The sequence below is a fragment of the Struthio camelus genome, chromosome W (genome assembly GCF_040807025.1).
Source record: "Struthio camelus isolate bStrCam1 chromosome W, bStrCam1.hap1, whole genome shotgun sequence".
NCBI classification, from domain to species: domain Eukaryota; kingdom Metazoa; phylum Chordata; class Aves; order Struthioniformes; family Struthionidae; genus Struthio; species Struthio camelus.
In genome coordinates this window covers 37,089,697-37,150,644 of record NC_090981.1, presented here as the reverse complement: position 1 = coordinate 37,150,644, position 60,948 = coordinate 37,089,697, and the positions used below count along the sequence as shown (strand labels likewise).

The following is a 60,948-nucleotide window of genomic DNA, read 5'->3' as shown; positions in this document are numbered from 1 at the left end:
CGCTAACACTTACTAAGCAGGACAAAAACAGCTTCTTAAGTGCTCTACAGTAAAACAATAAGCAACAATTTCTTACATATAGTGCAAAGAAATGTTCAGTAAGTTTAATAGAGCAAGTTTTCCCAGTGTACAATATACAGTATAAATTGCTAAACCCACTTTTTAGAGCTTAAAGCCCAACATGTTTTTATAAGTCTTCCTTTAAGAAGGTTTCCTTTGGTAGATTTAAATTAATAACTCAATTTACAAGCACTTCACATTTAGAATGCATAATTAATTCAAGAGTAGGCACCTACTGTTTCATCACTTTTTTCCTGCTGAATCAGACCAGCTGGGTTTCATCTTCTGCTCATACCATTCTCCAGAAAAAAAAAAAAAGTAGTTGAAAAGTAAGAAAAGTTTTGCTATTTCATACCCCAAAAGCATTCTAAAAATTTGGTAAAGTGTATAATTTATGCTTTCTGTTTTGGATCCCTTTTGTTCAGTCCTGGACAAATTACCAAAAAGGTAGCGGGCAGAGCTGTTAGAATATCATTCAAGTAATATGAATGAAATTAAACATGTCTACAGAAGCTAACTTGCCACCAATGCATAATAACCCATAGCACATATGGGCAGACTATATATATAAAACTAAGAAAATAGTTTCATAGCAAGCCCCATTTTTAGGCCTAGCAGTTACTTGCATTTTATTTCCCAAAGACAACCTTCTGTTATTTAGCAAGGTAACTACAAAGGTAGAAGCACAAATTTAAAATGTCTTCTAGAGACCACCCATGCTTTGGCACTTTAGTCTACAACACGCACAAAAACTGTAACATTTCTGTAGGTTGTTTATTATTGGTAGTAATTGTACCTAAGTATTGTCCACCCTGGCTTAAAAAAAAAAAAAAAAAAAAAAACAAAAACACAAAACTCCAACTCCAAATCTAACAACTCCCCAGCTTTTCCAGTATAGGTTGCTCTTTCCTGTTCATAACTTCCAATGAACCTTTAAAGCATGGAGCAAACAAGATTTGTTTTAAAACAGTGGGTGATGCAATCCTAGTCAAAACAAGTGTATATAATGCAATATCCATCTGATACCATCTTCACTGTAAAGCGTGACGGTCTTAATACTCGTAAAACTGGAACTATTAAAAAAATCACATTTTTACAGTAATTTAGCAGGAAACAGAAAATTATAATTTACATAAATAAAATCAGTCCTTCCCATTTGAAATGAAGGGAGGGGAGCCCTTTGTTTCTAGGTTCGATCTCAAACAGCAAGTGTTATGTGCTCTTCGCTTAAAAAGACAAAAAAAAGACCATTAACAATAGACCACCACCACTGAATTTATGTGTGTTCCCAGGAACAGAGAGACATATTTAAAGTAAAATATTTACAGTCTGGAGCACGTACCCTGTGCAATTTATAACAAGTCTACCTTAAGAGAAATTTTAGGCTTAAATTATTTAATAGCGTGTTTACATTAATATTTGCTCATACTGATGGAAAAACTGAAACATTAAATAAAGTTTCCTATGATTGCTATTACAGACTGCTTCCCCACATATATTCTTCCTAGAAAACCTTACATACTGAAAACATACAAGATCATTAACAATAGGACAAAGGTGTGATTGAAGTCAGGAAAACAAACTTGGTTGGCACATCATGACATGGGCATGAACTGTATTTACAAAATAGAATTTTTGGTGCATTTTTTCTTCATTCTAGCTTTTTATCAAAAATACTGTAAATAAGCATTCTTGCAATTTAGAACATATGAGAGAAGCAAAGCTACAAAGAACAGAAGAAAAGAGAAAAAAGGTTGATTTTAAGCACAAGATATTTTAAGTCGGGTTTAAAAAAAGACTTAGCAGCATCATAAAATAAATAGAAATGGCCAACTACTAAGAAGCTTGAAAAAAGCTACTCTTTAAAACATTATAGAGGTTTCTAAATAGCAGAGTCATAAGGATAGCATGCTGTTGAGAGAAATACTGAAAGTCTGAATTTCCTCCTTTACTCTTGACTGATGTGTGATCTGAAAAAAGCCTGCTATTTACAGGTTGATACCACACTTGATAACACTTCAGTCTGGATAGCAAGTTTTAAAAAAATCTGAAAGTAGAAATATTTGAGTTCTAGTTGCAGGCACTGATATTAATCTAAAAAAAGGAAAAGGTGATCCATGATATCAGAATTAAAAATAATTTCCAGTAAAAATGCAATTGAAAACAAAGGTATAAAAATATATATACACTGGCATGCAAGACAGTGTCCAGTGCAGCAGTACTCTCCTGGCAGGCAACATGGGAGACTTCAAAAAGTTAAGTGCAGCATATACAGACTCCAGTAAAAGCAGCCTTGGAGTAGCATCTTGGCCTCACCATCTCTCCCATACAGGAGGAAGACCTTTCAGTCTAATATCAGGAACGAAGATTAGATATGCCATTGATTTCAGTACATGCACTGCCAAAGCCACAAAACATGGCAGACCTTTTTCAAGTAAGAGTTGCACATATGTAATTCTGAAGTATAGACTGACTACCCTACATCAGCTTGCTTAAATAGATCCAGCATTTGGCTGCAATACTTGCTGCCTGTGTCTTCTCTAGAGTAAATATCAGGATGGTCAAAGCATTACTCTTACTTTATCGTTTGGAATTTAAGACTTAGGCTGCAGACACTGAAAATAACAGTCTTACTCACTATGGTAAACATTCACCTTTCATATTCGATTTAGGATGCAAGTGACCTGCTGTTGCTTTTCTCTGTTAAAACTTTACTTAGACATAAAGATTTCTCCAACAGAACACACTATTATCTTTGGCCTCATTTTTATTCAAGATTTTCCATTTTCACTGTGCACTTAATTCTTCCAAATTAAGTAAAATACTTTATAACTTTGTAGGGACAAAATTAAATATGGAGGTTGAATTTAGTTTTTCCAGCTAACAAATAAATGCACAGACTGTGTCGTATTTCAAAATATGAGGTATAGCATTCTGAATCTGGTCAAGATCTTCTCAGGAAGAACAAGTTAACGTTCAAAAGTAAAACAGAGGCCTTTGAGAATAAAGAGGTATAAGGCCTTCTGCTTTCTAGAGCTTTCCAATATTTGTATGAGACTTAAATAACAGGTTTCAGGATCATATGCTTTCACTATTTTCCATGCATTAAATCCAAGACCTCTATTACCAGTTAGCTGTAGTTACTGTGGCAAAGTGCAAAACTTTTCGTTACCCTTGTCAGGCTAGTTGGGATTTCTGTACTCATTAACTACATTACACTCTGAAGTTACGTTAGCTAATTGCAACATTGATCTATCTCAATGGCATTTCTGTTCACAGGTGAATCTGACTTTATAATCCAGGGAAACAGGCAACTGACCTCATGTCTTCCAGTATTTTTGACTAAAAGAAACTGAAGAACAACTGCCACAGAATTGAATTTTTAAAGCATGTCCTTTTGTACAGGAATGTTCCCATGCACTGAGATACTACCTGCTTCTTCAGTTGTTACTTTATCTGTTGATTCTTATGAAAGAGAGGTCAGAAAGGGGGGGGGGGGGGGAAGTGCAGCTGAAGTTACCACAGTCCCTTCAACAACTAGGAAATCCTAAAGCTTGGTAAGGTATCAAAAGAGGACATGTGCTACCTGAGAACGTTGAAAAGTGCCTGCAAAGTGAAAGAACAGACTTTTTACAGTCCCTTCTCTTCCTAATCACTCTCTCTATGCTCAGAAATAGCCAGGGTTACGTTTGGCCTTCCCTGAATCTTGCTGGAAGACTTGGATTTACCACTATCCTAATACTTTGTCTAAAGGGACTTCCACTATAAATCAAAGTGCAGCGTTTAACCAACGAATAACAAGCTTGTGTTTAGCTATTCATATTTCAGCTAGAAATCAAAGTTATTTAAACTATTTGAAGGAATTAATCCTTCAACAATAGGTGAATTTAAATCAAAACCAAAAACTATTACAAACAAAATAGAATTTAATTTAGCCAGGTCAGTTCTAAATTGCATGAGTTCTTAACTTAGAGAAAGCTGTGGAAAGGAAAGAGTCAGGCTAACAAACACATGACTGCAGTGAAAAAGGGAGAGTGAGACGGAGGAAGGAAGAAATGTCGATTCTTTGACAAAGGCATCTCTCAAAAATTCTTAAATATTAAGTAGTGGGGGAAAAGCAAAACACACTGCTTACGAATCCTGAATAAAAACTACCACCTTCTGAATCAGATTTTACTTCTTTTTTCATTTCTGTAAGCTACTTCCCTCTCCCTACCTCGTGCTGATAAAGTTCTGCAAGAAAAATGCATTTGCTGGCTGCTGTTTTAAAGTGACTTACTAAAGAAATGAGCAGATACTTCTTTGAAGCTTACGTAATGTGTATGAAAGTCAGGACCATCAAGCCTGCTATTTTCCTTTGCAAGACGCTTCCGAGCATATCAGATAGTTGTACAAAGTACTACTCACCCTCAGAGCAGCATTCTCCCTCTAATTCCTGTGTCACCTCACATTTCAAAGAGATTTGTTTATTGCTACATTTTAGGTTTTAATAAGCCTCCTGGACTCATGCAAGGATTAAATGAATCCAAAGACAGACCATCTCCCACTCAGATCCAACTGCTGACCAGAAGGTCAACGACTCAGTTCCGTGGAGCAGCAATGGCCAGAAGCGATTATCTTAATGTCAGCCACATCCAGGTGCTTATTTTCAGTTTGATCAGTGTGACTTCTGAAGAATAAGACAGCGTATATACTTATCAAAAGTTCAGTGAGGCTCAACTACAACACAATCAACTACCTTTGCTGAACTGCTGAAAAGTTGCTGATTTTATGCAACTACAGCTTGTTTTCAGTTATGAGCTTTCAAAATAAAAAAGTCTACGGCAACAGAAACTGTACCTCTTCGCAAAAAAGACATTATTTTGAAATTTTCCTAACGTTATTTTGAAATTTTCTCTAGCATCTACACTTCATGTCTATCCCTCAGATTGCAATGACAGGTAACGTCTAAGCTAATGAGCTGCCTGGGCCGAGTTCACAATCAGAAGGAAACTGCGCTATATTGTGAGGTTTTTTGCTGAATGAAACTTTAACCACTTAAAAACGTGGCCTTATTAATTCCATTACTAATCCTATATGTCAAACTAAGAGAAAGCGAGTCTAATATTGCTGGACCTGTCATATTTTAACATTCTATTAATCTGAATTGACATTACCTAGGAATGTTTCAAGATTTGAACCTATGAAGTGAAATATTATTTAGTGAAATAATATTCATACAGTCGAGCCTTTGTCACCATTAGTTATGAAAAGTTGGTGTAAAATACAAAGCTTGCAGGACCAGTAGCCCTGAATTATACTGCAATGAAACTGGTAGAATCATGCAAGGTGTTCTCAGATATCCCAAATGCATGCAGTAGGTACTAGCTGGTGTATATAAGCCTTAAACCTTTACCTTAAATCAGTAAATGCAATTTAATAAACTAATAAATAACTTCAAAGGCTTTCAAAGTAGCAGGACAATTATCACCAGCTTAAATCCTTAACTTTCCGCATCCTTTGACACTTTGTTTTACCATACGGTAGGTTTTGCAACAGATTAAATATTTGTTAAGCTTTTCCATGTATAAATGCTTATTATATGCCAAAGCTTTACACAGTTTAAAGAGAAAAAGAATAGTAACATTAAAAAATAGCTAATATTAGTTAAAAACACTGAGAACTCCCATCAGTGTAATATTAACTTATTAAAAAAACTACTCCATTTAAGTTTCCATTCCTGTTTTCTGATTACACAGAACATCTGAAAAACGTCATTCTAGTTTGATTCCCAGTACTTCTATACTTGGTATCTATCCTACCAATTAAACAAAACTTGTAATGTCAACGCTTTGCTCCTCCTAACTATATCTGCTTTATTACACGGAAAATCTATTTCTGAAACCAAAAGACATCAGTTGTGGCCAAGCTGACAAACATTAAACTGGCAAAAGATGATGAATGGACAGAACAGAAATTTCAAGACTGAACACTTTAAATAGAACTTTTCTTCCAAAATAGCAAAGGTTATTTAGTATAGTTAAGTACCTTTGTAGAGGCACCAAAAACAAGTAGCCCTTTCAAACTGAACTTCCAAAAAAAATTTAATTTTCATTTCAAAAGGGATCTGGAAATTACTAGATACACATATATCCCTGTCCCACTGCCTTGTAACATACATTCAGTAATTTAAAATAAAGATTCAATATTTTATAGATTTTGTATATATATTATATATTTAATATATAATATATATTTATATGTACATTACACAGATACATACACTCTCAGTCAGCAGGATTAACCGGTTTTAAACGTTTGATTGGTACCACTAATCTACCTCAGTTACTTTGTGAATTCAATGGAATTTATCTATTATCTGAAAAGAAGAAATTTAAAAGACCCAAATGGAATCCACGGATCAATATTAGCACCAACACACATGGCCAGTACGTCAAAATGACTGCAGAGACTGCAATAATATATATTTTTATAACATCTCTCCCACTGCACAAACGTTCCTGCATATATGTAGGCAGCAATACCTGCCAGGTCTACACATCTATTCCTATGCTAAATTTAAATGTTATATAAACTTTCTTTACTGTAATATACAGTATCTCTCCTGTCCTGTTGGATTATTTCATTTTCCATGGCGAAAAGTGATCAATAGCTATCCAACAGAAGTTTTTCTTTTAACCCCTCTCCCCTTCCCCCTTTACTGCATGGCTCAGTTTCAAGATTTTACTTAGTAGGCAGCCACCCTAGGCATAACCAGTACCCTAGTAACATCATTCAGTCACGGGCTCTGATTCTTCAGCTACAAAGTTCTGTGGGTGGCTCACTGCTTATGGAAACCAAGATACTCAAAGGTGTTATCTTTTCAACATGCCCACCAATACCTGCCACACGATAGTGTTAGTCAGTCCCAAAACCATAATTCAACGTTACCTACCATTTGGGTAACAAAAGTAACAAACCCAGTTCTGATTTTAAACGTCATAAGAATATTCACCCTGAGAACGCAGAGGAAGTGTTTAAGAATAAATTCTGATATGTCTTCTCTTCACACACAGTTTTCTTTTTTCTTCATCTCCTCTTGGGTATCTGGGTTTGTATCCAGAATTTGACCTCATACTTGCTTTGCTAGCTGCTCAGCTCATGCCACAGTCAGGTACTGATGATAGAAAAGCCCAAAAAGGCTCGTGGAAAAGAGGCAAGCAGCAATCCACCAGGTGAGGAAAGACAGGAGTCCCCGGAACAGGAGAGGAGTGAAAATATTCTTTAGGCTTCCCAAAGCCATTGTTATTTGTACTACAGTTACTTTCATCTTTCCATCAGCAGATGGAGACTCAGAATAAACTGAACTGGGAAGTGGACTGTTTTCTACTGGAGTGTCAGAATTAGCTTCTGAATGGATGCCCCAAGAATAATTACCTGTTAAAAAACAGAGTAACAGATAGAAGAGTTGTAGAATTAAGTTCTGCCATTTCTGTCAACTCCATAGATCATCTTATATATATTATTTCCATATATAAAAATTGGAAAATTTTACTTATAACTTAGTACATACTAACTGTATCCATCCACATGGCTTCCTGCTAATACTAGTAAGCCATTAGGGTAGGATTCACCTTACTTTTTGACATCCTGACATTTCCATGTGAGCCAGCTGCCTTGGGACCCCTGTCAGTGCTGGGTGTGATTCATCTTACCAGATGTATAAGTCTACTTGAGGATGGAATGAATCACAGTCTAATATTGCCTATTTCTTTCTGTTGACATTTGGCAAAATGAATGCCACCACTGCATGGTAGACTGTGAGAGACATCCCTCACAAGAAACAGGAGAAAAAACCCAGAGTGACAGCAGGTCTCCCAATAATGAAATAAATTCCACATCTTATAGCTTGTGTTCAAAAAGTTCAAGGAAGACTGAAAATTGAAAAAAGAATTAACAGATATTCATAAGGTTAAAACAACAACGCTTTATACAGCTCATTTTTAAAGTAGATTCATTCAAGCAGATGAATATTTCAATGAAGGTAAACAGCTTAATTTGTATTAAAAAAACTTATCAGAAATATATCAAATTAGCATATCGTTGAAAGATGTTAAAAACAGCAATAGCAATAGATAACCACAGCTTAAAAGCTGTTTATCAGTTAGCTTTAAATGGCAGGAAACAAAAGTATTTCTCTGTTACGAGTACCCATACCTTCTAATTCTCTTTAGTAGAGTGAAGATATGAAAGCCCAAAACACATTTTTGTTCATCAAATTTTGCCTACCTAGTGTTTTCAATAGTAGAGTTGTGTGAAGGAGCATTACCAATGGTGCAACATATTGCAGTGCAATAACACAAAGATAATAGAAAACTCGAGCCACCTGGAAAAACAGAAAAGAGTAACTCATCGGGTCTGGGCAATCAAAGCAAACCTTTATGCATGTGTTTAGGAAAAAACAAGTAATTATTAAAAAAATATTCCTATGCAAAAAATTTTATACATATATACACACACACATATATATATATATTCAAAAGGCCTAATAAAGAAATTATCCCTAAAATGAATTCTAGTTGCAGGACACAAAATCCTAAGAGGAAATACTGAAAGAAAATAATTGCAAATATCAGTTCTGCTAAACAAGATTAATTTTTCTTATGCTAATTGAAAATTATCATGCAAAGCTTCATATTTCAATACACTAGAATTTTGCTAAGCCACCTCAAAGCCAAATATATGGTTAATTTTTAGAGTCCCAAATGAGCCACAAACTAAATCCCATTTCAAAAATGAAGTCGTAGTCGCAGTCCAAAGCCTCATCAGAAGTAAATCAAATTTTGGTTAATATTCCAATCCCTTTTCAAAGTGAGGTTTTTCGCAAGATTTCCAAACGTGAAATACTTTAAAAATAAAGACAAAAGGACTTTTCATTAGTAGTTGATCAATAACAAAGCATTTAAATGGTCTTTATTTCAGATATACATTATGGTTCATTGAAATTCACTCAGATTTATCCCTCCTCCTGTTCCCAATCTGTTCCATCTTTCTCAAGACTGCTACATTACATATATTATATAAGCTGTTGACCTAAAAGACTAGATCAAATAAAGAAGGAAAAAAGTCATAAAATCAATAGCAAGCAAGCAATGAAATAAAGTTAACTGGATTTTGGAAAAGAACAGAATACAGGGTGGCAAAAAAGATGAAGGCAGACATGACATTTTTGGAAATAGCTTTAAAACCTCAAAGGGCTTTGAGACGAGCAAGCATCAAAAACTAACATGAGAAAAAAAAAGCAGTAAAACATTGACAGAAGAAAAAGCATGAAACAAAAATATTTTTATCATATGCCATAAATTATTTTACAAGAGCAAATAGGAAAGTAACGACCAGCAGAGTAAGACAGATGGGAAGGACTTCACTGGCAAAAGCGCCAGAAGAAAAGAAAGGGGACACGGGCCAGTAGAACAAGATAGGGCTTTATTTTGTGGCATTGGGCTTCTTACCGATTAAACAGATTTAGGAAGCTCCACATAGAGAAGACATTCCTGTTTTATAGATAACATGAAATCTCCCCAAACTAAACTATGCATTCACAACAATTACAACACTTCTGTCATAGGCAGTTGTTGCTAGCTGTATTTCCTAACCTTTTTTTTTTTTTTTTTTTTTTTTGAAGCCCAGCGCTAGTCACCTTGTTTGTAACTAAATTTTTGCAATAACTACTGCACAGTTCATTTATAACCTTAAGATATTTGCGGAGACAAAGACAAGATTACAAAGAGTAGGGACAACCTAAAAACAGAGAAGCAGCTTTGTCCTATGACATACTTCAATATTTCTTCAGGAACATACCCTGACTCAGCCAGATTAAAGATTATCAGATACCATTATCATGAGAGACTAGAAATGTAAGTTTATTCTGCAGGCAACACACAAACAGCACTTTATTATTATTTTATGGCAAGCTTAAAAAATTCTACCTACTCAGTTTGTTGATTAAAAAAAAAAAAAAAGAAAGCAACAAAAAACACAACTCCAAGAAATCTTTACTTTTTACTACTTGCCTCAGTAACAAGATGGGCAGACAGTTTTGTATCTAGTCTAGTGCATTTGAGAGCAGTCTTACAGAACTAGATATGCCGCATTTTATCCCAAAATGCAACCATCCTATCTTAAACTTTGTCCCAATTTAAAAAATCACAGCTAGGATTAGGTAAACAGTATTTTGTCATTCCATCGAAACCTGACTTTTTCCATGCTATAACTACAAATCACCACTAAACCCCTACACACTCACCAGGTTCTATTTATGCTTAACAGAAACAATCATCAAGATAAGCACAAGGCCAAAATATTTGTAAAGAATATTTCATGAAGGGATCTCTTAGAACAGCAAGGAATGAACAACTTAAGACAAAGCATCTGTATAATACAAATGATACATCTCTGCATATTTTGGTTTCCGGAATTTCTCAGTAACAGTGCCATTTTTATAAGGAATATCGTTTAGGAAGCTTCACTCAGATTTCAGTTCTGCTGCCACAAAGACACAACAAACCAGCTGTTTTATGTTTTCCTATTTTAAAAAATTGCACAGACTGAGCACTGCAAATGCATATAACCTTAATGCCATTATACTTACCATTTTCTGTAAATCAACTGTACTTATTCTGCCAGCTTCCTTTTTCATCTGATCCACACATTTCTGTGCTAAATTCAGGTAGGCCTGGAGATGACTGCGCATCATAGCCAACCGTAAAGCACACAACAGGATTATAATCCACAATCGCATGGTGTCAAATGTATCTTCTGACATTCTGTGGATAAAAGAAAGGTAATGCTGTTTTCCAAAGGTCACCTACCACTAGAGAGTTATTTGTTTCTATTATCTGTAAAGAAATCTTACAGCATAATGTCAAAAATACTTAACATACAATTCACAGTTATGAGTTCATGTGCAAGTAATATTCACTTTTCCTCCTCTCTCTCTTTATTGGTACCTCTTGGTAGCCTTGTTTTAGCATTAGATCCAAATTAGTATCTATTTGTATGCAAACAAGAATACTCCCAAACATTTGAATTCGGAGTAATGAAGACAGAACACTAAAAAACAAGCTCTTTCAAGTAATTCAAGTTTTGAGATACACTTGTAGATACTCAACATATACTTCAGCTACCTTACATACATTGCTATAGCACAACTCTCATTTCAAGAAAAGCTGAAGAATAAAATGGAAACACAAAAATTGTATGTTTTCAACGTTTTACATAATAGCTCAGTGGTCAGAGAGTTATCTTAGAATCATCTTTTAAACCCCGAAAGCAATAAAAGGGACAACCAATCACATTAGTTTCAAGGCAGTAGTCTTACTATTTTGAATTGAATTATCTATATTAATAAAGTGACAGTGACAACCACCTATGCTACTTATACAATATTCATTTCAGTTACCATTCTTCCTGAAAATTCTTTCCCTTTCATGCTTTTAAATATTTTAGCTATCAAATTTCATATGCATTTCATCTACACATAGATCTTAAGACAAATCTCATGGTACTAAGACCCTTAGGTCAGTTCTCATACCAATGTATCTCAATTGTCTTCAGTGAAATGACTTTTCCCTTACACCTCTAAGAAAGATGTAAGGTATTATATGCTGGCAGTAAAGCAGCATTCTGCCCCTAGCAAGAACTGCATAGAACTCCACCAAGGAGTTCACCAGAAGATAGCAGCTCTTCAGGAACCACTGCTTTACCTTTCTTAATCAGGTTGAATACTCTGTCACTAATTCTTATTCTTCCTTAATTACAGAGGCCCTTTACAGGTCAGCTGGAACATCTTTACAGTACCTTTCGAGATGGATACTAGTCACACCAACAATTTTAAGTCTTTCGCGTTGTCATAACTTTTGCAGAATACTACTTACACTCATGGTTTTATCCTAAATACCCTAGAAAGAATTTTTAAAGGGAACCTTACAAAGGAACGCTCTCTTTGCCCAAAGGTGGGTTCATAATGTAGTCCTTAGTGATTGGTTTTACCCACAGCAGAACCATAAGTAAAGGTGCCAAGAAGTTTATATGTAGCAACGTTCTGAAAGAAGAGGAAAAAAAAAAAAGGGTAGGGAACGAGGTGTTATTAAACACAGAAAATTACCATTCTGTTGAAACTGGTAGTACAGATTCAAAAGGAGTCATCCAATTTTAAAATACTAGGGAAAAGTAAATAAGAAAATTACTCTCCTATTTCTATAAGTATGACTTAAGTCTCAACAAAACAGGAATATAACATACTATGAAGTCACACTGGCTGTGGTTAAAAAAAAGCGCGCTTAGGAATAAATCAAGTTTTTAGATATTCCAACAAACTAACTAAACGAACTACATGCATTATACCACACTAGAGTCACTTGTTGAAAATTTGCGTATGATGGCATAACACAGAATCGCAGTAGCCATTAAAATTTTAATCTAGAGGGTCAGTATCTCAAATGGATAATTGTGAAATATATGCTGCTATATTAGTGAAAGTTTTTTGGCTTAATTAAAAACATAATCAAATTAATTTCTACTATGTATATGGACCAGGGGAAATACTTCTCACGGGTCAGATTTTCCAGTTTAATGCAGATTTTTAGGTAGGAACCTTGACTAAACGTAACTTGCATCCATTTGAAGATACTCTGACAAAAAAAAAAAAAAAAGAGCGAGAGAGGAAAAAAAAAGAAATCTACTCCATTTCAAACACGCTGAACTCCCTATATATTAAACTATACAGTTAATGTAGAAGAAGCTCTCTGAGTACAAAACAGACGTTAGCATTTAAAAAAAGGAAATAGTTTTCTGTAGTTTTTCTTGAAATTAACATCCTTCATCTGAACCCCTATCATCCGAACCCCAAATCCCTGCCATTTTTCATTACTCAAATGAAATGAAAACACAGTTGAAGACTTCAGTGCTGTAGATCTGGTGTTGCGCTAGTAGCACTTCCTCACTAACAGTTTCAGTTTGTCTATATTTCCATCTCCAACGAGACTCCTTCTACACTATAGAGAAAATAATGAAGTAATCAAATTATTCTAAAAACACAAGCCCTTACTGATTCAAACTATCAAGCTTCCTAAACCCGTTAAAACGTTTGCATGTTTCAGAAGATGTCACCACACAGTTTAAATCATTGGTTTCATATGAAGAGAAAAGCACTGCTAGTTACGTAGTGTTGCTAGGGAACACCACAGCACCAAGGAACAGTCCAAAGCATTTCAATAACTTGCGAAAGGATTTTACCTGAGCTTCCACTTTATTTAAGACCTCCTGCCAGGCTAATGGACTGGAATGTGCCAAAGGGTGGCAAGAATCACTCGCTGTTTATTTGACTTGAGGGAGAAAGACTGAAAGACTCTTGAAGCAGGCTCAGAAAAAAAAAGAGTGAATGTGTAGGGAAGTGGTACGAATGGATTAAGAGAACTCCAAAGTACATCCAGGGGAGAAAGCTGCTGCTAAAGAAAAATCAAACAGGCTACTGGAATTAACAGTGACACCAGGTTATTTTTATTTTACTGTGCACAAAAACTTATTCCATGTTTATAGAAGTAAGGATCACTGTTATCATTTTGGCCAAATTACTGAAGTGGAATTTTATCATCTACCTAACCTCCAATTTTTTAGTCATTGCTCCCATAACTTAAGTCTCCCTTTCTGTAATTATAGCTTGTGCCTTATACTCTTTACAAATGTATGACCTTGTATTTGACTGCAGGGAAAGGCATTGTTTTCCTGCACCCAAATTAGAGAGCTTTGTATCAGTGACATGTCATCCTCATTTACTACTCCCCTTTAGTCACTGTCAAACTACTGCAAACAGTCAATAATGATCTACTCATTGATAAAAACACATCACTTAGGGCAAATACTGATCTCTTCAGAGCCCATTAGAAACAATCGCTCAGCAATGATTCTTTGTTTATAATTGCATTACCTAATTACATTGATATCTAACCAAGTTTTAATCCATTTAATGTCATTTTTATATTGTTCCATTCGAACAGGCGAAGTATTGGTAGACTTTCAAAAAAACTTGCTTGGTGCTGCACAATATTATCTTTAATAACAAGCTCCAATTTTCCCTAAACATTAACTTGGATAAGATTTATTTTGTTCATAAACGCAGACTAGTGGATATTAATTACTCTTAGTTCTTGATTAATCAGGTCTTTTTTTAGACAGTTTATATTTCTATCTAGGATCCAATGATCAAAAAAGATGTTGGAAAATTCAAGGATAGTTACAGAAAAGGCGCAAGAACTTTCAAAATATTGAAAATCATAAAATCATTAAAAATGAAAAGCTCAGGAGTTTAATTTATTTAGCTGAAAGAAGAAAAGACTAAAGAGGTGACTTGATCACATTCTACAGATAGATAGAAACTTAAGAGCAGATATAACAAAAGCCAACAGCTTGCAGCAGTAACTGGATGCATTCAACTACAATGCAATTCTAATACAGAGTAATTAATTAACATTCTACCATGAGTGAAGGATCAATTCTGAACATAGATTAATTTTTAAACTGGGTGTTTGGGGGTGAGTGGGAATTACACGCGTATATTTGTACACATACACGCGTCAGTCTGAGTAGAAATAATTGGACATGAAACAAAAATTCACATCAGAAAGTCTAATGGGTTTCTTATGGAAGTGACTACACTAAATGATCACAATGGCCTATGCTGCAGAATCTGTCATTTACACGTACTAAACATTTAGAGGTTGGGATCTATGAACGACATTTGGAGCTGTTCCCTCAATCAGAAAATGCTGAAGAGAAAGAGTTACATATAAGAAAACATTTTGTTTCCAACCTCAAGAACAGCTGAGAACAAAAATGTTCCTTTAAGCTGGTGTAAACTTCTGACCCTTATTATACATTCTGGGTCATAATAATGCAAGATATACAGAAATACTGAAAAGGACAACTTTAATTTGCCTTTCATTTTAAAGACAGAAGTTTTAACAGTTGAACTCCCTTCTATATGCTACTCTAATTTCAACATTTATTAACAAAAGTTTTTACTGAGTTTTAGATTCCCTTTAAACGCGTTTCCAGTTTACTGCCTTTCTGAAGCTATTTCTCCCTTTCAGTTTTTTCTTTGGATCTTACTCTAAACTCATGAACAACGGCAAGATGCTCATCTAGAAGAACAACAGAAAAAAAAGTTGTGGCTGCATCTCCTCTTCCACACAGCTATTTGAATTTCCAAAAAGATATAATGGGAAAAAGGAAGCAGAAACACTCATACTGTAGCAGAAACGGTCATGTTGGAGGAAAGGAAAGGAATGTTCCTTTAACCGGTACTCTAGTTAAGAGAGACAATGAACGTAATAGACTGGCAGAGGGCAGGTTGAGCAGAAAGAGGCAGGTGGCAAGTTTGCTGGATATATGAAAAGCAGGCAGCAACACAAGTCTTAGTCACTACCTTCTTACTGGAATAGTTTGCTTTGTTTATTTTCAGACATTAAACAGAAGTTTAAGACTGGGTAGCATATACCTATGTGTATATATTTTCTCTTACTGTGTTATTTTTTCTGTTGCTAAATTCAGAGCATCCAGATGCATTTGAGCCAGTCGCAAGCCAGGGAATGTCAAAAAAGCACCAATAAGTGAACACAGAACAGCCAGGAACAATTTGAAGGTTAGTTTAGACACAGGACCCCTAAAAGAAAAGAAAGGAAATAAGCATTTTCTGAGGGGAGGGGGGCAGTTGGGGTGGGCAAATCAGAGACTACTTTCAACTTTATCATCATCTAACATTTAATCAAAAAGCAAACAGTATTCTATGGTTTTACTCTAGAACACCAGCATTATTATAACCATTTCAGGAAATTTAAATAAAAAACAAGCAAGTCACCTATTTATTTATTAAAAAGAACAGAAAGCTCTTCAGTGTAGGAAGACAAAAATCTAAACTAATTCCCACAAAATGTTAAATTTGTTAGTAGAGCAAAAAATGAAAAATTTAATATTGTAATTGACAATGAGTTATTTAATAAAACCAGCTGGTAGAATGAATTTAGTTATGATACTTTTAATAGAAGAACAGATACATGGCAAATCTTAACTGTTCAAAGATAAAAATGGATTTTTTACTTCTTGCATTCAACATTTACCCATCAAACAGCTCTATCAAACTGTTATTAATCCAGTTATCCATAGATTTATCGATAACATAGATGTGGCTAATTAACATGTCTCTTCCAAGCAACTAATACTGGTCGTTTTAATGAACTATCTACCCAGTACCTAATAGAATTGGGAAGGGGAAAAAAAAAAAAAAAAAAATCAGGATCAACTGAATTACTGTATTAATAACCATAATTATACAAAAGACAAAAGCAACAAAGAAACAGATCAAAGAGGAGCAAAACGAAGTCTAGCGACCCACGCGAGTTTCAGATTCTTTCTTAACCTATGTCATTCAAACTAACAAGAGACGACATTATGAACTCAATCACTGCTATAAACAGCCACAGCACTGCAAAAGTTTAAGAGAAAGAAAACGGATACTAACAGGAAAATTAGTACGTAAGTTAGTAAATTCTGAGTAGTTTAGGAAAAAACAGAGCAAAGAAAGGTTAAGAAACACATGGGATTCAGTTGAAGGGCTTCTTTCTCACTAGATTAAATATCCACATCTATAAATGACAGACTATTCTAAGTATATATATTTGAATATATACTCTGTTCCTCACAAGTTAAAAAAAAAAAATCATAATTCTTACATAATACTTGAGAACTTCCAAAAAAGAAATTTAAAATTGTATGCCTGCAGTGATGGCATACCCCATACAAGCATTTTAGAGCACGTGTGTAAGGCAAAACCTGTAACGACGTCAGTTTCACAACAGACAAAAGCTGTCTATAAGAGTGATTGCATATAGAAGTAACACTGCAAGCTATGGAGCACTCCTTCGTCAGTCTCTGCAAAACTTGGATGTATTGTAGCAAGCAGATGTATTTGCTTAAGAGGAAAATACTATTACAACCTGAAAATATGACTGAAAGTCAAAATTTACGCCTAATTTGAATTTTATCACAGGCTTTTGCCCTCTCATGCTTTTGTATACCACAGAAACCGGGGAGAAAAAAAAAAAAAGTATATCCTGATTTAAGCAATCTTTTCAAAGAAGAAGGAACTGTTTAAGAATTACAATGAGCAAGAGGTTCATAATTTTGAACTAAACTTCATGGCCTGCAACCAAACTGTTAGGATAGAAATTGTATCAGAATTAAAAAGAGAAAACACATATGGAACTTAAGTTATTTGCAAATACTGATGGATGACTTTCATTAATCCACACCTTCACATTAATACAGGAGTACAAGCATATACAAAAACAATGTATGCAACACAAATGCTTGCTAAGAAAATGCAAGTGGTTCAGTTATTAATGCAACATAATGAAGACCAATGTATTTCCAGAAACTTACTGGGATTCCAGACCCTGCTTTTCAAGAAACTGCATAGCGCTTTCCGAAAAATTTGAGAATCCTGCAGAGACACATATATTATATGTATTTTATCACAGTAGAAACACAGAACCTCTTTTTTGAAATAAAATGCTAGGTAACAGAACATCTTTAAAACAAATTTTCGTATGTCTGCCATAGCTCTTTCATGTGCTAATTAGCATGCCACAATGCAATAAAACTTGGTTATTAACATGAGCAGTCTTTGAAAACATCTCTTTGATATTTGTACATTTCATGAACGTGAATAAAATTTACATTAATTTAAGAACATAAGTAATTTTTTTCTGTAGAGGAGCTTCACTTTACTATGCAAAGTAAAATGGGTTAAAAATAAAACTGGAAGGCAAATATAATTAACAAAATAAGCAATCTAGGCAAAGACTACACTACGTAAAATAAAGCAGGGAAAAAATACAGGATATCCTTCAGAATCCATACTCCAAAACAAGATTTCCTAAAAATGTATCACAGAAGAGTTTTAATGCCGATATTCTCAAAAAAATACTTAAAGGCTTAAAATTAAATGTTCAGGTCATATAATCAATAGGGCTATTGCAAACACTGAAGAAAGTTATTACCTGATTCCAGTCCAAATTCTAGATAATTTTCTGTTACAATCAGGATTGCCATTGCTTTCACAAAGAAGAAAAAGCCAAAGGTGACGCACACTGATCTTTCACCTCCATCCTCTACTTTGAAATAATGGGTGGTCAATGAAAACAGTATCTTACTATACAAGAAAAAGGTCAAGGAAAATAGAGTTTGTAAAATAACTATATTGAAGAATTGTAACACTGGATTTTGGTCATCTATAGTAAGATTGTTCTTCTAAGAAGCACAAAAATTAAAAAAGTAATATGTTAGGCCAATTTGAGATTAATTATGCTTTACAGTATTGGGAAAGTTTAATAAGCACAGACACACAGTCACATAACAGGTAGCTAGGAATACACTGTTCTGGAATATACTTTTGTTTTGATTTAGGCTTACTGATAGCCAAACACGACAATATTCACTATCAATCAGGGAAAATTAAACCAGTTCTGTCATGATTATAGTAATTTACAGAAGTTAAACCAAAACAAGTGTATCTTCAATATAAAGTATCAAAAGCTAAATGAAGAATGTTCCATTAAACTACACAACTCAAGATTCCATGTATTGTCATTCCAAAACCCAAAACATTACTTCTGAAGATAGCAACAGTGAACACAGGGAAGTGAATACACACTTTTTTTTTTTTTTTTTTAAAACTACAGCGGAGCTATACATGTTCTGCCAGAAGGGACAACCCCAAGTAGATGCATTCAAGATTCTGCACTACAGAAATTCAGAGTTCAAACCCAAATATATAGCATCATTCAATTCACTGCAGGTTTGTTGCTGAAGTCACCTGGGTCAAAACATTGCTTCCGTGCTGAGTTAACTGCACACGGATGTGTGTTTGGGCACACGCATCCATCCTCACACAAAATACATGTATATAATAAAACTAGCTTTTTGTTTCTTTCAGGAGAAAAGGGTAGAAAGGTGTTCCTCATCACACACATCCCAATACCTTTTTACTGAAAAAAATCCAGACATCGAATTTTGTCTTCCCTCCTCGAGTAAAGGCTAGACATTTTACTAAAGGCTAGACGTTTTACGGAGGTAAGGTGAGGATAGACAGCTTGTTTGTTGGTAAACTAAGGGCAACAAAAAGAAAAAAAAACACACACAAGCAGTATTTTACACAAAAGCTTTTCTCTCAAACATCTGCTGAGCTTTCTTAAGTGATTAAAGCTTCTGAGTCATCACATAAAATCTGTATCCTTTCAGTTAGATTTCCTTTTCTTAATCTTCAGAACACAATGATTACTAGAAGCAGCAAAACCTTAACTCCATGTAAGAACAGAAAAACTGTACCTTTTGTTTTTAATAAACAGCAGGAAAGACAAAATATACTTTTTTTGTTTTAGAAACACTGAAAGATTTTCTCAGACACTTGCAAATATTCAAACAACAGATAGAGTAAGCTTGTGCTGTGTTTGGGGAGGCAGGGCAGGAGACACCAGGTGTACAGAGAACAGGATGCCTAATAGACACTGTATCAATGATAGGATAAAACTTGTTAAATACAAAAACTTCCCCTCACAGGGACTGTAGACCTGCCTTATAAATAAACAGTGAACAGTGGCATGGAACTGATGCTTAAGATTATTACGTGACTATTTCCTAAGCAGAAAATGCATGAAAAGATGAAACTTGTGTTTCTCTACTTTCATGTGCATGTGTTCCAGGTTTTTCAACTATTAAAACTAATCAGTCAACTAACAGCATATTTAGTATTATCTAGCAAATACAATCTATCCCTTTCCCATTTTGAAAAAAGGAGACCATATACTCTGGTATGATATCTAAGTCCTTTCATGCAACCCCACTGCCACAAATATGAACATCTAAGAGGTTGCCTGCTCTGCTATCAAGCTGTTTAAAATACGTTCATTGAATATTCTAATTTTTAATGCATTTCTAAACATAATTAGCACCAAAACTATATAGTAGATTAATATAAATTTTTCATAATATACTGTCAACTCTTATTAATAAAAGCTGTAGCCCATTATAATTGATTCTTTTCAAATGGCAAGCGATATCAAGTTCATAGTTAAATAAAGTAGTTGGAGATCACTCCAGACATTACCTGCTTTGAAAAACCAAAAAAAAAGAGAGGAAAAAAAAAAGATTAAGTGTAAACTGTACACATTTTTCCACTACACCGTAACAAAGTAATTTCTATTTGTACTTTTTTTAAATACTGGAAGTGTATTTTAGGATTTGGACTATTGGAAATCCGTTTTAGGGAATCTATTCAATAAAAGATTTCAACTGTCATCAGTTAATCTCTCATGAAAGCATATGATTATGCCATACTGCACTTCATTAAGCAGCACATATTTAATATATGCATTGCTGTATTTCATCTATATGCAGAGAAGTATTCAAGTATGCACATTAGAGAGGCCTAACTACAGCATCTAACCTGACTCTTAACTTCACAGTAATCAGCTTAAGCTCCCTGTATAGTTAACAGAAAGAACAGGCCTCTCTAAAGGAGTACTTACCTCACCCTAAAAACAGGCACATTCTAGGTCATAGAGGCTGTGTTCTGATAAGGTCCGTTTCTCTGCACTGACCATTAGAAGAACGTTAAGACGATTTTTAAACACCTGAGCAAGATAATTCCTATCCTTCTAAATAATTTTCTCAAAATGTAACCTTAAGATATTTCACCAAAAATAATACATTCTTAGACCAAGTATCCTTACACAGTTAGGGATAATGAACACAAAACAATAAGATATTAAAGTCAAATCTTGAAGTTACGCAAAGTATTTCATAACTGTGACCAACAGTGCTACAGATTTTCAACCCCCTAGATACTTATATTTTCAACTATGAACTGCGCCTAAGGGTCTGAAAAAAGCAACTGGAAAAAAGAAAGCACATTGACAAATTCCAATTACAAAGCAGGTTCAGATAACTCTGCATAAATTAAGGATTATGCAAACCAGGTAACAGAGGGTTCCAGTCACATGTGAATAATCACCATCACTACTATTTCAGGGGTGGAGAAAAATCAAAGCATTGTGTCAAGGAAATTCGAGTTCCCTTCATGACTCCCTTTCAATGCTTGACCTACCTTTCAGGATCTACTGAAGAAACAAGCCATGAGTGCTATGTTACTAAGTTTTTTTTCCTTTTTACTTTATTTCACAAAAGGCGGTAAACTTGTAGAATTTATTGCATACACTTACTAGAAATAATTCTATCCTTAAGCTACTATAATTTTAGAATTTTTGAATCATTTTCTATACAGTCCAACAGTATTTATGCACACGGTTAAAAAGATCCACTTGCATTTCCAGTAAAATAGTCAGAACTTTCAGATTCACAATAGAAAAATCAAAGTCTTCTATATTATTTCTAATTGTAAGTATGTAGAAAAAAAATATATCCAGTTTAAGGCTTCCAGAAGTTATATCAAGGTCTGATGATAACTTTCCCTAGATCAACTTTCAACTAAGTTGAAGAAAGCCTATTGCTTTCCTTTGCTATCCCATTGATATAACTACATGCAAAGACATTTTTCAAAAGTAGCCAGTAAAGTTTCCTAATCTTCCCATCAGGTAACTCAAATGATCATCTTTTCAGATGACAGACAGCCTCACAACTAAGAAATACATTACTTTTCCTTCATCACAATAATTTTCCTAATTACCTTGCCTTTGCAACAGAAAGGATTGGATATAACACTTTACAACAGATAAAAAAAATTAAATAAGATCACGTTTGTGTGTTATACAAAGACAACTGATTTAGAATGTCATTCAACTATTCTCAATGATGAATCTTAAATAGCTGCCTAAGCAGAGTAATTTAAATTAAACACATACTATTGTTAAGAAGGATCACTTTCAATGCTGTCCACCTTCACTCTGTTCTCAGACATGTCTCTCTCCCCCTTCCCTCTCCCGCAAAAAGTGCTTTGTTATCTTACCAACTCATCCTTTTACAAGTACCCTGGCTGCAACTGCTACATTTAATATTGTGAACAACCATTTAGTTCAATAAGTTTTAATTTTTGCTCTGACAAGAAGTCACCTTTCCAAATTTCAAAAGAACAATAATCAGCCACCCCTCATTAGGGACTATGTGCAACAAACTGTACAGGAAGACTAAAAGAATTTAGTAACCAGAAGAGGTGACCTACAATACAATAAGTTCTCATAAACATTAGCTACTCTTGCAAGAAATATTGCAAAGCATATTTTAAAAGCCACAAATCACATCTGGCAGGTAGAGACTGACAATCAGGGGTGGGGGGGGGAACACTTTCGTAATATCTTCTCGTCTCCTCTTTAGCTACTGGAAAGAGCACAGTGTGCACACATCATCACCATGAAAATCCGTCAATGAAACGACCCAAAATCATACAGCCTTTCAAAAACACTAAACACAGGGTGGTACAGCAAGCCTACTAAACTGCTGCCTCCAAGGAACATATAGTCACTGAATCTGCCTCAAAGTATTGCTAAAACAATAAATAATTTAAATATAAAAAACTGTCTTATCTGCACTGTTAACCATGAGGAAACCAAGAACCCCGGAACAGCTGAGGTTGGAAGGTGCCTCTGGAGGATCATCTGGTCCAACCCCCCTCAAGCACAGTCAGCCAGAGCAGGCTGCTCACAACACAGTCCACTCAGGGGCTCGATATCCCCAAGGATCGAGACTCCACAACCTCTCCAAGCAACCACTTCCAGCGCTCGGCCACCCTCACAGCAAAGAGCTCTTTTCTTATGTTCTGCTGGGATTTCCTGGTATTGTGCCCTTTGCCTCTGTCACTGGGCACCACTGAGAGGAGCTTGGCTCCATCTCCTTTACTCCCCCTTCATCAGGTATTTATACACACACTGATAAGAGGAACCAATTTTGAATATTCAAGTGTTATATTAAGTCTAACTTAACATTTTAGCTCATTATTAGCTGCTGAGGGTACAGAAGAATTGGACAAATTCATTTTCTAACTCACCTCTCCATGATCTGCTGTCTTCCTGGCCCTTATTCAATTCCATCACTTCATCACCTCTCACATGTTCAAAAGGCTACTTTCTTCCCCAAAGCATAAGCCCGGATTAGTCTGTGAAAAATAGCTAATTACCACACAAGCCTCTATGTCCAATACTGCTTTCTCCAGCACATAAAAAGATCACAGCTGCTTGTTTCTATAGTTTGATATTGCTTGTTTCCTAAACACTCTACTTTTGTTTCCCTCAGTGTCAGAGGGGAGTTGAGCTCTTCACTGAACTTTGAAAGCCTAGTACCACCTCAGCTCCTACAACTCTACATATTTATTTTCCTATAGGCGTCATTATAAGTGTCTTGAATTTTCTCAAAAAATATGAATGCATGCATGCATCTTTGCAATAAGTGATTATTCAGCTAAGGAAGTATCAGACTAAATATATCAAAAACAAAGTGTGTGGTAGATTGCGAACTTCTGCAAATGTTTTAAATACTTGCTGGCACAAAAACCTATTCCTGATTGCCCAGCTGGGCAAAACCAATTTAGTTTAGAACCATATAAACATTATAGATGAGCACTGACTTTTTGTTCACATACATGGATTTTTTTTCCATAGATGGTCTGGTATTAAGATTTACAAGTTACCTATATCAGCATGTACAAAGAGCACGTATAGCATATACATTATCTGACATCAGCACTAGCATATACATCCTTTATCCAAATGTTAAATATGCATTTATTCTGCAAATCAGCAATACATAGCTTTCCGTGAACTGCAGAATGATGTAAGAGCTATTTGCAACAGATAGATTGATTCAGTAAAACAGTAAAGGATACACTGCAAAGGCCAAGACAAGCAGACACCACACTACGCTAATATTCATTTCTTGTGAGGGCTTCACAATACTGTAATAGGCTTCAGTCACCACATACACAACTGTAGCTGCAACAGTGAAATCCACCAACCACTGATATTCAGGAAAATAATGCAACGCTGAAAAAAAGTTTGCAAATCTTAGAAGTCTTATGACATTTTAAAGGAAGTTACTGACATATACAGAAAGGGATGACAATTACAAGTTATTTTCAAAAGCTGCTTCTTGAGGTTCAGATTATCCAAGTTAAGAGCAACAACAAGAGCAACTTCCCCCCCCACCCAGCAACCTCTTCTTTTAACCTGAACTTCGCTCTTCACCTGTTGCTTAATACTGGATTACTGTTCAGCAATTTATGAGGCTACAAAGTGTTACTATTTTACCATTTCAGCTTTTCTACATCAACCTGCTAATTTCAAGAAGCACAGCTAATTTATATCTCAACTTCAAGGTAGAAAACGGTCCTTTACTTAAATCTAAATACAGTTCTAAGTAAGAATTTTGATTCTCTATTTAAGATTAAAAGCTCACTGACATTCATTTAATCTACTATATATTGCTTCCTCTTTCTTTAAGAAACTCAAATCTAAAACAGTGATGGTTTATTCTTCAAGATTTTGTTTGTATCTCCTGTCTAGCAATAAATCATTGTGCACACTCCACTCTGAAAATTCTGGGGAACATGATGTACCCCATGTAGGCCAGGTGATTTGCAAAGAGAGAAGTTTTCTTTCTCCCATAGATGTTAGGAACTGCAAAGATCAATTCTTGATAACAAAGCGCAGTCTGACCTTCCCAAACAACTTCCTATATTAACAAGGCTTAAAAAACAAAACAAAACATCACATACACACACAGAATGTTACTGAGCATTTCTCATTTGTCTACAAGGCAAATGAGGCCAAAAAGAAGAAACTGGCTGAATCCTGGTATTTCAAGTAAAAATCTGGTATTTATTTTGAAACAACTATTTGGTTAGATTTAATGTATGCTTGTATATATAGCTTTATAAAGATACTTAAACCCTACACTGTATCAGTATCAGCAGATGCTTGTTTTACTCTCAGACAAACACTTTAATACTATTATTTGAAGCAAATAACACTAACTGAAACTTGTGAATGCTTTGCTTGCTTACACACTAGTTTCAAAAAGCTGCGTATTTCTGTTACAGATCAAGTCTTTTCAGTACTATTTTGGACAATTTAAGCAGAGAGATCTCCCTGCTCAGCACTATACTTTCTTTCTGTATTTACGCATACAGCAGATGGATGTAAAAACATCACTAGGGAGAAAATACTATCATACATACAAATCACCGATATCCATGTATGATCTCTCTGTAACAGAAAGTTGGTTATGTTTAAAGAATCAAAAATTAGCATTATAAAAACATCTATTAACTTTCAAAACATGTAATGTTGCTTATTTCTGCAGTGTCACTTTTGTTTTCTAAATATTTTACTTCAAACTTTCAGATGTGTGGGTGAAAGGTCTAGGTTTCAATGCTACAGTATATTTCCTATTTTAGCTGAAAAGAAAGCATGTTTCGACACCTGCCAGTTGTCATTTTCTTGTACAAAGCTATGATCACGTTTTTTATGTCTGTTTCAAATACACTGAGTGATGTGATCTTTTGGTGTTGTCTCATATCGCTAGGGATGCTTGATGCAACAATAGATGTGCTTTATGCTGGATTTCACCTACTCATCCTTTTCTGTAACACTGCTATTAAGATGTCACCCATGGAACAACAAAAGGAGATTTAACCCTAATTCTTGCCTTCTCACTTCATAATCAGTTGTGCTTTTATTCTTTCATTGTCTATCAAAAAAGATATTCCAGTGTTTATCGCAAACAAACACTCGATAAAAAAACAATGTACCATAACGTCACGATGTATTTGACACAATATACTGTCATCCGCATCCACTTATTCTTACCTAGAGTGTCCCTTTCAGTCACAGACTTTGTTTCCAGATGAAGATCAATGTCTTTTGGAATGGTTAGGGGCTTGTTTTCAATATGACCATTATATTTTCTGTAAAAAAAAAAATAAAACAAAACAAAACATATGGATACAAAAAAGTCAACTTGTTATTTATATAGTGACATTTCAAATTTAAGAAGCATGCAGATCACTTGTTCCCAAATGCAAACATTTTTATCTAGGTAAAAAAGCATTAACTCAAGTTCAAACATGCACATATCTTGAGAAGCAACTGGGTATGTCAGCAGTTACTAGCTTTATCTCAAAAGGCTCTGAAATACTATTGTTGCTACACATAGAGGTTTAAACAGCATCTGTATGTTGCATCCTCCTGAGAACATTTTAGGGCAGTATCAGATGGGCACCCTCTGCTCCAGCACATTAGTTTCCTCTGAAAGGGAACTGCACAGTTCAGGCAGGCAGCAACCTATAAGGCACTTCAATAGGTTCCCCCAATCTCAGTAGTCTAGTGATACGACTGCAGCTATAGAACATATCCACCCTGTCACACAAATATACAATAAAAAAATAAAAAATAAAGAAAGAAAGAAAAAGTTGAGACTTGGCCTTTGAGGTCTAGAACGGGAGACTAATCTAATCTTTTCTCTAATCTAAAGAGAAACGTGTAAAATACCATAGAATTATTTCAACTTATATCCTTCTGGAGTATTTAGTTAGTCTGCACGGAACTGGTCTGAAAGATCACCTTTGCTAACCAGGGTAAAAAACTCACTTCACTACTATATTAAAATCACCACACAACCACAACAAAAACATGACATTGAAGCAGACCACAAAATGTTTTGCTAGGCAAAAAAAGAAAAAACACCAACCTCAAAACATGTAAAAAGAAAAAAACAGCAACCTCTGCCACATTTTAGAATGGCACCTCTGAAATCAGGAGAGGGGGATTTTCTATTGAAAGAAGTATCATTGGGACATAAGCATGAAAATGAATTTCAATCAATTGTGGACTTATTTTTAAAGAATCATGTCCTACCAGCTAATGTGCAAGACAAGAATTAAGATCATGTGAAAAATAATATTTATGAATGCTTTATGCTGTATTCTTAATATCCCTTAGCTGAAGCACAAAACTTTTAATGAATGAATTCCAAAAAATGAGATAGGAGCCTAAAGCATTACACAAAAAAAATCATGTGTCCAAGTCTAAGTGAGAATTCCCAAACGCTGCATAGCCACTTGAATATCTGCAGACTTCTGCGTGCTTCCCCTCCAACCCAGTTACACTCTTATGTTTTCTCCTGTGTTCACCCATGAGTACCATCATCTTGAGTGAGATGAGCATTTTGATAACTGAAGTCATCTGAGCTCAACAAAATTTGGTGCTCCTATACTTTAATTACCCTAAGGGACCCATAATCCAAGAGACACGCTCAGAACATAACTAGCATCACTGACAGCCTTTAATTCAGAGTAATTCATAGTAGCAATGGACCTTTTCATTAGCCTAACAATATTATATACTTTTTCTATTTCAGAATGGTTTGCTTTATATAATATTTATGTGCTATTGAAACTTACAGCACAATATTACTGAAGTGTAGTATGCATTGAATAAAACGGACTAGCAGGATTCAGGTTCAAACTACAGCCATTTCCAAGCCTCATTTCCAAGCAAGTTCCCTGGAACCCCTTTTGCCATTTCTATTAACTAAATTTGGAAAAGTAGTTAAGTAAGGAGCAGGTATTACATTTTATAAGAGCTTGAAAAAAAAAAAAAAACATTCTTTATCTTGAAGACACATGGGAAAAGTCAATAGATGCACCTTTATTTCAGCCTCACATCTCCTTGGCTCAAATGAGCACTGCATTCCAACACATGCAAGCTAAAAAAAAGTATATCCCAAACAAGTAAATAGGAACAATTCCTACTTTAAAATAGGCCTCTCCTCCAATAACAGCAGCTTCTTCAAAGAACAAAGAAGTACATTCATTGACTGAAAAGTATGGTATTACACATCCTATTATCACAATAGCAAAACAAAGAAAGCAGAGTTTAAGTCTCCACATTACCATTCTGGTTTCTCTGAAGTCCCAGATCCACAAATAAAATTTACCTCATTACAAACAACTACATACAACTATTAAAAGTGTATTTTTAGTTACATACTTATGTACGATGACAATTAGACCACTCTTATAATAATTAAATGACCCAAAACAAAAGCTGAGTATGTAGAATCATTAAATATTAAAAAGGAAAGACTTAATTTTTTACCTCAAAACCTGGCAAATAAGGTTGCTACCCATGTAGCTTAAGAAATGGAAAAAAATTTGCTTTGATTTTATGATGAACAGACAACATAGTCTGTGGTTTCACGTAAAATTTAGATAGTAAGAATGGTAGGAGAGTAGTTCATACTGGAACAAAAAAAAAAAAAGGACTAAAAGAAACCTACTATCATAAAATACTTTCCCCTCACCTTTTTTTTTTTTCTTCCTCCCCCCTCCCCCCCAATAGCCAATTCAGAAATATTGCATAAACATAGCAAGCTCCACCACCTTAAGATTAGCTTCAGTTCTTGCCCTAGTTATCCTTCTGGCAAGGCTGTTCCAGAACTTCATGCATGAAAGTCAGGAATCTGTTTTCCGCTTAAGTTGACACACAGCAATCCCATCCCTTCTCAGCCTTCTTCTTGCTAGGTTAAACAAGCTGAGCTTTTTTAGTCTCCTCTTGTAAGATAGGCTTCCTGTTTCCTGGATCATCCTAACAGCCCTTCTCTTCACCCGTTTGAGTCTGAATTCGTTTTTCTTGAACACGAGTGATCAGAACTGTACACAGTAATTCAGATAAAGTTCTGCACCAGTGCCTTGTGCAAGAGGATTAACGTTTCCCTATCTCTTCTACTGGAAATGCCTCACCTAATACATCTTAGGAGCACATTTACCTTTTTCACAGCTGCCTAAGAGTAGGGGCTCATAGTAATCCTCTGTTCAACTAATATAATCAAATATTTCTTCTCTTGCTTCAAGATGAAGAGCTTCAATCCTATAGAAGATTTGCTATTCTCAGTCTTCACCCAAATGAAGGGATTCATTAAAAATCCTTGCCACCAAATTTGTAATTTTACAGATCACTTTTGTGGACTGGGAATCATCCAGTCCCACACAATTTGGGCATGTTAAGCCCTCCTTTAAACAAGAAGGACACAGCTCAGTACAGAGCTGCAGCAGAGCACTCACATGCAACAAGAAGTTTTAGATTCACACAAAGACAAAAGTTAGCCAGTAAAGTTATTATATGGATTACGCTTTAAAACAACAACCAAAAAACCCCACACCTTAATACAAGTATTTACCTATCTTTTTTGCTCTTCCCTCTTTGTTTTCCTGCAAGAACCCGTAGTTCTTCTTCAGTAGGATGCTGATACCATCGTAAACTAAAGAAAAGACAAACCTCAAGTAAAACAATGTCAGTATTAGCAATTTAGAGACTTTTAATCTATACATCAACACATACATACAGACTAAAACATGTCATTTGCAACACCTAACCAAAATACGTTTTTAAGTACCAACACTGCTCTGAACTGAGCAATTACTGCTGAACTTCAATTCTCTTCAGCATACAAGACAGTTGTAATTAGAAAGGTTTGCCACTATCAACACACCATTCAAGTGAAAGCTCTTGTGCTTCTTAAAATTCTGATTTTTCAAGTTGTCATCAAATACAGCAAATAACGCTGTACCTATTTTAGCGAATAAGTTCACTAAAAAAACTATGTTGTTATAGTTACCCATCAGAACCATATTCTACATGATTTTATTAAGGATAATTATTCTTCTCAAAAAAAATAGTAATTTTCCAGGATCTGGAATAGCTATGATCAAGTAACCTTTACCTGTCTTTTCCTTTCAGACATGCTCTTAGCATTTACAATCCTGTCCTACATAACACCTCAGTGATATCTTCAGTTCTCACCAGAAAGAGGAAACACTGAACACCACAGCTTACAAAAGCATAGGTATTTATAAATTAAAGGTACTTAACTGTAACCTTAGAAAAATATTTGCACACACTATTATTGTTTTGGGGAATTTAATATTTAAGCACTACTAAAAAAATCATTAATATATGTAGCCGAGTTGAACATTTTTCCATTTTCACAAGCAAATGCTCCATCATGTTGCTCGTTTATTCGAAAGACAAGTAGTGGCAAGGAAATCCTGAAGGAGAAAAAGAAAAGGATGGCTAAGTCTCTAGGTGTTACATTTTACCCTACCTTCTAAGCATGACAAGAACCTCAGTAGCTAAAACAAAGCCTTTACCACATATGGCAAGGTAGTGTTGTCCTTCAGATGAAAGACGACCGTTACTCTCATCTCCACTCTAAAATGCCGAGGTAAAGGAGGCCAAGTATTAATGGGAACAGACTTGGAAAATGTTTCTGTATTTACCTGGAAGTCCTTTTCTCAAGTAGAAGGCTATTAGTTGGCGAGGTAAAGTTCAGCTTTCAGCATAGGGTAATAATCAGAGTCAGTGAGGGAATCCATGACTGTCAGTATTTCTCAAGTTTAGAAAATTTTATCAAGTAGAATAATTCAAATCTACATTGGTGAATGAGGGATTCTGTTAAATACTTTTTCAAAAAGATGGCAAGGCAAAATTGGGAAATAATCATCAAATCAAAGCAAACCTGTCACTGCATAACACTTTCAATCTCCCTTTGGGAAAGGCTGCCTGCCCCAAGTGGAAGTCAGATTCACATATCTTTATATTTGCAGAATACTGACTTTTGGATAAGCATAAAAAAATCGTTATTCTTCATGCAACAGTGCCTACACAAATACAGAGGGAGGTCCACTGCTACGAGACTCATCTGAAAACATGTTTAAGTCCAGACAGCCATAATAAGCAATATTATTCATTTTCCTATCTTCCTTGGGATGGCATGGACACTGTGTCTGCACATATGTACTACAAAAGACACAAGGGAGGAAGAACAGGTAGAATTTCAATAAACGTATGTAGCGCTGGACATATGCTTGCCCGGCAGATTTTGAACAGGAGACACAGCCTCTCTGTCCTAACATCAGCTCTGACGCTAGACTAAACTTAGCTGGGAGGTGGGAACAAGTAACAACAGCATGGCAAAAATACAATACACATTTCAGGAAAAGCTCCCAATTTCAGAAGTTCGATTGCTGGTATAACTAAGTGTTAAACAAGCACTTGCTTAGAGCTCATAGACATCATCTTAAAATAACGTAAACAACAAATCTAATGGATAAATAAAAGTTCAAGCTGGTAACGTTGTACAGCGGTACCTGCTGACAAAAACTTCATAATCAATTGCTGCTGGGATTTGCTCATGAGAAAAAATGTTTAGCACAAGCTAATACACTACAGAGATTCAAAGCACTGCACAACAAATTTACCCTGAAGAAATTCACTACCAGTTGAAACACTGAAAAAGGGAAAAGCTACAAACTTTGCATAAGCAAGGATTTTGGGGAGTAATTTTTCACATCTTGCCTGCACAGAAAGACATATAGTACCTAATACAGCAGCATAGATTAAATTCTTGTTCTGTGTAAAGTACTAGGACAAATCAAGGATGCTTAAACCATAATGAGGTCTTAATTTCTCAATAGGATCATATTGCAAGTGATTCATAGTGAAAGCTAACAGTACATAAGTCTCAAATTATTTTTATAATTAATAAACCATATACACTGTGTGTTTACAATCTCAAAACAAAGATTTGAACAAATGTTTTAATAAAGGCAGAGTTAAAACTTTGTAGTTCATATCTGCTGCAGTTTAAGTTTGTTTAAAGCTGAGGTGCCAGAACTGATTGCCCTGTGGCTTTGACATATTTGAGTTAGTCTGAATAGGAACAGCAGCACAGATATGCCCTAGTTAATTTGAATGAAGGTCATTAATGAATGCACAGCAAAATATCAGTTTTCTCCTCTCTTCCCAAAGCGAACTGAAAACAGGAGGACAGAAGTAGCTGAGCAACTTAAAGCAACATGTTGGTGAAGACTGATTATTCGTTTAAATGCAAAGACATACACAAATACCTGAGCCACCAATTGAGTTCAATAAAGAGTAACATTCAAATTCTATTCAAGCTCTGAAAACAGCACAGATTGAAAGTTTATATTTGTTTTCAAATGTAAGTAAATAATTATTCATTTGCAGAATGAACAGATCATCGACTGTTGAAAAACTATCTTACATCTATCTATTCTGACAATTCTTTTAAATTTTGAAAGTCTGTCTTTCCTTTTAATGGGTTTTGAAAGTACACATAATAGTAAGTTTGAAATCAACTGGCTTTTCTGTTTTAAGTGGTAACGTGTTTATCCCTCCTCCCCTTTTCTTTCTACCCCACATAGATATTTTAGATAGGCTTTTCTAGGTAAGCCTACCAACTTTACAAAAGAAAACAAAATAAAACAGAAAAATAAACAACAAAAAAGACAAAACCCTTAAGCCAAGTAACTTAAACCAGTTTTGGTAACCAAAGACTAACCGAACTATGCTGGCTGACAAAGTAAAGAAGGAAGAGGAGATAACTCTTCCTAGTGAAGCAGAACTGCTCAAGAGTGCGTGTGCGTGCATGGAAAATGGGTTAACATAAAAGACTGTTTGTCAGCTAAACTAAGAAAAGAAGTGCTTTTCTTTCTGCCATTAAAATTCAGATTCTTGTTTCAGTGACCTTTATGACTTGTTTTTATTTTTGGAACACAGGATTATTTCTGAATCTTTACATAGTTCTTGTATTCAGAGGGTTATTCACAATGACTGAAGTTACAATGCACTCAACTAATTATCAGGTAAAGAGAACAGTGAAAAGCAACAGTGAGATTGTCAAGGCGACTAACATGAAAGGCAGTAAGATTCCCATTGATTTCAGTGGGAGCAGAATTATGTAAGCACAAGCACAAAAATCATACCTTACGTATTTATCAACTACAGGTGTGCAAAGATAGAAAAGCAAAAGGATGATGAAAAGAAGCATTTGAACAGCAAATTTTTCCCTATCACTGGCAAAAGGCATGCCTTAAACAATACCTACCCAGTAATACTTAATACACATCTAAACAACCAAATTAGAACCATTTTTGATTAGCAACTCTTTGGGAGATGAGACAACATGTAAACAGGGAAAATTAAAAAGAGAAGAGTTGGTAACTTCCAATTCTGAAGGAAAAAAAAAAAAGTAGTGTGGAAAATTATTTAACACTGATTAAGATTCCTAAGGAGCCCACACTTATTCAAAGATACTCTTTCAGAAATCAGGGAGTGTAGATTTGGTATTCTCAAAATTTTAGCAATTATAAAAGACAGCACACTGCCTCCAAAAAATACACAGTGCTTTTCTTCCTGGAAGAAAAAAAATAGTGTCTGCAACTTTTTAATATTTAAGATACTGATTTATATGCAAAATAGCTGCTCTTTTTAGTTTTTATTGATACACTCATAAGGAGCGATCGCCTTGCAACTCATCGTGTCTGTTTAATCTATTGTTATGAAAAAGTAGTATATCGAAATTTATACTAATCTTGCCCTATGAAGTATTAAAAAAAATTTTTTAGTAAATACCTTAGCACTTCTTATAGGCAAGGCTATAACCGGTGGACTACTAAGAATACTGAGGTAGCACAGAGAAAATCCCTCCATTCTTGCGGTGTCTTATATTCAGTTTAGCTTTTCAGTATCAAAATGAGTATCTTGTGCCTTTAGAAAGTTAAGAGCTGGACAGCAGCTAACTTTCTGACTGACATGATTTATAGCAACAAACTCAAGTCTGTTCTTTTATATCACCATTGTTTTATACTTTGAGCCTGTAAGTCAGCTGTCACAATACTGTAATCTTGATAATGTTCAAGATCAAGAATAGCAGATCAATTATTTTTCAAGAAAATATCAACTGAATTGGTTCGTTTTACTGTTTGTACTCTTAATACATAAACCCGTTACCAGATTCATACACAGCGTAACTGTTTCTTATCTTACCTGCCACTACAGAGAAGCCAACGAGCAAGAGAATAGTGAGGTATGATCTTCTGTATGACACTAGCCATTACCATGGTAACCACCAACTGTACACCTATCACACCCTGTAGAGGAATAAGTTAACAAGTCAATATGTATTTAAAAAAAAAAGTGCTGAAATACTTTTTCCTTTTCTTAATTTTAACAACCCTCCTATAGGAGGGATAACATTTATTTGTCTTGAAATTGAATTAAAAATACTGCATCGGTTTTCGAGAAATTCCCTAGAACTTGTTACGGTCACCTACACATCCAAAAAAAGGCACTGCCAGATCACAAGGCCAGTAACATATGTACTATCTGACAGCTCACAAATACAAGAGTTTCTCTGTTTAAACAGATGTTAAAGCCACATGTTGATGTGACATTTCACAAGACATTACGCCTTAGAATTACATCACTGATTGCAATCTTGCTTTTTGTGGTCTCTTCAATTCTGACATGGACTAACAGCTGACACTGCACAGACCTACTAGAATTAACAATTTATAACATCTGTGTCTCAAAATTACCGCTTTCTATTAGTATACAGCATTTGCTCCTTACTGAATCCAGTGAAGGGAGAAGAGGGGGCAGAGGAACTAGCACAGCTTAATTCTAACGTCCGATTCTTGACCGGTCAAGACCTAGAACTTCAGAGAGGTCTGAAGTATTCTCATCCTTAGTCGTTCAACAAGCTTTAATTGAGACATTTACAAAAAGAATACTGCAGTACCGCAGAAGTTTAACTGACAGCAAGTTTTCTTCACACACCACTTTGCTTTTCCCTCATCTAAAAAGTTGGGAAAACATGCATACTATAGTAGTAGGCTTTTTTTTTTTTTTTTTTTTTTTTAAATAAGGCAACTTCTCTAAATATCTAAAGCCAACAAGCAATGAGTGAAACGTTGCATCACATTACTTCTATCCTGCATATGAAATGCTATCAATTCATATTAACACCATGTTTAAAACCCAGTATGAACCTTGTACCTTATACTTCCTCTATTTACATACTTTCATACTTAAATCATCACGAGGAATGAAGAAAAAAAATACTGAATGGTGAAATTCACCAGAATACACAAGAGAAAAGGCACCAAGGATCCACCAAATGAACTACCTTTTTTTTTTTTTTTAAATTGATCTGTTTTTCAGATTACCTTCTTGTGAAAAGGAACATAAATATTTTCAAGTAGCACACAAAACACTGCATTTAAGTTGTGGCACATGAATGTTTATATGTATATTCATTCCTTAACATCAATCTTTGGCTAGTAACCTAACACCTCGAAGACAAAACATTTCCCTCTGTAGTTGTAGAAGTTCAGAATTATACTGTTCTAGGTTTGTATTAATATAAAGGGCTACAGAAGATTGAAGGTAAAACATATTTCCACATATGTGAGCAGTACACAAATAACCAATGGCAAGTAAAACATAAATCAGGTTGTATATTTGAGAAACATTTTCCTAACTTTTTACATCTCACTCCCCACAAGAAAAAGATCAACCACTCAATAATACCTTACTACCAGCACAGCATGCAATACTGTCACGCTTCTGACATATCTTTTCCCACCTAGCAAATCTGCCCTCTTGGAGGAACTTCAAGCACATGTTTGGAAGGTCTTATTTTTTAATCGGAAGTTTCTCTCGATGTACAAATAATCTGAAAAGGAAAGAGCAATCTTCATAGAACCCCGGAACAGCTGAGGTTGGAAGGTGCCTCTGGAGGATCGTCTGGTCCAACCCCCCTCAAGCACAGTCAGCCAGAGCAGGCTGCTCACAACACAGTCCACTCAGGGGCTCGATATCCCCAAGGATCGAGACTCCACAACCTCTCCAAGCAACCACTTCCAGCGCTCGGCCACCCTCACAGCAAAGAGCTCTTTTCTTATGTTCTGCTGGGATTTCCTGTGTTTCAGTTTGTGCCCGTTGCCTCTTGTCCTGTCACTGGGCACCACTGAGAGGAGCTTGGCTCCATCTCCTTTACTCCCCCTTCATCAGGTATTTATACACACTGATAAGACCCCCCCCACCCCCTCCACTAAGCCTTCTCTTCTCCAGGCTGAATAGGCCCAGCTCTCTCCTTCTTTCCTCATACGAGAGAGGCTCCAGTCCCTTAATCACCTTTGTGGTCCTTCACTGCACTCGCTTCAGGAGCTCCATGTCTCTCTCGTACTGCGGAGCCCAGAACTGGTCCCAGCACTCCAGGTACGGCCCCATTAGTGCTGAGTAGAGCAATGAGTCACATGATGAGCTCTCAGCTGGCTCCCTCACGCATCCCTACGCAGAGCTCATGCAATCCTGCTGCTCTCTCACATAAAGAGCAACCCTCCTCACGGACCTGGCCTGTCCTTCCTAAAGGCCCTATATCCAGCCATTGCAGCACTCCAGTTCTGAGCTACCTGACCACATCTGTGTGATCCCAATGAGATCATAGCCCCGCAACTCATCACAGACTTCTGACTGCCCCAGTTTTTTCCCCCCATGCTGTGGGCATTAGCGTACAGGCACTCCATAGAGGAATTCAGTTATGCTAATTTCCCAAAGAAGGTGTTAAGAGCTTCTCCCTCTAACACTGGCATCTTAGCACTTCCTTATTTGTGTGCATACAGTTGAGTGGGTCCCCTTCTGCCCTGTTTTGCTGTTTTCCAGGTCTCTCTTGTCCACATCACCTTGTACCCTTTGCTTATCAACCCAGTCCATCACTTTTTCACTTGATTGTAGGTCTTCGTCTCCTTCTTCCTTCACTCCTAGTTTAAAGCTTTCCTCAGCAGCCTGTTGGCAAAGATAATTTTGCCTCACTTGGTCAGGTGGATTCCATCTCTTCCTAGGAGTCCTCAATCCTCAAAGAGGGTTCCATGGTCATAAAAGCCAAATATCTGCTATTCATACCAGTTGTTCACTTGCAGGACCCATCCACTCCCCATGCCCTTTAGTCTTAAACATAACAGTAAGGAGAGTTCTCTTTCCTCTCTTCAACAATTTTTACATTTAAATAAATTAGAGGTTGCATTGTCAGTACTGTTTTTAGGGAAAATTGTAGACTAATCAAATGTCGTAGGCAACGCCCAGTATCATCATTAATGAAACATGATTGAGAGAGATTAGGATAGCATAAATTATCTTAAATATTTACAAATGATGTAAAGCAAATATGCTCTCAAACACCTCATAACAAAACATCAAATATCATTTAGAAGTATTTGTTACTCCCTTATAACCTGAAATAAGATGTTTGGGGTTTTTTGAGGTATCATGAAGTTTTTTCAGTATTCAAGCCTCTGTTTGCCAGCCACTCATGTCTCCTTGAAATTTCAACTGCTCCTCTACATTTCTGCCTGCAGTTCTTTGAGACACCTCAAAGAAGAAAGACCTTGCACCTTTGTCTATCTTCCAGATCATCAACACCAGGGATCAAGATCAGGCTTGAAGTATTACTTTAAATACTTTACAGCAGGGATTCCTGTTTTCTTGGAGTCATGGGTATTTGACTACCCAGAAGAATTATCTAGCTAAAGGGAAGTGTACTCAAAATGAAAGAAAATGTTATTAAAACAAGCTGCCTACATAATAATGTAGCATGTATTTAAAATACCGCATAGTTCAGGCAGTATATGCTCCTTAATTTGTTTACAGAACAAACCATGCATTTTAAAATCAAATGTTTATTCCAACCATCTCATGATGAGCGTAACAATTTCCACTCAATGCGAGAGATTTAGTCCCTCAACCTAGCTTGTTTACTAAGCCTTGATCTTCAGAGTTCATTCTCTCAAGGTAAAGCTACATCAATATTTCTACAGAGGAATGTTCTTATCAGCAGGACTGCCTAATCAGGTGCCAGCATTTCTCTGTAATCACTCTTAGGGCCTTGTATTTTTGAGGAAAAGGAGATGTGTTTTCAACTCAAAATAACCAACAGGAGGCAAAATGATGCATATCAAGACACTTTTTTTTTTGTACAAGTCATCAGCTCAGCTGAACAGACTGTTTAACAGTGCATCCGTAAAACTCATTTCCTCAAGTGATGGTTGCAAGTTGTAACTGAACCAATTAGGATCATTTCATCTTGAGCTATTCAGCGTTTCTTTCTGTACATTCCTTTCTTTCAGCAGAAATTCACACAATCACTATGAACAGACTTGGCTTCAAATGTAGTAGAAGCACGATTCACCCCTCAGAGATGAGGAACACTTGCACGGACTGAATAAACTGTCCGAAGCTGCAAAATAGTTTGGGGAAAATGACAGAATTTGGATTCATTTCATAAAAGGAAATTCAGTGCTCTGATTCCACATACATCTATGCCCCTACCATGCTTCAGCTTCACAGCTTGGAATTTGAAATACAAATTCATGACACAGGAGAGAGAAGTCAGCTTCTTGCTGATCAGAGTGTGACATTTCTGTCAATCTGTATAATGTTGAGAAGCACTCAGCCCAAAGAAAAGACGACTAAGTGAGATAGGTCAGTTTCTCTGCAACACAGAGACTGGCAAGCAACCCCATCAATCAAAGATAAGGCTGAAATAGTACATCCAAACAGGGACTATACCGTCTGAAAAGTTGCAATCTTGCTATAGTTCTGTTACAGGGGAAAGTCTCCGGTCAGAGCCTTACAGTCCTGAGTGCTGTGCTCAATTCCAAAACCTTCCTAATAAGTAAGGTACTGTGATTTTTGCTTGTGCAATATAACTACACACCTTTTATAAGAAAGATTTTAATTAAACTAACAGAGAAAAATGTGCAAGAGTCTCCAACACAAGTACTATCAGCCATATTACAAGGTAAGATAGTCAGACTTTCTTACAACTTTGAAAAAACATGACCAATCAAAAAAAGCAATTGGAGAAGGCTGAACACAGCATAACCTAAACTTTAGCTTTCACCGTCTATACATTTTACACTACATACCCAGAGACACTGTTGCTGATAACGAGGAGAACAAAAAGTAAGAATAAGTAATTAAGATAAAGTTACAATATCACTTATCTACAAGTAAAGTGTACTACTAATACACCTACAGCTACCTTAGCATAATAACGAAAAAACAAACAAGTTCTTAAAAGCACCGCTTCCTGAAGGACATTTTTCTTTACAGCATGAGTTGATTTAAAGAACATGCAGAGCAAAGCATAAAACTATTAGTCTCAATTATCTAAGGTACCACTTCAGTTTCCTCATTTTGACTTTGCCCAAGACTATACTTCTGCAACAATAGGTCAGGCTTTTCCTTTTTTTTTTTTTTTTTTTGTCCTCCAGACGTTCACTTTATCACACCCCTAGATCTTACAAATAAATCAACATCTAGTTTTAGACGGGACTTTGAAACTACCTGCACTCTAATAATAACTGTGCCTGCCACTGCAAGACCAGGGCCTTGATCTGAACTCAGTACTTGTAGGCCCCAGGATTACCACAGAATGGGACAGTGGCAATATAGCTGCATGCCAGAAAACCACCTAGTAGAACTTAACTTAGAATTTTACTTTCAGAAATGCAATGTCAACCACTTACTCTTTGAAGTAGCAAGGCTTGAAAAACAAGATTTTTTTTTTACACAAGAGCAATGGAGTATTCTACAGATGTTAATTTTGGGTACATCAATCTTTTTCAATGGTAGCACTCAAATACACTGAAAGGTTACGAATTTTCAAGTAAGAAGTGAAAAAGCTTTTATATTAGCAACAACCAGCAAGACCTCTTGGAGAATATAACAAATACTCTTCTCCTCTACAATCCCAGAAGTGCAATGGTATTTGTGAAGTATAGAAGCTAAACGCGTACAACATATTTGAAATGCCCTTTAATCAGTAACAAGTTATTGCTCTTGCTATGAGATTTAACTTTTCCATATGCAAAAGTCTTTCCTCTGCATGTATATGTGCATGCTTCAGCTGCATCTTGGAAAAACAAGACAGTGCTTTGCTGAAATGCAGATGTAATTCAAAACGGTTTACTACATAACATAAAATACCACGTAGGATGGCCAAAGAAAAGAGACTACACAAAGTCTTAAAATGAATGCTTCCTGTGAAAAAAGACTAATTTCACAAAATATCTGCAGTTAGAATGATATCTCATACAATTGACAGTCTGATATTTGAAGGCTCTAAGGCAGTCACGATCTCATGGTTTGTAAACATTAAGTATTCACAAAGTTAGTTTTGGGAAAGACATCTGCATCAAGTGACCTCTTCAAAATTTGTTTTCTTTCCCTCCCCCATTTTTCATGACTAAGTCTTCCTAAATTTGCTTCTTCCTACTCCTGCCGCTGTTTAAAACACAGCAGAGAAGAACAAACGATGCATAAAGTGGCATCAAGAACACACAAGGAATTCAGGTGTACCACTACCCTCCTCACCTTCATGCGTCTTTCTTTTCCACCTGAAGGTCACCTCCCTCTTGACCAGTCAAGCATCTTTCCACATGTTCAAAGAGGGAGGGGAGGGTCACAAACGGCTAGATGGAAGTAGTCAATAGCAGTACAACTCCCTTTGAGATGAGGCATTTTGTTTTTAAACAAAATTACATTACAGTCAGCCAACTGTATTTCAACAGAAGCAGTCTTGTTTCTTTTCCACTGAAGTTCTCTAGGCAGAAAGATTTTAGAACTCTCTCCTAGTGACTATTAAGCAAATCAAGTTATTGCTGTAGAAATTTCATGACCGGAACAAAGGCATTTTTAAAATCATGGAACTATCATTACCACTGAAGCAACCAATAGAAAATGTCTATTATGTGGAATGCTAATACATATTCAATGTTTTATTAAATTACAAGTAGAACTAGTCCAGAGTATCTGATCTACTAAAAAGGAAAAAAAACAAGGTTATATTATATTATTATTACTATTACAAGATTTTAAAAATCCAGTTTACCCATATTTCCCCAATTAACACATAAGCAAGAACTACAGAAGCTATCACTCTCCAGAACATTTATTTTTTAAATAAAAAGTTTTACTTGTATTTCTAATGATCCTGGTAATGGTAAGAGTATAGTATTTAATACTTCTGTTGAACAGTCTGAACATCATGGCCTTAAGTAGTATTAGCATGTTTGTGCAGAATTCAGAGTTGTTAGCCTAATGGGCATACATATATACAAGCCCAGCAGCCACAACTTGGAAGAGTGCAGCTGGCAAATTGTGTTGATGACTTAATTTATAAACCTTCTAATCCAGTAGAAACTGATAAACATTTCACTCTACTTTTGCTTTCGAATGGGAGAATAGTCTCCAAGCAGCACAAGAGCAGAACATCAAAAAGAACCTTTTCTCTTTCCTTATGTCATAGAATCATGTGCAAGGATTACTTGCCCATTCTTTCAGCAACTAGTAAAGAAAACAGATTCTGATTTTTCAAGCCCACCAGGCAACAGAAACAAACACTCCTTTTTTTTTTTTTTTTTATTTAAAAGAAAGATCTGCACTGGGCAAACAAGCTATATTTGCCTGCAAAAACAGTTTCAAATGAAGTGCTAGATGATAGCACCCGTGAATTCTGCAAGTGGTACGAGTGTTTCAAGATCTTTTGATTCAGTAATTTAACCCTTAAAGAAAAAAAAAAAAACAAAAGAGGAAAAGCTGTAAGGAAGAAAAAAAAAACTGAAAAACTACATAGTTCCTTGCAGGTACCAAAACATACATAAGTAACTGATACACAAGTAGAATTAGGCCATTAAATATTATAACTGCTTGAGATTAAAAATCTGGCTTTACCCAAAGCCAAACTCTGAGGTATGGCCCCTAAATAACCCTTGCATCATTTGAACACCCCTAGTGCCATGACAGCTAAAACAACATATTGGTATCTATATCCTTGTGGAAAGGAAATACATGCACTCATGGCACACAGAAAATTGCTTTTATACCAACATACATGTATCTCTATTACAAATAGTGCCCTATACATCTCATATCTGTAGATTAAGTATATTAAAAGTGGCTCCAATCAACCCAGATGTTGCAAGTTGTAATTAACACCTACATAAGGATTCAACATATCGTTATAATAAAGGTGAGTTCATAACATGCTCAAGCTTCTGCTACTTAAACTACAGCTATCCAACACACCTGTGTCATTAAGAGCAATTACACCAGTCAAGTTTATTCCTCTGTTTTTTTCTGTCTATTTTACAGGAAGACTCATCCACAGTCAGTTATGCAAGTGCAACAGTTTGTGCCTGTGCTAGGACACTTACCAGAAAGAGTCATCTGAAGCTGCAATTCCCATAAAACCAATGCACTTACATGCAGCTACAACATATATTATAACACTGATGTATCCTAGAGCTCTGAAAGTGAACTAGTAGTGGCAGAAGTGTTTGATAGTTTTTTTTTTTTAAACATACATTCAAGATAACAGCTAATTCAAATTCTTAAATGCTCTGTTCTTGGCTAAAGGACATGTGACTATACATATATTCACATATATATATATATATTTAGAAAAAAATCCTTAAATCTGATACAGCACATAAAACGCTGTAACTTTGCCTACTTTTCAGTAGGAAAACAAGCAAAGAGAAAAATAACCACTGAGACATGAGACATCAGTGTAAAGTCTAAGTGAGCTTGAAAATGGCACTGTACTTTCCCAAAGAGCCCTAGCAGCCCTGGTAACCGTAACACTACCTGTTCTTGTGCTTCCCCTCTGCACCCACCGCCCCCAAAGCACAGGCCAGGGGCGGGGGGGGGGGAACACCTCAACCCAAGTCACACGGGGGCAGAGCGGCGAGCAGGCCCCCGCGGCCCGGCGGCGCCCTCGCCCCCTCCCCGCGGCGGGCCCGGGCCCCGCCCCGCCACCACCTCGCCGGGACCCCCGCGCCGCCCGCGGCCCCAGCGCTCACCATGGTGCTCGAGCCGCCCCCGCCCGCCGCCGCCGCTCCAGCCGCCCGGCCTGGCCCTGCTCGCAGCACATAAATCCGCCGCCGCTGCCGCCGCCCGGCCGGGCCGCCTCCGCGCGGCGGCCAAGCGCCCCGCCAGGCACCAACCGCGCGCCGGCTCCTACCGGCGCACACCTCACCCCGCAGAGGTCACGCCAGGACCCCGCCGGCGAGAGACCCGGCTGAGCCGCCCACCCAGGTGCCTGTGCAGACAGGGCCACGGCGCGCCAAGGCTGCTCCGTATTAGCTAGCCGTTCCTTTGTCAGGCCGCTTTCCACACGGGGAAGGAAACTAGCGGAGGAAACACGCCCGCCGGGGAGTAAGGAGAGCCGGCCTGCGGCGCTCTTCTCGTCAGGCGCGGCGCGGGCAGCCCGCCCGCCGCAGGGCGGTAGCGTGACCCCACGCACGTGACAGGGGAGGTCACCGGAGCTGCTGACCTCGCAGGGGCGAGCGGGGCGGCCCTCAGCCCGCCGCCGAGGAGCTGCGGGAGCCCCGGGGGCGCCCGCCCGGGTGTGCGTGCGGCTGGCCTGCCTGCGGGACGGGCAGGCGGTCTCGGGGGTGCTGGGGAGGAGACGGGCAGCGGCATCGTCCTCGAGGAAGGAGGCGTCCGCCGCCGAACAACCCAGGCCCGGGGGGGAGGGGGGAGCGGCTTCAGCCATGAGGCGGGGGGGGGGGGGGAGGTGCTGTGCGCATGCGCCCGGCGGCTCCGCGTGGCTCCCCGGGGTGGTGAGGTGGGATCCCCAGGGCGCATGCGCAGCGGCGCCGCGTCGGCCGTCTCGGGGCTGAACCCGGAAACGCTCGAGTCCGGCGGTGGGGGTGGGGTGTACTGGCTGGTGCGCGCGCTACCGGGGGGCGGTGGCGGCCCCTCCCCCGGCGCGAGGCGGCGGCCGTTGGCGGCCGTTGGCGGGCGAGGGGCGGCTCGGGCCCGCTCCGCCGGTAGCGCCTGGCAGCCGCCTCGTCCCGGCCCCGCCGCACCAGCTGGTTTTCGTCATGTTGCCCGCCTGAACTTCCCGCCGTGGCTGAAAGAGCCGCGGTTTGATCAGATGCGTTTGGGGAGGGCTGGCTGTGAAGGACCGGTTCGCCCCCGTGAGCCATCCGCTTGTCCTTGAAGGCAGGCCCTTCTCCATCTGCAACCTCAGGGCAGCTCGGGATTTGCGCCCTTGCGTGGTGCCTCCACAGGGCCTTCTTCGGTAGTGATCTCTACCTCATGGTTGCCGGTGGCGCTGCTATAGGAGCTTGTATGCCCTTGTCTTCTCGTGAATGGTGACTGGACATGGAAATAGAAGATAACTACCTTTTATCTAACGTGTTAGGGTATTCTGAAGGTGTCCAGATCTCAGTCAGTCATCCAGCCTGAAGATACCATAGCCTGCCAACAAGAGATGCCTCAGGCACCCCACTTCCTAGCCTCAGAAGCACCCTAGTGCACCAATGCCAGTGGCCTGTGCTGTGGACTCAAAAGACGACATGTCTTGCAGTGTGTACATCAAAACTTAAGACACAGACCTTCCTTTTACTTAAGCGAATTCAATTAGCCTAGAAAGAGCCTCGTTTAAAGAAGTGCGTATAGATTCCTTTGGACTGTGGTCTTCCTCCCCAAGCGCAAAAAAGAGTGTGACTGTTGTATCCTGGCTCTACCCCTGCAGGAGCTTTAAAACAATGTATGCTACTGGTATTTGACCTGGAAAAAATGTTCCATGTTTCTGCCTTTAAGCAGCTCTTGAAGACAAAAAATACTCACCCTTTGATCCCTGATCCACTCATAGATAGCCCCCCTCATAACAGAATGTGCCTTGATACCAGTTCCAGCATCCCAAAAGAGTAATTTTAAATTGTATCTATAACTGAATTAGCAAAATGGCTAACTGAATTAGCTTTCTTGTAAATCCTACTATTTTAAATATACCACCACAGTACTTCATGCATGACCTGGAACTGAAGCATAAATATTCTGCTTGAATGGATAAATAGTATTTTTATAGAAAATATTTATCTACATCTATTGGTATTTTGACTAACTTTCTCTGCCTTTCGGAGAATCTGGAGAGGGATTCAGAGTGAATCTAAATCTCACACCACACACAAATACCTTGAAAAAGATCATTTAATAACATCTTAACAGCTGTTAGGGAGACTTATGAACTGTGACAGTCTGACTTTTTTAAATTTTTCCTTTGAAATATGTAGCCGCTAAAAGAAAAAATAACAAAAAACACTCAACATTGCAGTAATAAAACAATAGAGAAATGGAGGAAAAAGGCTTCAAAGGAAATCCACTCAGATACAGGAGATTATAGTATTAAGGTCTAAGACAAGATGGTTTTGATATTGATCAAAGATGGATTTGATATTGATACCATTTTAGTCAACAAGTCTTGAGCCTCCCAATGTATTAGCACAAAGTTAATGAAGTTTCTGGCAAATGTAGCATGGTAGAGCAGAGCATTGTCAATTTACAAAAATAAATGCTGAAAGAATTCTATTTAAACCATTAATCATATATTCATGGTATTCAGAGAATACCAAAGAAAATTAGTACATTCTTAAAATAGCAGAGTTGTGACTGAAAACATTAATCTTAGTGTATGAACAATAAGAGATCTGATGCACTTGGAAAGCCATCAGTTCAAAACAAATTTAAAACTTCTGAATCCAAACCCTGAATCTGAACCCGAAATATGTTTATCTTTTGAAAGAAATTCATAATTTTCCTATGGAACTCTTTGCCATGAGTTTCCTTTGCTGAGAAGAGTTTGTGGTATTTTATAAAATATGGGCAATTGAAATCGATAGCAAGCATAGCTCTTCTGTTAACTAAAATAAAAATTGCTTAATGGTTGGCTTCTTCTCTAACAAACATGGTTTTAGAGCCTTGGTATTTTAATTCTAGTATTGCTTAAAGGATGTTAAGCAAAAATAATCAATATTCACACAAAAGCGAGGAGGCCAAAGTTGTTGTAATCAGTATGCAAAAATGGATTTTTTAAAAAGACTTCTATGGGCTGTGTAGGACCTTCACAGCAAGCAAGCTAAAGAAGATTGTACCATGTATTATTAAGTGCTGCTGACAAAAACGCCATCTCACCTATACTAGTGTTCTCCCTAAAACCTCTGATACTGCACAGCTGGCAAGATTTAAGAAACCCATCAGAATAGACATAGCCTTGTTACCAGTGCCATCTGGATACAAGGCTAGATTAAACAAAACACATATGTCTCATTTTTTTGGGAAACCTCCCAAAAATATCTAGTCATTTTCTAGAATGTCAAATGCTTTCAGAGATTTCGACTGCTTTTATGCCCCTCAGTTCTTTTTATGCCACACTGCTAAACTTTCTTTTCCTGTGAGTTACCATTTCCTTTCCCTCACCAAGGTTTCTTTGCCCTCCACAAGAAAAAAATCAGATTTTTGCATAACATGCAGTGCACTAACATGACTTAAACTCAGCTTTAGATCTAAGTGATGTAAGCACGCCAGTTTTGCAACAGGTATGCCCAAATCACACCATTTGGGGTTCAGAAAAATTCTCCATGTTTTTTTCCTCCTGTAGGAAGAATCAGGATTCACATCTCTGACCAGCTCTGAGAACATTTTCATTACAATCTCTACAGGTTCCTTCTTTAAGCTTGTTATTAGAGCTGATCTCTGACCCACCTTCTTTATGATGAGCCTTTCACCTGCTGTGATTCAAGACAAACTGTTTCATCAGCCGCTGAACTTAGTATGACTGAAGTGGAGGCCAGGCCACAAGTCTCATTCTCCTGTCCCAGCTACAAGGGTAATAACTTCCAGCAGAGGGATACATGGATGCTGAGGGAGACATTATCATCTTAATCAACTCCATGCCATTTAATAAGAAGATATCTAACAGGGTGACACAATTAACAAGTGTTGTCAAGCATCATCCTCACTTTTATATCCAGTTAGAGGTTTGAATGGAAGCAGACCCCTTACATCCCTGGGACTGCTATGAGCTGATTAAGTCTAAAACTTAAGGAAGCTTAACGTGACCGTGACACAACTGTCTCCATCACAACAGTATTGTGAAATAACCACTTTGTGACTGCACTCTCTGATATGGCAGTCATCTTGGGCTAGACAAAAGCAGAAACTGAAGGAAACAGGAAGGAAGAAAACTTCTCTCAAGGAGATTCTCTTTTTTCCTGTCAAGTACTAAGGAGACCTAATCTTGTAATTCTTTGTAGGGCAGTACTCTGCTGGAAGGAGTTGGGAGATCTCAGTGACTTCCATCTGGTCCTAGTGATTTGAAACTGATAAAATGTTATAAACTCATTTGGAGGTACATTTTATCTCACAGCTTCCCACATAACAAAATGGCCAAGAAACCTTCTTGTGGAAAGCAAGCCAGGAAGTAGTAGAAATGCATACAAATGACAGTTTGAGAAGTCTGCTTCGTAATGTTAAAGCAAGGTATCTGAACTGCTGAAATAAACAGGAACTACACACACACACACACACACACACACACACACACACACACACACACACACACACACACACACGACAATACCCCCTACAACCCCTAGGGTATAGGACTGATAAGCAGAATGTGAGTTTAGATCAACCAAAAACAAGCCACTAAATAAAAACAAAATGCAGCTACTTAGTAGTATTTTAGAGTAAGTTGCAGGAGGACGTACTGGAAAGAATAAGAGCTCCACATCCCACAGTATACCGGGAGTTGAGTTCTCTAGCATAACCCAAAGTCTAACACGTAATGGAAATTACCCGTGTTCTTGTAGAACAAGCACAGAGACATATTTAGGGAACTGCTTCTTCCAACTGCAGTGTTGTTATTCCATGAAATGATAAACAAGAGCTGTTTGAAGAAAGGAATATTCCTATTTCTTCTAGATTTATAGCAGTTCTGCCTCTCATTGCATCTGTGTATTGTCAGGCAATAGAAAATTTGAAGGGCATCTTTGCTTGCTCTGGTGTTTCAGAAAAATTTGTTCCAAGTAGTGAAGCAGAGTTTGTAAGACTTGTAATAGCTGATATAAAGCGTAACATTGAGTATATCACTTACAGGATATGTATAAATCTTACGGTTCACATTCGGATGGCCTAAATCCCACCTAAGTCTCTCTGGCAGGTTAATGAAGAAATCTATCTGTCTCTGAAATTCATTCAGAGGTCTAAGTCGGCTGCTGAATAATCTGACCGCTACTCACCCACCAGAACTTGGATGGAATTTCAGCCACCTGATGATTGTCCTATATTTTCCTTAGTACTGGCGGAGCTCTGAGGGCTTACTTGCTCTGACCAGTACCATAGCACTGGGATATCTTGTGTATTTGGCATCAGAGCATACCCATTAGGTAAAGCACTTTATTATTATTTTGTGGAAGGGACTGAGATAAAGTCATGTCAAGTTCTTTATGTGAAGTTCTCTTAAAATTACCAGGCTTCTGTATAAGTGAATACATGCCTGTAGACATGGAACAATTTACAAGACTAGGGCCTATAGCAAGAAGAGACTAGAACATACTTTCTGTGTGAAGGGAACAATGGGAACAAATTTCATTGCAATGTGTTCTGTTTATTTTTAACTTTCCATTTTGTTGGCTGCTTTCCACTTCTGTAAGATAAAGAACATGAGACACTCACTTAAAGGCTAATTTTGGCACACAAAAGGGCATTGAAAAAAAGCGGTAATAAAACTATTAACATGTATTCCAGAGAGAACTCACTCGTTTCCTTTTTCAAGGGGAGTATGTCAGACTGGACAGTTTCTATTTAGAGGAATAATTTTGAATCTTCTGTGTAAAATAAGAATACCTTCCCAACATTTTAAAGTAAAAATACATGCATTTAGGCATAAAAAATGTGTGAGTGGGGATTTAGTTGGCATTTCTTTTGACTTAGGCAGGTGGCTGCTCAGCTTATTTAAACTAGTTCTGTGAATAGTGGGGCTAATGAAGCTTGATTTCCTATGGATTTCTATCTCATGATTGACTAAAATGCAAGTTTCTGTTTTAACTGTTTCATTGGTTGGGGCATTTATGATGCCTCTGTCCTGTGCACAGCCACTTATTTTCATTAAATCTATAGTGGTGTAATTATCTTTGAGAATTTTACTTCACTAATTTGGTTGATACAGGCCAGTGTGTTTGAAAATGAAAAAGCACTTACCAGCAAACACGCAGGTGGATTCACACGAATCAGTACAAATTTGCATATAGATATACTGCAAGACCATATATAATATTTCCATGGCAAATCAGGATTTAAAAAATAGTATTTGTGCCACCAGTGTGTTTGCTTTACCTATTTTACCACGCCACAAAACAGAAATGGTATGAGTATAAAGCCTGTGGATTTTTTTTTTTGTATGTAGTGTCTAACATCACAGGCCTAAGTCTAGCCTGGATTTTCTAGATATCAATCTCCCTCTCCTTGCATCTATCTATCATATTTTCAAATTCTGAGCAAATGATTTTAACTGTATATGGAAATATTTTTCATGTATTGGTTCCAACAGTTATAGCACACACACACACACACACACAGACAACACACACATACAGATATAAATGAAAAACTTGCTCTTCCAAATGAGAAGACAATAGATTTGTAGGCTCTATGTTTGCCACGTAAAACAGGGCACTCCTGATTCTTTCTGCTGTCTGTCACTTTTGAAGTGGTTACTCTTCTGTTGTTCAATTAAGTTAACTTGAAATGCGCTTTCTGATAGTGAATAAGAATTTCCTTCTTTTTTCTAAAAAATCAGATTATTCAGCAGAAAGTACGTTCTTGCTGAGCAGTGTAGTAGAGCTGCAACGACCTGTGGTGTGTTGTGACTTTGCTTAACCGCTACATACTAAAAATAATTTTAACAGTAAATGTCTTTTGACAGTAGTATTTCCTTTTAGAAAAACAGTAGTTTTGATGATTTCTTCTTGGACTGTACCTTAAGGTTTCATCTGCATTGTTTTAATATACACTAAAGTATTTGAAAAACAAAATTATAAAAGCATTTAATTATAAAATCAGAATGTAATTATGTCAGCCACAGGCCAGCGTACTCTGCAGTTTTCCAGAGTCGCATTCATGTGTAAAAAATCTTATCGTGAGGGAGCGGACTACAAATTGGCAAAGTGTTCCAGATGCGTAATGCAAAAAATGTGAAGTTCTTTGGTATTTTGGTATTAGAGCTAATAGCAGATGATGAACAGTGAACTTATATCTGCAGTGCAAGTGGGGAAAAGAGCTTCTGTAGGTTTGCAGGAACTGGACCGTTGAAGGTCTTACAGGTCAGAAACAGAATTTTAAAATCAATCCTCTGCTTCACAGGGAAGTAGTGTAATGAACAAAGTAACTACAGTATGTTCAGAGGCTTGGGAGCGAGTTAACAACCTGACAGCAGCATTCTTCAAAAGCTCTGCAAAAGTGCCATAGGCCTGCTCAGTGTCTGACTTCCTCAGGCACCCAAAACTGTATTCCAAGCACTTGCAAGTATTACTGCGTGCCTTCAACTGATTCTGTTTGCAACAAAAGTAAACAAAAACTTTACACGCAAAGAACATTCTTCTCCTTTATTTTTATGTATCAGATTAAATAAGCAGCATTTATAATGCTCACAACTAGGAACCCTCCACCCCCTATTTATAATCTGTGCACATGCCTCTGCATTCCTCACAAGAATGATGATTTGTAGAGCTCTAAACCGTGAAAGGGGCCCCAGGATGAATGACTGTGAGTGGGTGGTGATCAGGCAATGACTTTTTTCTTGTTCTGGTCCCATGCTGTCAAAGGGGAGACCAGGGTCAGGAGACAAGTTTTCCCCCATCCAGGTCCCTCTGCTAGAAGAGGAGATCAAGGTCAGTGATGAATTTTCTACTTCCCTGTGCTGTCTAGGAAGGAGACAGGGCTGGCTCAGTGAACTACATACTGAACTGCAAGGACTGCATGCCTGGAAAACCAAGCAGCCCTTTGTTTTTATGTGTGTGCTTCGGCTACCTTTTCGAGAACACCATGCAAATCACACGTGCAATCCTCCCTTCAGAGAAACCCCTTGAAGTACAACAGCAGGAAAGCCTTTATGCTGTGGGCCCTGCAGAAGTTAGCAGTTGCTGCTGCTGAAAGCACCATTGCCATCTAATGAGTGCGAGTTAATAAAATGAAGTGGTAAACCAACATGTGAATTATGAAGGTCTTCCCTCACTAATGGGAGTTATCCAGTGTCCCATAGATGCTCATTATGTGTTGTTTATACCCAATAGTAAAGTCTTTCGTTGCTTCAGTAGCATTAGCTGGAAATGATGTTCTGTGATCATAGAATAACAGCTATCGAGGAGTTTTGTTGCCTGTACTTATTCCTCCCTCTGTATTTCTCTCTCTCTCTCTCTGCCTCTGTCTCCCTAAGTCTGTGAGAGTGTTATTTATAGGAGTAATTTGTCACTCTGTTTAAAATAAAGAAAACCTTGAAAACATCTTGATACTGGCTGATTATGAAGAAATAGGAATGTTAGCATAACGGGCCAAATTAATCTCCAGTGCAAATCCATTTACTTCAGCAGAGCTACGCTAAGAATGAATCTGGGTCAAAATTGTCTAAAATAAATGTAGTCAAGATATAAGGCTCAAATTAAAAAGTGGAACAGAACAACACATCTGTTGAGTGCTTTCAACTATGCCCTCATGTGCCTTATTGTGATTCCAAAGTAGCCCTAAGGTAAAAATGTGAAGAACTCTGCCATCCTTCTGTAATATGAAGTGTCACAGAGGCAGACTTAGCATTAGTTTTCTGGTATGCAGGGAAGAGATCAATGAATTTTATAATGTGGCTTCGGGTAAATGATGCTAAAATAGTCAGTGTTTTGGTGTTAACTGGGAATACACAGTTCCGAATAACAGGACCCTGGAGTTTTGGGAGATATTTGAAAAAGCTGAATGTTTTCAATCATGCCCTCTTAGTTCTTTGAGGTTAAAAAGGAATAATAAAATAAAATATGAAAAAGATTTACAAAAATAAAAAATTACAAAATTTACAAATTTATAAAAATAAAAATAATTCTGCTAGCATACCCTCTGGTATACTGGTACCTCCCTTAAAAATATTCTAGGAGCAGCCTGTAATATTATATAGCATATGAAAGCTAACACATATTGGAAATAAATGGGTTTTTTATTCTTAAACATTTAACCTCTTTTGCTAAGGAATTAAACCATTTGCAATCACTCTGGGGGGGGGGGGGGCACATGATTGCTTCTTAGTGTCCTCACCTAGATACTTTAGAGCTTGTTGGCCAATATCAATCAAATCTGTAAATATCTCAAAGATATTAAGTTCCTACAGATGCTCTGAAAATGTGAAGCCAGGGTAAAAGAGAGACCCTCATTATTGCTACCAGCAAGGGTAAGGCTACAATGTGAACTCACCCTTTATTAACATCTACATGGAAGAGCACATGTTAAGTACAGGCAAAGCGTCAGCTGGCCCTCATATCTTATTCAGACATTAGCAAATACAAGCACCAGACACAAACGCGAAGGCTTCATTAGCTCTGCTGCTATTGTGATATTTGTATTCTAGTAAATTTTAGTCTGTCATTTAATAGCACACTGAAAAATAAAGTTTCCTGTTCAAAAATGTTTTTTAGAATTTGTGCCCCATCTTTCATGCAATAATCTGAAAACTGTTCTTCACGAATGTTAAAGAGCAAGTCTGCAACTGGCCTTGCGGATGGTCAGAAGTTTTCCCAAATATGTGTTATGTGTGTGTGCGTGTGTACGCACATGTGTCTGCATTTACAGGAAACTTGACAAAATGCTGTCACTGGCTTATTGGTTAAGATTTTGAGTGTCTAAGTTTAGGACATTATATTTAGACTCTAGTGAATACTACTGAGTTGAATACTTTTTTGAAAACCGAGGCACTTGGGTGACAAAAAAATGGATTTATCAAAATGAGTTTACGCGCCCTTGTGCAAATATTGGCCTTCAGGCAAAGGAATTGTATCAAGCCTTGCTTTGCGTTGCCTAGCTTTCTCTCGCTTTCCCTTCTTCCCCTTCCTCCCCTTCCTTTTCTTCAGTCTCCTCTATTACAGGTGAATAGAGAAACGGGCCTTTGCATAATTTGGGAAAGATGAGTCCGGCATCCTTGTGGCATGAGAGAAAGTGTGTTTTCCCTGTTATAGCCCAAAGACTATGACCATTTATGTCAAATGAGGAATAAGCTAAGTCAGAGAGTTCAAAATCAAGAACCCGCTGGTGACAAAAGCACCCAAGAAAAAGAATTTTTGCGTCATGTGTCTTCATTTCCTGGCATGTATATGCATCTATGCTCTCTGTTGGTCTAATTCTCTTGGAAAACTATAGTTAATGGTAATTTTCTAATCAAGATTGCATATGCAGCTTGCCACAGAAGGATTCTGGTAGGGTTTTGCTACTGAAAGTCTTCACTGACTGTTAGAAAAAGAACAACTAAGACAATGCCTAAATAACCCCTTTGCTTTCAAAATTATTCCCTATTCACTATAACTATTTAAGGGGGGGGGGGTTCACCTTTATGAGTATCTTATAAATATTTCAAAGCATGTTGGTTTGGTTATCTATGGAGAAAAAAAACAAAAACAAAGTTCCCTGCAAAAATGTTTGTACACAACTTATTACCAAACAAGGAGCCATCCATAATGAGATATTAGTTTAGAAGTGGTTTGCAAATAGCAACATCAGTTAGATACAAGTCAAAAAGGCAAACAAAAAGTATTATAGTCATGAAAGTAAGCAAACATAGTTGCAAATACATATGTATTTAAGCACACTTAATCCAATCTACACGTATAAATTGTAGAAGACAGTAGATGACTTGGGGAACGTGAAGTCCAACCTTAGTAACTGACTAGTAAAAGGCAGAATGATGTCAATATTAAAGTAGGAGGAAACAGCAGCCGTACCAGCTCTTCCCTCTTTAAATCCCTATTCAAGTCTCATAAGCAATTTTTGGAGTCCAGTGTACTCATTTTCCATTTGAACCTCCCTTGTGTAGCATTTTGGGGACAATTACGCTAAGGTCTCTTGGACTCAGGAGAATTTTTGAAACAGACCATAATTTAGGAACATTGTAAGCAGTATTACTTACTCTCTTGGTAAGTAATATCTTACTTAGAAACCGTATTGTAATAAACAGAAGGGAATTAGAACAGTTTGTCTTTGGGCAGGACTGGGAACATGTACCTGAGACATTTTCTCACACCACTTTTAATTCTATTTCTTCCTTCTGTCTCTGTCTCCTGAGTGGTTTTGATCTCTGCTATATCTGCATGAATGCTTATGTAACACCTATTCATAGTGCTTCACTTTAAAAAAGTGAGTTTTTTTAGCAACAGCACTTTCCTAATGCTTCCATTATGCTAAAAAAAAAAAATTTACAATAGCTTTAGACCTCGTTCTTCCACGTATCTTTCATTCTAACATCCTGAAAAAGTGAGAAGAGACCTAATAACTAAGTACTAATTATTGTTACAAATCAAACAGTAGTCCTGGGAATTTGGTCACAATCTCTTGTGGGCAGAAAGATCTTTAAACTCTCTCCTTGTCTCTTCTTCTGTCATACTCAATCATTGTTCTGCTATAATTTTTAAAAATTAATTTTCTATAAGAAGATGGATACAAATAGAGCAAACGGCAGCCTGAATGTTAGACTTAACATAGGAAAAGTAAAGATGACACGCTGCCCTTTTGATATGTCTATTCAATATTTACTGTCAACTTCAACTAACATTTATATAATATGAATATTTTAAAACAAACTCATTACTACACCCAAGTACTTACTTGAGTAAATATGTTACAACCAGCTCCACCCTTCCATGTTCCTTTAAATCCTAGCTAGTTGTCTGAGCAGCGAAAGAGCAGAAAAACAGGAAATAATGGAAAAAGAAATGGATTTGACAGCCCTGGCACACTTTTTTGTTTACCAGCAGAGTTTGTTGAGTATTGCCTCAGTGGTTGGAAATGACATTTTTAAAATGATATGCTAATTTTCCCATTTTTATATTAACTTCAGCCAAGGTGTTTTGGTGTACAGCTAGGATAAATTCGAGACACAAGAGAACCTGTCCTGGGGACAGGCTAATAGTTGTGTGAACTACTGAAGCATGAGCGTATAAGGGTCCCAGCTGTGCTTTGATACTTAAGTAGATCTCTGGAAGAAAGCTGCAATTATAAATGCTGAAGATTATGCTGTATGCATAAAATAATCTTATGTTCTGGCATCTCTTTTTTTCCCCTCTCGTTTTGTCAAGGGCTGGATTTTTGTGACTGGCCAAAAAATGGACTACTCTGCATGGGCTTTTAGGCAGTCCTCGGCATCACCTACACGCCTGTCCCTAGCAGCTCCGCGAGGAGATTCCTGACCTGCCTGACAGCCCTGAGCTAGCACCTTTCAACGTGGAAAGCTCTGTGGGAACCAGATCACTCTGTCTTTTTCCTGCTGCTTTGCAACTTGTGTCTTGCTAAGCTTTTCTTACGCATACTCGGGTATACCCTTTCCTCTGTGCTTGACCCGTAAGGAAGAGTGGTCCGCAGAGACGGACCTTTTAGCTTTAACTGCAAGACTAATGTTTAACTCTAGAAGCTCTCTGTTCAGGAGCCTGTGTTGGCCAAAACTGTGACTCTCTCAACGGAGTACGGTATTGTTATCTAGAAACTGTGTATTTAGTATGTATCACTGAGCCATTTCAATATTAGATCATCTTCATGTATTCATTATTAGCTTTTTTTTAGCTACATTGCTTTTTTTATTCGCCCACCTGGTTTGTTTGTTCAATCTGTACTGAATGGACGTCCTGACTCATAAAATGTAATGGATGTGCTAACTCATGGGGTGTAAGAACACAGTAATATGTAGTGAGCATTTGCTACAAAATCACCTACACAGGAGCGTGAGCAAAGGCTGTGCTTTATTAAAATAGGTGAGTTAACAATGGGTACTTAAACAACCTTTTCAAGGAAAAGCCACTGATCAGGAGAAGCCTCATGAAGTATTTTTGTGTGCTTATAACGGGCATGAACCTCTGTCAATTTTTATCTCAGCGAAGAACAAACGTATGGCCCTTACCGTGGGACTAATTAGAAATCATTACCTGATATTAAAAAAAAGGGGCGGGGGGGGGATAGAGTCTGTCTTTCTGCTCTGGTCGGCTGGAAGACGGGAGCGTAGTTCAAGCCGCAAGGCGTTAATGAAAGCCTTGTAGGCTTTCATTAGAAGGCCTGTAGAAATTGTAGAGGCTTGTAGAAATTAGGGTAAGGTAGCTTTTAGTCTTTCTAAGAGGGGAGGAATCTGTATAATTTACAATCTGTTGACTAGTCCTAGAAAGCAGTCGGCCAAACCGATCTCAGATTACGCAGCAAAGAGTTGCCATGTATCTGGTCAAACGGATTTAAGAAGTTGCTACTGGCTGGTGATTCTCTTGCTGTAAAGATTTTTTGCATATACTGTGTTGTTTCCTCCGTTTTGATGCGGTTAAAGCCTTTGTGCCGTGTTCTTTACAACTGCCAGCTCTGGAGCTACTGGCACACCAGCTCATTCTAGATTACTCAGGTTTTATGGCTGACTGTATTTTTACATTTCGCAAGTTAGTGTACAATTTGGTGACGTGTAAAACCTCCATCTTAACTCTCGAAGATTATGAATTGCAAATAAAGGAAATGCTTTTAAAAGCAGGAGAGAGGATGAAATTAGAACAGAGTATAATTTGGCTGGTGGAAAATTCAAAGTAATTATCCTTTAAAGTAAATTTTACTCTTATTTTCACCAATGCTAATTAATTTGCAATAAAGTTACTGTGTCAAGTATCCTTTGCTTCAAATCTGATGTGCTGACCTGTGAAGAACTGAGAAAGGAACACGAAGTTACAGCGACATAGGTGTACGGACGTTGGAAGTGAAATAGCAGCAGGCTCCTCATTCCGCTCTCACAATGTGCAGCAAAATCGGAGCTGAAATTAATCTAAAAAAAAAAAAAAAAAAAAAGCTCTAGCCATAATTTTAAATGCAACGAAGACTTTGTATGGGTTCTTGCCTAACCGATTCGGTTTGAGGGGTCCTCGGCTGCCTAACCGCACCTATCCGCCAAAAAAAAAAAAAAAAGGAGAGCCAGAAAACCGTCCTGCTGGAAAACCGTCAGATGAAGGGGACTTTGCGGGGCCTGTGGCTGCTGGGAGCCGGAGGGCTGCCGCTGCCCGGCCCCCGTGAGCCCGCGCTGCCTGAAAGCCGCGCTCCGGGCAGGGTAATCCGCCCGCGGGTTTGGGCCCCGCTTCTGGGTGGACGCCAGTTTTGTGGGGCCTCCCGGCGCGGGGGTAACGCCGGCGTTTGCCCACCAGGCCGGGCAGAAAGCGGCGGGGCCGTGAGCGCCGCAACGCGGCTCCCGGGAGGGCGAGGGGAGCCCCGAGGCCCCGCGGCCGGTGCCCGCCGCCCCGGCGCCGGGTGCCCGCCCCGCTCCCGGGGGGCGGCGGAGGCAGGAGCCCCGCGGGCCGCCCCGCGCAGCCCCCGCGCAGCCCCCGCGCGAGGCCCTCGGGGTTTTAGTCTGTAAGAGGTGCTTTGAGGAAATGTGAAGGATTAAGGAGGGTGCAGGTGCTTTACCGAGACAGACGGTTTGTCAGGCGAGATAAAACTGTCCGAGGACAGTGCTTTTTCCAGTAGCGGAAGAAAGTGGATATTGTGAGCAAATCGACTGTCACACACGATTTGACAAATTCTGATTTGCTTTTAGGAAAATGTCCGTTAATCCTATTAGGGGAAAGGCAGGGCGAGAGGCGTGCGCGGCAGAGGATCAGCTGTGAGGGCGGCTGGAGCCGCTGCCGAAATTGGGGTGCCGCTCGGCGGTGGTGCAGGGCCGCATCGCCGGCGGCCGGGGCGGCGCGCAGCGGGGCGCAGCCGCGCAGCGGGGGCGCCGGCCGGGCGCGCGCGGGGTTTCCCTCCGCAAACTTTTGCCGGAGACGCTTGATCTCACTCTGCCTGCGGGCTGGGGCCGCGCCGTGGCCGAGGGCCGGCCCGGAGCCCGCGCTCTGGCCGCGGGCAGAAGTGCCGCGCGTGTTCGTGCCCATCCACGCAGGGGGGTGCGGCGCGGGGGACACGGCTGGAGGCCGCTTTTCTCCCCCAAAAGCTCTCGGCACCAGACCTGCGGCGCCGCGCCGGTGCTGCCGGGCTCGCAGGTTGCAGCCCTGCCCCGCCTATGAGGATTTATAATCTCCTGCTGCAAAGGCTAATATTTCCCTTGCGCTCGTCTCCTTCGTATTTATATATGGGGATTCTGAGGGAGCGCTGTGGCCTTTCGGTTTTCACATCCCTCTCGCGCCCTTAGTCGTTTATAGGCACCGTGGGGTTCACGCGTGGGGGCTTTCTCGGGAGGGGCCAGGCCCAAGGAGGGGGTGCTAAGGGCGCTGCTTTGGGGCTTTTCCTGAGAGCTGGCGGGAACGGCCGGGTCGGTGCCGGGGGGGCGGGAAGGGCCCCACGGCCCGCGACGCCAGTGCGACCCCGCGCAACGCTGCGCGCAGGCACATGCCCACGGACACGTGCACGCACACACGCCCGCCTGTAGACCCCCCCACGCGCGCGCTCACATGCACGCCCACGCGAGCAGACACGCGCGGGCCGGGGCCGCTGCAGCCCCCGGGCCGCCCCGAGGCATCGCCGCCCCGTCGGCGCCGTGGCCGCGCCCGCAGGCGGACGGACACCGTGCGCGGTCCGTAGGAGATGTCCTTGAGGAAGGAGACGGCCCGCGCTTTACATATAATCACTGGCTGCCCGTCTTCTTCAAAGTATTCAAATAGTGCGCTAATTACTGCTACCGCAGACTTTTGTTAGAGTTCAGGGGGGTTATTTATTTATTTATTTATTATTATTATTTTGCCCAGCTACCACAGAATACCTGGCGACATTTTATGCACTCACAAACTGATGGATCTCCCTGTTTCTTGTTTGTTTTGTTTGGCAAAAGCCTGATTTTGAACCAGAGGGACATTACAGTTGTCTTGTCAGTTAGTGTGATTTGAAAGTGAGTCTGTGCAGTGCTTTAGCCTGCCCTCAGCAATCAGGCTTTAGACTCACGAGGCTTTGATTGTAGGAGTTGCCTTATTTGCATTGATGAGGATGAACCAGCTGCTGGAGCATACAGAACTGCACCTGACACAATCACTGAGTTCAGGATTAGCACAGGGAATCAGGAATCCACTGCGCTATATGGCAATCTCAGCCCTACATTAGAGTCACTCATGCAAAATGACCCAAATTTGCAATGAGCACAATTAGCAATCCAAAGATGCATGTTAATTTAGGGGCTGACATTTTCTTGCGTTTTACTTATTAAATATAACGATTATGTGCAGCTTAGTATGCAAGGCTGAGGAAGAATATTTGTGCTTTTTCCTCCTCCATGAGCCCCCGTAAACACCCTAACCATAGTCCCTTACATTTAGAACAGACAAGAAGTTTTGTACTCTGTAACCCAAAGGGTAATTGTTCATTGTTTACAAGAATAAAATAAAAGGGGGGTATTTTTTCCTTTTTTTTTTTCTTTTTCGATATATGATCGCTTCCAGTATATAGCACAAATTACTGCTGTGTTACCTCCTCCATATGTTCAAAATGTACACACACCTAAATCAGTCACCATTCGCCTCCATGGTAGGGGGATGTTTCGTCAAAGTTAAACTGCTTGGAATAGAATCTAGCAAAGTACTCCGCTTCCCCCCCGCCCCAAGTTGTTGAATTTATAATAGAAATCAAAATCTGAGATCTATTTTCCCATATCTTTCGTGTGTATAGGCATTGAAATTCTCACCTATGCTTTGGAAAACATTTTGCAAAAATGGAATAAGTGATAATTCGGAGCAAAAGCATGCAGTTCAAAAGCTAAAGCTCCCATTGGAGAACAGAAAATTTAATGAGCTTTTAATGGAATGCAATGCTCAGAGTAGTAAATTATTTGTTAGTTGACGATGCAATCAGCATGCTGATTAAGGTTGCTTGGTTTTTTACTAAACATTAACTGAATGAAAACGGTTAGTCCTTGTTGTTCTGCTTGGGGGGCTTTCGTGAAGCAAATGGACTTTCAGAACAGAGATTGTCAATAAAGGTGAGTGCACTCCAGGTGTCATTTGAATATGGTGATAAAATACTTCTGATAAATATTTAAAAGCATTTTAAATCCACAATGTTCGCCTAGTGTATTGTGAACTCTGTTTAAAGAAACAGTGGGCCTAGACAGGCCTTCCATCAATCCCTGTTTCTCTCTGGCAGGATAGATATTGTATTTTATTTGATAATTTTTTAGTATTACCTTGAAAATGCACGTTTGGACGTAAATGTAGGCAAGTTACAGATTTCGGGGAGTAAATCAGCAATAGGAAATAAAAACTACTTGAAGGAGAAATGACTATTCCCTGGCTAGATTAGAAGTGTAATTAAAGCTCTTCTAAATCTATGTGCAGTATTTATGGACTTAAAATTGGGTATTTTTTAGTGCTAAAGTCTGTTTTTTATGAAGGGAAATCCCATCATCTTTACACTGGAGCGGGATTTCTTTTTACTTTAGTGGACTAGAAGAAAAGCAACAAAACAAAACTCCAGTGGCATTAACACCACAATAGGGAGGGTGGTTATTGTTCTTTTATGTATGTTGACTGTAAATATTTAGTCTATTGAATCTTTAGACAAGTCTTGGATTGCACAGATCAATCCACATATTGACTGAGTATGCGTCTGTTTTAAGACAATGTTTATCGTTTTGGTCGCCTGTCTGCTTTGGTCTATAGATTTACGAGAGACAGAAAGGGGAATTAAAAAAAAAATGAAGAATTATAGGCTAGAAGCTTTGCATTTTATGTTAACGACTACAAAGTTCCTCTTCTATAAATCCCAATTAGTTAAATCATCGCGTTATTCACTCACAATGATCAGATACCTTTAAAATCCGATAAATAACTATCTATGTGTTTTAACTATTCCTGTTTATGACCCAAGAGGTTAAAAGCCTTTGACTGGCATTTGACTTCTGACC

General features: G+C 38.2%; 1 protein-coding gene across 4 annotated transcripts; it reads right to left on the bottom strand.

Annotated features, from left to right (window-relative positions):
• Positions 1 to 3,570: 3,570 nt before the first annotated feature.
• LOC104150077 (transmembrane protein 161B) lies at positions 3,571 to 43,546 on the bottom strand. Of its 4 annotated transcripts, none has more exons than XM_068925306.1 (12): positions 43,360 to 43,546; positions 34,008 to 34,111; positions 29,338 to 29,418; positions 25,968 to 26,065; positions 23,987 to 24,143; positions 18,156 to 18,307; positions 17,536 to 17,596; positions 15,620 to 15,760; positions 12,029 to 12,142; positions 10,691 to 10,865; positions 8,329 to 8,425; positions 3,571 to 7,476 (listed from the first exon to the last, which is right to left on the bottom strand). In XM_068925306.1, the coding sequence occupies exons 2-12, from the start codon at positions 34,079 to 34,081 to the stop codon at positions 7,199 to 7,201; spliced, it is 1,428 nt and encodes a 475-aa protein (XP_068781407.1). In that variant the 5' UTR covers positions 34,082 to 34,111; positions 43,360 to 43,546; the 3' UTR covers positions 3,571 to 7,198. The 4 variants fall into 4 exon arrangements, with proteins under 4 accessions (XP_068781407.1, XP_068781409.1, XP_068781406.1 ...); XM_068925308.1 differs by lacking the exon at positions 43,360 to 43,546 and adding an exon at positions 42,887 to 42,931; XM_068925305.1 differs by lacking the exon at positions 43,360 to 43,546 and adding an exon at positions 40,398 to 40,549.
• Positions 43,547 to 60,948: the final 17,402 nt, after the last annotated feature.

Coding starts and splice junctions, on each gene's coding strand:
- LOC104150077 (XM_068925305.1), bottom strand. Junction 24,144..25,967: donor GACTGAAAGGGACACTCTAG/GTAAGAATAAGT, acceptor ACTTTTTTTCAG/CGTTGCATTATTTTCCTGAA. Junction 15,761..17,535: donor AAGCAGGGTCTGGAATCCCA/GTAAGTTTCTGG, acceptor CTTTTCTTTTAG/GGGTCCTGTGTCTAAACTAA.